The 72,089-nt window shown below is 30.7% G+C and overlaps 5 protein-coding genes across 7 annotated transcripts; 3 read left to right on the top strand and 2 right to left on the bottom strand.

Annotated features, from left to right (window-relative positions):
• Positions 1–24,930: 24,930 nt before the first annotated feature.
• LOC112795545 (tryptophan synthase beta chain 1) lies at positions 24,931–28,901 on the top strand. The gene is made up of 5 exons (XM_025837520.3): positions 24,931–25,382; positions 26,034–26,390; positions 27,387–27,829; positions 27,916–28,010; positions 28,501–28,901. The coding sequence occupies exons 1-5, from the start codon at positions 25,029–25,031 to the stop codon at positions 28,674–28,676; spliced, it is 1,425 nt and encodes a 474-aa protein (XP_025693305.1). The 5' UTR covers positions 24,931–25,028; the 3' UTR covers positions 28,677–28,901.
• A 1,858-nt stretch (positions 28,902–30,759) lies between these two features.
• Positions 30,760–34,020, bottom strand: LOC112795541 (glucose-6-phosphate/phosphate translocator 1, chloroplastic). The gene is made up of 5 exons (XM_025837506.3): positions 33,224–34,020; positions 32,560–32,785; positions 32,062–32,284; positions 31,563–31,776; positions 30,760–31,098 (listed from the first exon to the last, which is right to left on the bottom strand). Exons 1-5 carry the CDS (start codon positions 33,743–33,745, stop codon positions 31,087–31,089), a joined length of 1,197 nt encoding a protein of 398 aa, XP_025693291.1. The 5' UTR covers positions 33,746–34,020; the 3' UTR covers positions 30,760–31,086.
• A 2,889-nt stretch (positions 34,021–36,909) lies between these two features.
• LOC112795531 (probable sugar phosphate/phosphate translocator At1g06470) lies at positions 36,910–44,085 on the bottom strand. Its single transcript, XM_025837493.3, has 13 exons — positions 43,887–44,085; positions 42,275–43,150; positions 42,005–42,174; positions 41,332–41,417; positions 41,160–41,209; positions 40,859–40,926; positions 40,653–40,753; positions 40,425–40,437; positions 38,749–38,933; positions 38,223–38,309; positions 37,894–37,988; positions 37,602–37,753; positions 36,910–37,318 (listed from the first exon to the last, which is right to left on the bottom strand). The coding sequence occupies exons 2-12, from the start codon at positions 42,805–42,807 to the stop codon at positions 37,633–37,635; spliced, it is 1,509 nt and encodes a 502-aa protein (XP_025693278.1). The 5' UTR covers positions 42,808–43,150; positions 43,887–44,085; the 3' UTR covers positions 36,910–37,318; positions 37,602–37,632.
• A 1,087-nt stretch (positions 44,086–45,172) lies between these two features.
• LOC112795517 (replication protein A 70 kDa DNA-binding subunit A-like) lies at positions 45,173–48,209 on the top strand. Of its 3 annotated transcripts, XM_072237168.1 has the most exons (12): positions 45,562–45,641; positions 45,765–45,800; positions 45,868–46,035; positions 46,107–46,206; positions 46,298–46,422; positions 46,520–46,604; positions 46,699–46,834; positions 46,905–47,068; positions 47,147–47,261; positions 47,357–47,542; positions 47,643–47,723; positions 47,808–48,209. In XM_072237168.1, the coding sequence occupies exons 3-12, from the start codon at positions 45,894–45,896 to the stop codon at positions 47,991–47,993; spliced, it is 1,320 nt and encodes a 439-aa protein (XP_072093269.1). In that variant the 5' UTR covers positions 45,562–45,641; positions 45,765–45,800; positions 45,868–45,893; the 3' UTR covers positions 47,994–48,209. The 3 variants fall into 3 exon arrangements, with proteins under 3 accessions (XP_025693258.1, XP_025693267.1, XP_072093269.1); XM_025837473.2 differs by having other exon boundaries at positions 45,173–45,641; positions 45,765–46,035; XM_025837482.2 differs by having other exon boundaries at positions 45,350–45,641; positions 45,765–46,035; positions 47,620–47,723.
• A 4,916-nt stretch (positions 48,210–53,125) lies between these two features.
• LOC140179058 (uncharacterized) lies at positions 53,126–54,268 on the top strand. Its single transcript, XM_072217538.1, has one exon. The coding sequence runs from the start codon at positions 53,126–53,128 to the stop codon at positions 54,266–54,268; it is 1,143 nt and encodes a 380-aa protein (XP_072073639.1).
• The last annotated feature ends 17,821 nt before the right edge of the window (positions 54,269–72,089 follow it).

Genomic DNA, 72,089 nt, shown 5'->3' with positions numbered 1-72,089 from the left:
AGGAGAAAAGGAGGATGGTGCGGACAATATGGAAAGATTCGAACAAAGAGGTAAAGAAGGTACTCTTGATGCAGAAAATTCAATCCAGCCCATACAGAGGAATGCAGGGTTTTAAGCAGTGAAACTACTAATACAAATGGTAGGAATCCAATTAGAAGACAGAACTTGAAACACCTGGCAAAAAAGGGTATAGTCAGTTCAGTGTTGGGGTCTAAAAGAAGATCAGAGGAGGAGGAAAATAATGCAAGTAGTAAAAAGTTATGCCAAGATGTCAGTATACCATCTGAAATGGGAGAGGGTGCCACTCAACATATGGCACCCCAGGAGGTATGAAACTGATGATGTGAAACTGTCGGGATTTGGAAAAAACCCTGACAGTTCACAACATTCAAGGGATTGTTAGGTCTCATTCCCCCGATGTACTATTTCTATGTGAAACAAAAAATAGTATGTCAAAAGTTGAAGGAGTTATGAGGAAGATTGGGTTTCCCTCCTTCTATATAGTGGAACCAATAGGATTGTCAGGTGGATTGGTAGTGGCATGGAAGGAAGAAGTGGAGGTGCAAATCCTAAACCGAGACAACTTCTATATCCATTTTAGGTGCCGAGGCCAGCAACAAGAATCAATAAGGGAGGTTTTTGGTGTGTATTTGGACACTGATGAAGCAAAAAAAAAAAAGAGATAAGTTCAATCAAATAAACCAATTAATTGGCGTAAGCAACAACAAAATGATAATCATGGGGGACTTCAATGCAATCACGACTCACCATGAAAAGGAAGACGGCATATCCAAATCAAATACATCTATCCAGGACTTTAATGACTTCATTAATTCTGGAAATCTAATGGATTTGGGATATGAAGGAGAAAAATTTATATGGTGCAATAGGCAGTTTGGAGGGAACCTAATTAAGGAGAGGTTGGACTGGGTGTTGGTTAGTAGGAGCTAGAGAGAAGAATTTTTAAATGCATATGTCACTCATTTGGAAGATTTTGGTTCAGACCACAGGCCTTTATTACTGTGTGAGGAATGACAAATGAGGAAAAATAAGAGGAGGTTCAGATTCCAAAAAAGGTGGTGCGAGAATGAAGACGTAGCTAACCTAATCAAGCAAGCTTGGAAGCATGAGATTGAGGGTTCCCCTATGTTCAACCTTGCTGAAAAATTGAAGCACTGCAGACACAAGTTAGTAGAATGGCAGAAAAATTCCTCGTCGAATTCACTAACCAGAATCTAAAGCATAAAAACCAGACTTGCTGCAAAATCTAGTAAAGGAATTCTGGCTGATCCGATTGATGTTCGAATATTGGAAGCAGAGCTTAAGAATGAGTTGGTAAGAGAAGAATGGTTCTGGAAAGAAAAATCGAGGGTTCAGTGGCTGAAGTGGGGAGATAAAAATACAAAATTCTTCCATTCCAAATATAAAGCAAGGAATAGAAGAAATAAGATTCACCACTTGGAAGATGAAGAGGGCAACATAGCAGAAGATGCAGAAGAAATTGCAAATATGGCTCAGCACTATTTTACTAAACTTTTTACCTCAAGTAATCCGCGAGATCCAGCAGGGGAAATTGCGGGTATTCCAGGAAAGATTACTGCTGCCACTAATAAAACACTTGTCAGGCCTATCTCAGATGATGAAATCAAGAATGCTGCGTTCTCTATCAACCCGTTCTCTGCACCGGGAGATGATGGATTCATAGCAAAAAATTTTCAATTTTATGGGAGATTATACAAAAGGATGTGATTCTAGCAGTAAGAAGCTTCTTTTCGAGAGGTAAAATCCTAAAGGCATTCAATCATACTCATATTTGTCTTATTCCAAAAGTTGATAATGCTAGGTCTATGAATCAAATTCGTCTTATAAGTCTGAGTAGCGTTTTCTACAAAATCACATCTAAGATACTAGTGCATAGATTGCAAGTGGTCATGAATAGAGTGATCAGCGATTCTCAGAGTGCTTTTGTTAAAGGCAGACTAATCAATGATAATGTCTTAATAGCGCATGAATTTATGCATTTTCTGAAAAATAAAACGTACGGAGAATGTGATTTTGCCCTGAAACTATATATGAGTAAGGCCTATGACAGAGTGGAATGGTCTTTTATGTGGGCTGTGATGCAGAAATTGGGGTTTTGCGACAAATGGTTGACTTGGATCAAAGAATGTGTGATGACGGTCTCTTATTCTGTTACTGTGGATGGACAACCTCATGGTTTTTTCAAACCATGCAGAGGGCTACGTCAAGGCGACCCTCTTTACCCTATCTTTTCTTATTTTGCGCAGAGGGTTTATCCCATCTGCTCCACAGAGGAGAACAGAAACAGAAAATTACTGGGTTGAGACTCAATCACATATGTCCTAGAATGAGCCACCTATTTTTTGCAGATGATTCGATTCTTTTCAGCAAAGCTTCAGAAGAAGATTGCCAGAGGTTAATACATATTTTACACACATATGAAGAAGTTAGTGGCCAAATAGTTAATCTGAGCAAATCATTAGTGTTTTTCAGCAAGAACACACCTATTCCACTACGAGATCACTTAGCCAACATCCTTCAAGTTCCTCATGTGGGTAATCAGAATAAGTACTTAGGCCTGCCATCGGTGATATAGAGATCTAAAAGGACGACTTTCAACTACATAAAAGATAAGGTTAACAAAAAGTTTTAACATTGGAAAAGGGGTTTACTATCCACTAGTGGTAGAGAGACCCTTATTAAAGCAGTGGCCTCGGCAGTTCCTATCTACACTCTAAGCTGTTTTAAACTTCCAGAATCACTCTTGGACGAACTACAAAAGGCTATGCTACAGTTCTGGTGGGGTCAAAAAGCCTTTGAAAAACGGATGCACTGAGTTGGTTGGCAGATTTCATATAGGCCAAGGAGTCAGAGAGGGCTAAATTTCAAAGACCTCAAAGCCTTCAACCTTGCAATGCTAGCCAAGCAAGGTTGGAGACTCTTGAAGCGTCCAAACTCTCTAATTTCCAAAGTTTATAAGGCTAGATATCACAGATTCTCAACATTCCTAGAAGCGCAGGCAGGCCATAACCCATCCTGGGGTTGGAGAAGTGTGTTGGATGGCAGGAAAGTACTGGAAAAAGGTATTCTCTGGAGAGTAGGAAGGGGTCAACTGATCCGAATTAAAAAAGATTCATGGGTTAAGGACTTTCTAGCAATTTCTCCAATTATTAACACAGATTCAAGTTATAAACCAGTTCGAGTCTCAGAGTTAATCCTACCAACTGGACAGTGGGACCAAACAAAAATCAGACAGTTTTTTAGCACCGACATCACAGAATCAATTCTCAACACCACAATCCATGAAGGAGAGGATTTAGTTATCTGGATGAAGGAGAAAAATGGTAGATATTTAGTGGATTCTGGATACCGGGTGCCCTTCCAATTTTTTCATCCTCTAATTGACTTCCTTCCTGAAATTTGCAGAAACAAATCTCTTTGGTCAAGTATATGGAAGCTTAAAAATCAGCCAAAAGTTAAAAACTTCATATGGAAATTCATGCATGAAGGGTTACCTGTTCGGAGCAAGCTTCACTCCAGGATTCCGAACATAAATCCAAAATACCCAAGGTGTGAGGAAGAAGAGGAATCAGTTACCCACTGTTTATTGACTTGTCCCGATTCCCTGAAAGCCTGGTAGAAAGCCCAAGTTCAAGTTCCAGAAGAGTTGAAGGAGAGCTGGCGATGGTGGGTCAGCACCATGGAGAAGGTGAAGAGCAACGCAGAGTCCAACAAGAAGCTTGAACTGGTGGCCAATCTACTCTAGCAACTTTGGAAAGCAAGAAATGAATTGGTATTCGAAGGAGTTCGACGATTACCATCTCTTAGTGTGGAGCTAGCACAAACAATAATAACGGAGAGAAAGAGGACAACCTTATCTTTCCAAATGCCTTTTTCCTAAATTGTAATAGTCTTATTCTTAGTTAAACGCTGGTGGAACTATTCCAATTCCTTTTTCCTGTTGTCCAAATTTGGACCTTTCATCGTTTTAATAAAACTACCTATCTTAGCCAAAAAAAAAAAAAAACGCTTAACATATTCACGTAATTTTATTTTAATTCCCTCCCTTCTTCTCCTCTAGTTCTACGTTATTCATTTGCGGTTTTCAACTTGTTTTTTAATTATTATTGTTGTTGTAAAGAAGAAAAAAAAAAACAAAGTAATAATAAAACATGCTACAATATTAACAAAAGATTGAATGAAATTATATCTTCTTACATAGATAAAACATAAAAAGCTTGAACATATCAGAACCTGTTCGCGTCCGATGTATCTTGGTAACAATTTAAATAAAGAAGGCAAAGCTAGGCAACGAAATAACTAATATACCATCAAAATTTAACAATGATATTAATTTTGTGTATTATTATAAAGATACAAGAGTTTCGGACTATTATTCAACATTTTTCATTTATAGGATTTTTAAATAGCAGATTATTAAGTTAGTTTATTCAATATAATAGACAACTAAATATATTATTATTATTATTATTATTATTATTATTATTATTATTATTATTATTATTATTATTATTATTATATACAAAGATTAAATCCGTAAGCAGATAGCTTTTACATTAATAAAATTCTATAAAATTCATATATCTAAATATAACCTTTCTTTTATATACGTTAATCTTTTTTTGCGTTTGTCAATATAGCAATTATTATTTGAGAAATAAAGTAGTTTTTAATTTAATTATGAATATATTTTTATTGCATTGATAGAAATTTAGTTGGGTAAAATTTTTATCATTTAAAAACAGTTTATACAAGTTAATTTTTAAAAAATAATTTTTTAAAAATTATAGTATTTTTGTAATAAAACGGAAAGAGTATATAAAGAGTATGCAAAAATATTGATTAAAAATTTTAAATCAACTTGTATGGACTAAAATCTTCATGAAACATGGTTAAAGAATTGAAAAAGAAAAGTTTGAGTTGAAAACAATAATCATCTATTTACTAGAAGATATTGGAAGTTTGAAGATTTTTGAAGAACATTCAAGAGAGTAGTACATCTACAATATTCTACAACATTGAAGAAATTCAAAATCAAATTGAATTGAAATTGGAAGCCAAGCAAATTAAAAGATTATGGAAACTACATGAATACAAGTTGAAAGAAGATTCATAAAGCCAACTCATAAAATAGTAGTCATTACAAAATTGAGTTGTAATTCATAAATTATTATTTTAGTAGGAAATTTTGCCTATATAAAGGCACATATGCCTTATGTATTTTGTATGTTCCATGAAATGAAAAAAGATATGATTATGTGAAATCCTTCTTTGTTCTATTATTTCATATGAGTATTGGTGAAGTTGAGAGATGAAAAATATGATAGTGTCATTTATATGAGTGAGTGATCCTAAGGCCAATTGAAGTGTGGGTATTATACTTACAAAAAATAATAAAATTGTGAAAGAATAAGGAAAGAAAAAAAAGAATGAAGAAACTTTATTGATTGTTGATGGATTGAAATTATAAATTATGAAGGTAAAATTAAATATATATAGAACATTGGCCTATGAAAGATAAAAGCAAATAAAGATAAGATAAAGATAAATAAAGATAAGATAAATATAAGATAATAATAAAGACAAAAATTATAACTGAATTTGTATATTTTGTGGGCTGAATTTGTAAGCCATGAGACTTCTTTATTCTTGTCATGCGTTAAGGTGGAAGAGTGGTTTAATACGCTCCCGGATGAAAGATGTCAAGAACACCAAGCTTATTCAGATTAAAATGGAAGGGTTGAGAAGACAAAGATTTGGTGAAGATGTCAGCTAGCTGCCCAAAAGAGGGAATGTGGAGAAGTTTCATCACTCCAACTTGAACTTTTTGTCGAATCAAGTGACAATCAACCTCTAAAAATCGGGTTAGCAGCAATATGAAGAGCACTCCGATTATCACAATATAAAACTGGTGGGCGGATAGGAGAGATGCATAAAAATTGTAATACATTTAGTATCTATTGAAGTTCACAAGTTGTGTTAGCAAGTGCACGATATTCTGGTTTAGTGGATGAGCGGGCAACGATAGTTTGTTTCTTGGTCTTCCAAGAGACTAAAGGACTGCCTAAGAAGAAACAATAACCTGTTAAAGACTATCGAGTGTCAGGACATCCGGCCAATCAGAGTCACTGAAGTCGAGAAGATGAATTTCTGATTCTCTTAGGAAAAAAAAGTCATTTGTTGGGGCTAGTTTTCAAATATCGTAACACATGCTTAGCAGCTTGAAGATGAGATTCAGTAGGCGATGCCATAAATTGACTTAAAGTGTCATACATGATGTTCGGTCGAGTAGTGGTTAGATAGATAACACGTCCAACCAAACGGCGATATACAAAAGGGTCAGATAGCAGGGACTTTTGTCTTGATATAGTCTTGTGGTACCATCCATTGGAATAGAGGCATGTTTAGCACCTAATAGACCAGAATCTTCCAAAAGATCAAGACAATATTTTCTCTGAGATAAGCAAATTTTCTTCGCTGATTGAGCAACCTCAATACCCAAAAAATATTTTAATGTGCCCAAATTTTTTAATTCGGAAGTGTTAGTACAAAATAGACTTAATGGCAGCAAGTTTAGAAATAGAATTACCAGTGAGAACAATGTCGTCAACATAGACTAAAAGGATAGAAATTTGAGCACCAGTGAATTCAACAAATAGAGTATAATCAGATAAAGTCTGCTGATATCCATGAGATAGCAAAAAATGAGAAAGTTTGTCATACCACATACGACTAGATTGTCGTAAACCATACAGTGACTTTAGTAGCTTGCAGCATTGATTCGGTTGAGGAGATGTAAATCCGGGTGGCAGAGTCATATAAACATTTTTAAAAAGAACCCCATGTAAGAAAGCATTATTGACATCCAACTGATGTATGGGCCAATGTTTCATAGAGGCCAATGCCAAAACTAATCTGATGGTGGCAGGCTTGACAAAAGGAGAGAAAGTTTTCAAGAAATCAACACCTTCAGTCTGAGTGAATCCTTTAGCCACAAGGCGTGCTTTATATCGATCAACTGAACCATCAGGCTTGCATTTGATACGATAGACCCATTTACGGCCAACCGGCTTAACGCCTGCAGGGCAATCAACTAGGCGCAAAGTTTTGTTCAGCTCAAGAGCATCCGACTCATCTTTCATAGCACTACGCCAATTAGAGTGTTGATTGACGTCCTTAAAAGACTTTGACTCAATGTCAGAATGTAGAGATAAAAAAAAATTTATGTGAAGATGAAAGAGAAGAAAAAGATATGACTGAAGATAAAGGATACTTGCACTTTGAGGGAGATTGATTTGTAGAGGTAAGAGAGGAATTGCACAAGTAATTAGAGATATATATTGGAGGTCGGTGAGACCGGTCGGAATGACGAGGATGGGGTTGCTCAGGTGGTGAAGAAGGTGACGGGGGGTGAGGAGGTGATGGTGGACTGGTGTCTAGTGCGGAAGGATAGAAGAGTGTGTGTGTGTGTGTTGAAAGATGGTCATGGGTTCAACTTGGTTAGGAAACGACAGTGAGAAAGAAGGAGAGGTTATTGGAGAAAATAAAGAATTAGATGGAGTTGGGTCAATGGATATAGGTGAGGGTTCAACTGGAAGACTAACTGAATTTTGTTTTTGAGAAGGCGTGTTTGGCAATGTTGGGCTAAGTGTATGGAATTGGACATTTTTTGTGACTAAAGGCAAGATCATTTCATAAAAAATCACATTTCTAGAAATCTCAATTCTTTTATCTTCTAAAACATAAACATAGCCTTTTTGGCTCTTGGATCAAATTTTGATTTGTTTGCCATTAGGGTAGAAACAAAACATAAGCATCCAAAAACTTTAAGGTCATGATAATTTGGTGGATGATTGAATAAAATCTCAAATGGTGTTTTAAAATTAATTGCGGATGATGGAACTCTGTTAAGTAAATAAACAGCATGTTTAACAGCATAAGACCAAAAAGATGATGGTAAATTAGATTGAAACATAAGAGCACGAGCTATATTCAAAATATGTTGATGTTTGCGTTCTACCCTTTTATTTTATTGAGGAGTTTCAACACAACTACGTTGATGAATAATGCCCCTTGAAGCATAAAGATCATGTAAAATAAATTCTAGTCCATTATCGAAACGAATAGTTTTGACTTTATAGTTGAATTGTGTTTCAACTAAAGTAATAAAATTTTTTATATGATTTTGCACTTCTCCTTTTGATTTTAATAAAATAATCCATGTAAAGCGGCTAAAATTTTCAACAATAGTAAAAAAATATTTATGATTATGAATAGAATTTTGTCGATACGGACCCCAAATATCAAAATGTAATAAATCAAAACTTGCATTGGCTTTGTTAATACTTTGAGAAAATGAAAGTTTCTTTCGTTTAGAAAGATGACAAATGTCACAATCCTCGTCATGATGCATAGAGATAAAAGAATAATATTTATGTAAATGATTAAGTCTTTGTCCAGAAATGTGTTCTAAACAAAAATGTCATATATTTGAAGGTGTAATGGGTGGAGATTGGATAAAATTTATGGAATGTGTAGTGGATGAATTTTTACTGAAATTGGGTTCAAAGACATGTAATCCCTCTCTCATTCTGTCCAAATCAATCGTCCCCAAATTTTTGCTCTATAGAATGCAAGAAGAAGATGAAAAAGTGAGTTCACATATAAGTATTAAAGTAATTTTTGAGACGGAGATAATATTAAAGTTGAAATGAGGTAAATAAAGAATACCATGAAGAACCAAGGATGGTGAGAATTGAACAATGCCTTTATAAGAAACAGTAATTTGAGAACCATAAATAGTACATAAAGAGTACGCAAAGATAATAAATTTGTTTTACATAAAGAGTACATAAAGAACCAAATATATTCGTTTTACACTCAAATATCTTCGTATTACACCCAAATATTTTTATTTTACACCAAAATTTACTACAAATATAGAAATGAGTTATGCTACATGTACACTAAAATCAGCCACCAAAGTCAGTTACCAGTATAAAATACATATTGGAATACAAATATACATTGAAAATAAATTAAAGGACACATGTATTTATACACAAATACATTTGTGGCTGGTTTTCGTGGCTGATTTTAGTGTACAAATAGCATTTTTGTAAAAAAATATTTTTTTTAATGCTGCATTTTTTTCTTCATCTTTTTTTATTTCTTTCTTTTTTTAGTTAAATGAATGTAAGTTCATCCTCTTCCAAGTAATTTGACAGCATTATGTGTTTCTTCTTCTTCTTTGTTTGATTTTTTAGTTTTATTTTTGTTAAGAGAGTAAAACAAGAAGAAACTTGAAAATGTAAAACAAAAAAAAAAGATGAATAAAAGAAAAAAGAAGAAGAAGATAGTGATGATGATGAAAAAAAAGAAGCAGAAGATGAGGAGGAGGAAGAGGAAGAGTTTTAAGTTATGCAGAACTTATCAAAATAAAAATACACCCAAATATCTTCGTCTTACACCCAAATATCTTCGTGTTATACCCAGATTTGCTACAAATACAGAAAAATGTTTCCTCTAATGCTACATTTTTTTCCTTTTGAATTGAACTACACCTCAACCACTTAATTAGATTCATAACAATAAAAAATTTTTTGATTTCCCTACTTCAAATCCAGTTGAGGTATTTGTCTTCTCAGTCGAAAATATTTTCAATTTCCATTTTTCCTCTATGCTACATGTAATCAATTGATTCTTAATTTCGTTTCCCTTTTTATTTTTGCTCCAAACTCTTGTAGAAAAATCTGCAGCCTTCGCATAATTTTTGTTGAATTTTACAACATCTTCAAGGGTGTTAAAGATCATCCCAACCTTGGATATAAACTGCCCATCAGCACCACATATTTGCTGCAAAATACAACCAAAATACACCATATTAAAACAAGCATAAATTATAGAATGCAAATACAACTATAAAAACATCATAAAAAATAACAAAAATCAGATTCATGAATCATCAATAAACAAAAACTTAAATAATTCAACTAAAACAATAAGACAATTCACCCTCAGTGAGATAAAAAGTTATAAACTGTAAATACACTAAACTTTTCTGAAATACACCCAAATATTCTTGATTTACACCCCTGATATAAAATGCAGAAAATTCATCAGAACTAGTACATTAGATTTAATTCAAATAAGAAACAATAAACAGCAAATTTCACAAACAATGTTCACGCATTATTTAGTTACACAATCATAAACTATTAAATAGATTTAAATTCAGATTCAATTATTAACTGGAATTAAACCACACCTCAGGAATTTCATTGAATTCAATTTCAAAATCCACTTTGCTCTAGTTCAGCTGATAATCTGAAGTTGAATCATTCATCATCTTCAAAACGATTTCAAAGCTTGATTTCAGAAACAATGAAAAATGAGAAAAACGAAGAAAGAGAACAGAGAGAGAAACTTACGTAAACAGCGAGGAGAAGGGAGAGAGAAATGTACGAAAGAGATCAAAGAGAGAAGGCAAGAAAACGCAGAAGAAATTTAAAAAAGGAAACGAAATCCTTTCAAAAGAGAAAATTATATATTCGCGCATTGATTGATTAGAAAATTTGTTAAGGAGGCTCGTAAAATATACGTGTTATAAGAGATGTATTTTAGAGATTAAAAATTTTTAAAATTTATATAATTTGTATAATAAAAAAACTTGTACAGAGATTAATTCAAAATATTAACAAAAAAATGTAAATTTGAAAAAACCGCTATCCCAAATAAAGCGGTGCAAGTATTTTGAGTGTTTAGGAAAATGAAAAAAGTCACAAAAAATGTAAATCATTCTTTTTTTATGGGACGAAAAATGTAAATCATGATTCAAGCGGATTTGGCAAATTGGCAAAATTGGTATGATTTACAAATGACCAAAAATACCTTTAAAATAATAAATTTTATCACACTGCTATTAAGAAAGTTATGCTATATGCAAAGGATAAGTATTGGCATAAGTTTATACTGATCAAGATGAAAATGCTATAATGATGTTTTGGATAATGATATAAAAAAATAGTTAAAATAATACCTGCTATTAAAAAGACGACAGAATATTTAATTAAAAACATAAATTTAAAAAAAGACAGAAAAGTAACGACAGTTAGGGTGTTTATAGATTAAGTGAAATTGAATTTGTCTTTATTTAGATTCGGTTTTAAATATACATTAAATTTATTTTTTAGATCTTAACCAGATTTTAGATATGATGAACCTAAATATTTTAGAACCACAAATATGTCGGATCTAAATCGGGTAAAAATCGAGTTTTTAAAATTTTAACAATAATTTATAAAGAAACTTATTTATGATACACTTATTTATAAAAAAAACTTGTTATAAAAAAGTTGATATTTATATTTGAATTTAAATTTGTCTATAAATTTTAATTTAATATTTTTTTTATCTATTTTTTAATTCAATAAATGTGACTAAAAATAAAATAATAAAATTATAATTAATATAATAAATATTTAAATTAATTTAAGACATATATATCTTTTTTAGTTTTTTTAAAATATATATAGATCGGGTGAAGATAAATTCACCTTAATCTGGACCCAATTTAAAATAATAATTGGATCTATTTTTAAGATTTTTATCAAATTCTAAATCCAATAAAATCATATCAAATTAAAACGTTCAAAATTAAGCCAGATCTTCGAATTGGGACAAAGCAAGTGCATCTAACTAGAGTTACAGAAAAACATGATAAAAAAATTTATGTATAAACAATTTTAGACATGATACATCATGTTAGAATGTAACGATAGGATATAAATTTTGTTGCTATTGTTAGTAGTAGATATATTTAATCTCACTTTTACATTATTTTTATTTATAGATTCAGATAAAAGATATCCTAAAAAATTTTAGTCTAGAGAATATAATAAATTTGAATTTTTAAAAAATTTTAACTAATATATACTCTAAAAATACGTGTTTATATTATTGGAGAAGATTATATAAAAGGGTATAAAATTCTATTTTTAATATTTATGATTTATTTATTAAAAAATTTAAAATATTTTACTATTAATATTCTTAATATGCACATATATTATTTAAATTATTTTTTAATGTATTATTAAAAATATAAAAGTAAGTCATTAATATTATTATAAATAATTTTTTCGGTCTTTGATCATTTGTGAAAAAGATACATACTATAAGAAAAATACCTATTCAACCACACTTTTTTTAAGTTACATTTAAAAGTTTAGCCTATTCTATAAATAAGTTACGCTTTTCTTTATGTTATCTTTTTATAAAAAAAAATGATACATAATTACAGTATCATTTAAAAAGTATAGCCTTAGATATTATAGAAATTACTTATAAAAATCACAGTATAAAATTTTATTATTAGTCTTTTCATCATTTAAGTAATTGATTTAATCGTCCTTTAATTATTTAAATAATTAGTTTAGGTGATCTCTCTAAAGGATGACTTGTTGAAAATTGGATATGAATTTTTGAATTATAAAAAATTATTTTATCATTCGAATAAATAGTTAAAAACTAAAAAAACATTTACTCTTTAATATTATTATTTTTGTATTTAACTTTGTGTGTTCTAAAATCAAAAGTAAAACGTATTTATGACATGTCAAATTCAACACTACGATTCTCGTCTTCTCTATTAAGTTATGAATTTATGATAAATTTTTTTATAAAAGTTATATAAATAATATATTTTAATATTATAATTTTTGTTATTTTTTAAAATTATAAAAGATATAAAAATAGTAGAATTCGATTTGTGTAACTTATTTTTTTTTTAATAGAAATCAAAGAGTTCAATTTCAGAATTTGAAGAATTCGATTTTGATATTTTAAAAATTAGACTGCTAATTTTTGTACTTCTCAAAAATTGAAGGATTCAATTTCTACACTTAAATTAAATTTAAACGTTTTGTATTCAAAATTAATACCTCAATAATTTATAATTTTAAAAAATATGATTATTAATCCAATATATATAAAAAAAAGGAAGAAGAGTAAGAAATTTGAAAGACTTGAAACCTACGTCGTGCTAGGGTGTTCGCGGTGCAATTTGGTTCGGTTTTAAAGGAAAAAGTCATTCATTGAAATTTTTTTGAAAATCTGATCCGATTACAAGCAGTTTGAATTTGCGGTTTTTTAAATAAAAAAAATTAAATACATATAACAAGTCTCAGCATCACATTTTAAATAGAGAAAATGCCACTCCCCTCTCCTGCGAGATGCTAAAATGTCACTCCCCTCCCCTCTATTTTATAAATGTACATTTTCGTCCCTTCTAACTTTTAAAAAACCTCCTCTTTAATCTATTTTAAATTTTTTGTGTTAATAATGTTAATTTTATCCATTTTTTATGAAATAAAAATTATTTTTTGAAAAAATATCCATTAACAAAAATTTTACTTTTTATCATTAAATTTTGCTTACCAAAATATCCTTTAATAAATTATTCTTTTATTAATTAAATTGTATTTTTAATGAAATATTTTCAAAAAAAATTAATAATTAAATTATTTTTTTCTAAGATACCTATTTTTCAATATTTTTTAATTATTAAATTGTGATTTTACTAAAATTTTTGTTAACAATTATTTTTATATTTACTATTAATTTTTTATATTAATATATTATTTTAATATTAAATAAAAAATCTTACCACTGGTAATATGTATAACAATTAATATTTATTGATATTGAAAAATAATCTTACTAAAATTTTTTATTTAATGTTAAAATAATATATAGATATCGAAAAATTAATAGTAAAATATAAACAAATTGTTAACAAAAATTTTGGTAAAATTATAATTTAATAATTAAAAAATTATTAAAGGGTATTTAAAAAAATAACATAATTATTAAATTTTTTAAAAATATAATTTAATCAATAAAAAAATAATTTATTAAAGAATATTTTATTAAGCAAAATTTAATAATAAAAAATAAAATTTTTGCTAATGAATATTTTTTTAAAAAATAATTTTTTTCTTAAAAAATGGATAAAGTTAACATTAGTTAACACAAAAGTTTAAAATAGATTAAAAATAAGGTTTTTTAAAAGTTAGAAGGGAGGGAAATGTACATTTATAAAATAGAGGGGAGGAGAGTGTCATTTTAGCATCTCACAGGGGAGGGGAGTGGAATTTTCTCTTTTAAATAACCAATAATGACATAATAAGTCTTAACAATATCTTAAAAAGTCAACGATAACATAACAATAGAAATAAAATTATAGGTTAGTTAAAATAAATAAATAAATAATATTTTAAATATAAAATATTTATTAAATAATAATAATACATGAATAATAGAAAAATATATAACAAATTGAACATGTTATAAGTATAATTGTAAATATAATAATAAAATAATAATATTATAGCAGTTTGGATTGGATTGGATCAGTTATGAAAAATAGATCCGAAATTTGATCCAATCTAGTGATTTATAAAAAATAAAATCCAATCAAATCAAAATTAATGCGATTTTAATTGGTTTCCAATTTGAATTGAATTAGATGAACGATTTAATTTAAATCGATTTGAATTTGAACACCCTACGTAGTGCAACTCGTGTTGAAGTAAGCCGCCACAAAGACAATTAAAGTTGGACAGAGTGAAGAACAGAAGCACCCTATCTATAGACTCTAGCGATTTTAAATTTTAAATATGACAGATTAAATAAGTGAAATTCTTGTTCTATGAATCTGGTCTATTCATTTTGCGTTTATATAATTGATTTTTTATTAAAAAAAACCTTTATTAAATTTTAAAAATCAATTATTAAATTAATAATTATATAATTATATATTCATACATATTTTATGTATTTTTTAACAAAATAATCGCATATTTGACAATAAAAATAATGAAACCTGTTACCTTGAATAATTACATTTTTTTATAACAACATAATAATATTCCCGTTTAGTAGTTAGTACTGATTAAGTTAAAATGAATTAATTTACGACTAACGTGATGTTGATTGATATGATTCTTATTTTGATCCTTTGACCAGTAATTTCATATTTGAATATTGGAAAGTGGAAACGAACTCATTTTTTCTGGGGAAAATTTTTTGTTGTTGTTGTAAAGAAGAAAAAAAAACACAAAGTAATAATAAAAAATGCTACATATATTAACAAAAGATTGAATGAAATTATATTTTCTTACATATATAAAACATAAAAAGGCTTGAACATATCAGAACCTGTTCGTGTCCGATGTATCTTCGTAAGGATTTAAACAGAGAAGGCAAAGCAATTGTAGGCAACAATCGTTATTTTTTTAAATCGAATAAATATAATTAATTATATGATTATAATAATACGAATATATATAATTTTATAAGTTATTAATTTAAATTATATCTATTTAAATTTAAAATTATAAATTAATATAAATTTTATAATTTAAAATTTTAATTATTTAAATAAAATTAAATTGATTAAAACATAAAAATATACTAATACAATTCAAATCGTCTTAAAACGTAAACAAGTTTGTTGAGTCTATAAACAAATTTTACGTAAATAAATAAATTTAGTCAATATAATAAGTGAATTTTGTGCAAACTTTATGAAAATACAATAAAAAAATTAAATCATAATAAATAACATAATTCTTTTAAAATTAATTTTTTTATATTTTAAAATAGAAATAAAAAATCAAATTAATATTGAGTTGGTCTAATATATTAAATAATTTTATTTTTTTAATAATTTTAATTATAATTTTGATTAAAAATATTTATATAATAAATAATTAACTACAATTTAAATTTAACTTTTTTTTGTAAATTTATTGATGTATTTTATTATAAAGCATATAAATATTATTTTATAGTAACAAACACTAAAATAGAAGACATCAAATTTGTCTTTGCTAGTTATGATCAACACCATCAGTCGCATTAAATTTGTCTTTACTAGTTATTACTGCTTTAATTTTAACTGATGAATGGCTAAAATACTAACAAATGTTGTAGAATAAATAAATAAATAAAGAAGACTATAGTATTAATATCCATTATAATTACTATTTTAATATAATAAGAATAATTAATATATTTATTAACATTATTATTGTAACTTAAGACTTCAGAAAGAGAAAGAACTTATATTATAATGTAAGGAAAGAGAGAGAAATATTATTACTTTATTGCTCGTGTTTTTTTAGAGATAAAAGCCTCTATTTATAAGCATATATGATAGTAGATTTTTAAACTTTATTAAATAATATTTTCTTTGAAAACCTGAGCCTTGTGGGAAAATGGGCATCCACCTAAGCTATCTTATTACAACACTCCCCCTTTGATGACCATTTAGGATTATGCCTCGTTAAAACCTTACTAAAGAAAAATCCAGTAGAAAAAACTTTAGTGAAGGAAAAAGAGTACAATATCCTTTGTGATGGAGACTGCCTCATTAAAAAACCTTGTCAAGAAAAACCCAATGGGAAAAAATCTGACAAAAAAAAAGAGTACAGTCTCCCCCTTTTGTCGACATCAGTTGATGTCTCGAAATCGGCGCATCCCAATCTCATGTACCAATCTTTCAAAGGAGAATTTTGGGAGTGACTTTGTAAATAAATCTGCCAGATTGTCACTTGAGCGGATCTGTTGGATATTAATTGTTCCTTGATTTTGAAGATCATGAGTGAAGAAGAATTTGGGAGATATATGCTTTGTTCTATCACCTTTGATGTATTCGCCTTTAAGTTGAGCAATGCATGCTGTATTATCTTCAAACAGGATAGTTGGAGCTATTTTATGATTAATCAGTCCACATGATGATAGAATATATTGGATCAGACTTCTGAGCCAAAAACACTTGCGACTAGCTTCATGTATTGCTAGTATTTCAGCATGATTATAAGAGGTTGCTGCTATCGTCTGTTTCGTGGACCTCCATGATATAGCTGTTCCATCATATGTGAACAGGTATCCTGTTTGAGATCTCCCTTTATGTGGATCAGACAACTAGCTAGCATCTGCATAGCCAACTAGTTGTGACTTGGATCCATAGGGATAAAGCAATCCCATATCAACTGTTCCATGAAGATATCGAAAGATTTGCTGGATTCCGCTCCAATATTTTCTTGTTGGAGAGGAACTATACCTTGCTAGTAAGTTCACAGCAAATGAAATATCGGGTCGTGTATTATTAGCAAGATACATTAGCGCTCCAATGGCACTAAGATATGGTACTTCTGGACCAATGATATCTTTATTTTCTTCTTTAGGATGGAATTGATCATTTTTCACATCCAAAGATCTTACGATCATTGGGGTACTTAATGGATGCGACTTATCCATATAAAATCTTTTCAAGATCTTTTCTGTGTATGTCGCTTGATGAATAAAGATCCCATTTTTTGTATGCTCGATCTGCAAGCCGAGACAAAATTTAGTATTTCCAAGATCTTTCATCTCAAACTCTTCTTTTAAAGTTTTTATAATTGTTGGAATCTCTTCAAGAGTTTCAATGATATTTAAATCATCAACGTACACAACAATTATAATGAATCCAAATGCAGTTTTCTTTATGAAAACACATGGACAGATATCATCATTCTTGAATCCATTTTTAGCCAGATACTCAGTAAGACGATTATACCATATTCGTCCAGATTGCTTTAGACCGTATAAAGATCTTTGCAATTTGACTGAGTATAACCCTTGTGAATATTCATTGGATGGTTTAGATATCTTTAGTCCTTCAGGGACTTTCATATAGATATCCCGATCTAATGAGCCATATAAATAGGCTATTACCACATCCATTAAATGCATATGCAGTTTATGATATGCAGATAAACTGACCAAATAACGCAATGTTATCGCATCCACGACAGGAGAATACGTTTCTTCATAATCTATACCGTGCCTTTGTGAAAAACCTTGTGCCACAAGTTGGGCTTTGTAGCGCACAACTTCATTTTTCTCATTTCGTTTTCTCACAAATACCCATCGGTATCCAACAGGTTTTACATCTTCTGGTGTGTGGACTACAGGTCCAAAGACTTCATGTTTTGCAAGTGAGTCTAACTCAACCTTCATGGCTTCTTCCCATTTTGGCTAATCATTCCTTTGTCGACATTCTTTGACTGATCTTGGCTCAAGATCCATACTTTCATGCATGATATTTAATGCCACATTATATGCAAATATTTCATTGACAATTGTCTTATTTCAGTCCCATTTCTCTCTTGTAAAGACATAATTTATCGAGATCTCGTCATTTTCACGATTTTCAGGTACCTGAATGTCTTCTGGAGTTAACATTATATCAAAATTTTGGACAACTGCAGGTGTCTCTACTATGTCTTTTTCAACAGTAATAGTTTTTACCTCCTTTCTCTTTCGAGGATTTTTATCTTTGGAACCGACAGGCCTGCCACGCTTCTGGCGTGTATTTGCTTTGGTGGCAATTTGTCCAACTGGGACATTAATTCGAATTGGGACATTTTTCGCTGGTATATACGACATGGTTATCCTCTTTGTATCAGAAAATGCATCAGACAATTCATTTGCTATTCTTTGCAAATGTATAATCTTTGGAACTTCTAGTTCACATTGCCCTGATCGAGGATCTAAATGCATCAAGGATGATGCATTCCAATTAAGTTCCTTTTCAGGAAACTTATTCTCTCCCCCTAATGTTGGAAATTTTGATTCATCAAAATGACAATCCGCAAACCGGGCTTTAAATATATCTCCAGTTTGTATTTCAAGATACCTCACTATAGAGGGAGAATCATATCCAACATATATCCCCAATTTTCTTTGGGGTCCCATTTTAGTGCGATTAGGTGGTGCAATGGGAACATATATCGTACACCCAAATATTCTTAAATGGAAAACATTTGGCTACTGGCCAAAAGCTAATTGCATAGGAGAGAACTGATGGTAACTCGTTGGCCTCAAACGAATAAGTGCTGCGGCATGCAAAATAGCATGCCCCCAGGCTGAGGTTGGGAGATTTGTTCTCATAAGCAAGGGTCTAGCAATTAATTGGAGGCGTTTAATAAGTGATTCTACTAACTCATTTTGTGTGTGAATATAAGCTACTGGATGTTCAACACTTATTCCATTAGCCATACAATAAGCATAAAAAACTTGGAAAGTAAATTCACCAGCATTATCAAGATGAATTGCTTTGATTGGATTTTCTGGAAATTGTGCTTTTAATCGAATAATTTGAGCCAGTAATCTCACAAACGCCAGGTTGCGAGAAGATAATAAGCACATATGTGACCATCTCGAAGATGCGCCCATTAGGATCATAAAATATCTAAAAGATCCACATGGTGGATGAATAGGTCCACATATATCACCTTGAATCCTTTCTAGGAATTCAGGGGACTCAAATCCAATCTTTACTGGCGACGGCCTTAAAATTAACTTTTCCTGAGAATATGCAGCACAGCAAAATTCACTAGTTTTAAGAATCTTCTGGTTCTTTAGTGAATGTCCATGAGAGTTTTCAATAATTCTCCTCATCATGGTTGTTCCCGGATGACCCAATTGGTCGTGCCAAGTTATGAATTCATTTGGGCTAGTAAACTTCTGGTTTACAATGACATGTGATTCAATTGCACTAATCTTGGTATAATATAACCCAGATGAAAGTGAGGGCAACTTTTCTAATATAACCTTTTTATTTGAATCTTAAGTTGTGATGCATAAGTACTCATGACTTCCCTCATTCATAGTCTCAATATGATATCCATTTCGGCGAATATCTTTAAAGCTCAATAAGTTTTTTCGAGACTTGGTAGACAACAGTGCATTATTTATTATGAATTTTGTTCCTCCAGGAAACAAAATTATAGCTCTTCCGGAGCCTTCAATCACATTGCCTGAGCCAATAATAGTATTAACACATTCTTCTTTTGGCACAAGATGGGTAAAATATATATCACTTTTGAGAATAGTGTGCGAACTTGCACTATCCGCAAGGATACATCTTCATTACATATCCCTATTCTCTTCAAAGACAAATAATAATAAAATGAGTAGTATGCACAGTTAAATTGAATACTTGATCGAAATTTTTTTATTCTAAGAAATACTGCACATAATGTCATATACTAAAATTTTATTTTAAAACATGACATATTTAATGATTTCAAAATTCATAAACATTAATATTTCATTATTTATATACATCATATTTGAAACTTACATACATAGAAAATAAATCTTAACAATAAGTTCTTTACATTATTTATGAATACTTAGCAATCTCACACATTAAACTATTCCATCATTGATCAAATGATCAATATTTCCTTCAGGATTCTCAAAGAAATCAGATACATCATAATGAGTGGTGGAATTTTCAGCATCATTTAAAATGAAATTTGATTCTTTTCCCTTGTCATCCCTTTTCAAAGATGCTTGGTAAAGATCGACTAGGTGCCTTGGGGTACGGTAGGTACGTGACCAATGGCCCTTTCCACCACAACGGAAACACTTATCCTCTATTGATTTATTCTACCCAATATTTCTTTCTTTATCCTACTTCTGATGAGATCCTCTTTTTTGAATATAATTCCTTTTCCTTCCATAATTTTTCTTGTTATTAAAACCTTTCTATTTACCTCTTTTGGGGTAATGATTTACCGCATTTACTTCAGAAAATGGGACGACGCCAGCTGGACGCGCTTCATGATTTTTTAAAATTAATTTATTGTTGCGTTCAGTAACAAGATGGCAATAAATTAACTTAGAATATTTTTTAAATCCTTTTTCTCGATACTGCTGCTGCAGGAGCACATTCGAGGCATGGAAGGTTGAGAAAGTTTTCTCCAACATATCATGATCAGTTATCTTTTTCCCCACATAATTTTATTCGTGAGGTGATTCAAAACATTGTAGAATTATATTCATTTATAGATTTAAAATCTTGTAGACATAAATGCGTCCACTCATATCGGGCTTGAGGAAGTATCACCGTTTTTTGATGATTATACCTTTCTTTAAGGTCTTTCCAAAGATCTGCAGGATCTTTTAATGTGAGATATTCATTTTTCAATCCTTCGTCAAGATGACGACGAAGAAAAATCATGGCTTTGGCTTTATCCTTCTGAGATGCATTATTTTTAGCCTTAATGTTATCTCCAAAATCCATTGAATCAAGATGAATTTCAGCATCTAGTATCCATGATAAATAATTGTTTAAGATTTCATCAGAGTCTCGTGCTGATAACGTGTTATAGAATAAATAAATAAATAAATAAGACTATAATATTAATATCCACTATAATTACTATCGCAATATAATAAGAATGATTAATATCTTTACTAATATTATTATTGTAACTTAAGACTACAGGAAGAGAAAGAACTTATATTATAATTTAAGGAGAAAGAGAGAGAAATATTATTACTTTATTGCTCGTGTTTTCTCAGAGACAAAAGCTTCTATTTATAAGCATATTTGGTAGTAGATTTTCAAACTTTATTAAATAATATTCTCCTTGAAAACCTGAGCCTTGTGAGAAACTAGGCATCCACATAGGCTATCTTACCACAACAACAAATAATTTTTTTTCTCTTTTATACATTGAAGTGCCTTCTAAAAATAATTAAACTCGTTTATTATAGGAGGACGATTATCTAATGAGATAGATCATGTTCACATTTTTGATTCAAATCTCTGAATACAGAATATTTGGTCGGTTGGTAGGTGGCATTTGGATACTCTTTATTCTACTTTATCTCAAAATCTGAAAGGTAAAATCCTCTCTTACAATCCAGATGAACAAGCAGGTCCGAAAGTGGGTTAGTATTGGTGTGAGTCTACTGCCAAAGTCTATGACCCACGCAATAGTTATTTGTGGTTGTGTAAGCAACTGTTTGGTTGGGAGGAATGGGAAAATTAGCTTTGACTTTGGCGTCAACTTGTTCCGGGAAAGCACAAATTTTTGGCTTGGTTGTGTCTTAAGGAGGCTCTTCCTACGGCAAGTTTTCGCTTTAGAAGAGGGATGTCGTCATTGGATAGGTGTCCAAGATGTCTTTCTAGCCAAGAATCGGTTTTACATTGTATTCGAGATTGTCCAAAAGCTCAACTTGTCTGGCATAGGTTGGATATTTCTTGTCATCCTTTGGATTTGAAGAACTGGTTCTTGTATCATAGCAGAGAGTATCCGTTCAAGTTCTTTTCGGGACTTTGGTGGATATGACGAGTAAAGAATAATAACATTTTTAATCCTCATGAAACTTGGCCTCCGAAAAAAGTGATTTGTCTAGCATTAACTTCAGAAAAGGTGCTTAGGAATATTTTTGAATTACAACGTATGTCCCTTCCATCTACTCTAAATGGTTTTTGGAATCCCCATCCATTGGTACTTTTAAGATTAATTGTGATGCTAGTTATTTTGGTTCGAGTGATAGTGTTGATTGTTTGTGTGATTAGAGATTGTAATGAGAGTTGGCAAAGGGGGTGTTTGGGAATGATTGAGAGTAATAGTATCCTTCAAGGATAATTGTTTGCTATTTGGGGAGGATATCTCTTAGCTTGAGATGTGGGTCAACGAGATGTTATTTGTGAGACGGATTATATGGAAGCATTTAATCTTGTTACTCAGGATGGTTTTGGGTTTATTGATCCATTGATGCTCAAAATAAGAGATATCATGCATTGAAATTAGCGTATTGACTTTCGTTTGATTATGAGAGATGCAAATATGGTGACAGATATTATGGCAAAGATGGCGATGAAGTTATAACTTTTTCATGTGGAGCTTCCTTTACCTTGGGAGAAGTTTAAGAATAGTCTTAAACGGGACTATCCCTCTATTTAAGCAGTTCCTTTATTTTGTTTTTCTTTATTTAGTTTATTTCGGTAACAAAAAAAAACTCGCTTATTATAGAACCATAGTATATAAGAGCATTTGGTTGCTGGCTCAATTGATGTCCACCAATTAATTGGTGCCAGAGACGGCTTGGTCATTTTGTGAATGTCCCTTGTGATATGCTTCATTTTGTGGTAGACGGCTTGAGTTGCTCTCTGACACACAGCAAACTCATTTCGTAGGCGCTTTATGTGAAATGGTGTTAGAATCTATTTCGTGGTCGACAAAAATAAAATAGGTTTGCGTATTTTAAACACGGTTTTAAACTATGCGCATTTAGAAAATAAATCATTTTTTTATACGTATTTAAATAAAAAAAATCCTTTTACACCTATTATTATTAAAATGAACAGATCAGTAGAATCTATCATATTCAATATTTTTATTTTTTTCCATTTTTTCTTCTTCTTCTTTTGTTTTTTTCTAATTTTCTTTTTTTTGTTTTTTTTGTTTATTTCAATAATCATTGGTTGTGATCTGACCCTAATATAATTCTACTTCCATATGTGTTGAAAGATATATAGAACTTAAATTAATGTTTAAATAAAACGTTGAATTTTCATATATTGAACATTGTAAAACGAATTTATACCGCTGATGAATTATCTTTGTTTTTTAAATAATTATTTATATTATTTATATAATTAATAGAAAAATAATTATTTTTATTTACCTAACGAAATATAATTGAATTTACATGTATAATTAATAATTATTTTATATAAACAATATATTAAAATTAAATTTTTAAATAATTATAGTTTTTTTAGATGTACAAATGAATTAATTATCAAAATTATTTAAGAAAAAAAGGTTGAGAATATTATTTTTGAATAATACATACTATCAAATTATTTGAAGATTAAAATTATATTAATATTCTAAAATAAATTAATTTACATGTATGTCGTAAAACAAATCTATATAAATTATTTTTCTAATATAAATTAAATTAATTAAATTTAATTTACTATATATGTCATATTAATTAGATCGAATCTAATTGGTGAGTTTAAGTTTTTTATGCTTTGATAATTTTATATTCTAAAAAATTTTTAAGTTTAAGTTAAAAATAACGTCATCAAAGCAATAAGTTCTATATTTAATTTTATAATTAAGCGATAATTTAATTGATATAGTATTTTAATTATTTTTAAATTACATATTATATAAATATAATTGATCATTATATATTATATAATTATCTGTTATTTTTGAAAATATTCAAATTTTAATTTTTATACCATTTTAAAAGCTATAATTTATATTAATTTTTTTAACATAAAAAATTTTGGTAATAATTTTTTACGTGCTAAAGAGTTAAATAATAACTTTTAATAAATTTTTAGAAATTGTTTAATGTTTCATTTTACATTCATAAATTTATAAAAATGTAAATTTTTTGAAATTTGAACTAAAAATCTAAAACACAAAAGTTAGATTTCTATTTTTATTTATTTTTATTTTTTTTATATTTTATTTGAATTTAAATGAAAGATATTTTTTTTATTAGATATTTATATTTTTAAAGTTAATATAGAATAAATAAATAATATATCAATAATTTATATCAATACTATTGATTTGATTTATATGTATATACTGCAGAAATAAATCGAATCTAATTAATTCGATTTATTATTGATATAACATATATAGTAAAAACATAAATCGAATTTAGTTGATTTATAGAAGTAAAATCAAACATATATATAAACCATTTTATTTTAAGGCATTTGTGTAATATTGATTCTATTAATTTATTTGTGTGATTTACTCTAATTTTTATACTAATAATAAGAATACAAAAGATTATGTTAGACTAATAAAAATCCTCTTCATTTTTAAAGTAAATTTGTTAAATAAATAAAATATTTTAAATATAATAAAAAATCTTTTTATTTATAAATAATTTTTGTGATCTATCCAAGAAAAAAAAGGTAAATAAATTGTGATGTAGAAATTAGAAAGTTAATTAATTTTGTTATTATATATGCCTCTGACCATGGTCCATGGCTCTCCATTACATACAAAATCATCAAATCTCACACAAACCATATATAAATTCCAAATACCCAAAAAACCATTCTCAGTTCTCAGAAAACCTTCAAAACCATGGCTTCCTCCATCACAAGCTCTTCTTCAAGGTTGTTTCCCATTACCAGAGAATCACAACCCACTTCCCATTCCACCTTAAACTTTTCAAAGTTTGCATCTTTCTCTTCTTCTTCTTCAGCTTCAGGTTCCAAAACCTCCTCTTATATCTCTTGCTCTCTCACCAGGGACCCTTCTGTTCTGCCATTGGAGGAGCAGTCAAAGCTCTCTAATGGGTCAGTTCTCTTTCAGAGACCGGATTCCCTTGGGAGGTTTGGAAAGTTTGGTGGGAAATATGTCCCTGAGACTCTAATCAATGCCCTCACCGAGCTTGAGGCTGCATTTCATTCCCTTTCTGCTGATGAAGATTTTCAGGTTGTTTTTTCTGTTGATGATTTTTTTGTTATTTGGTTTGCATATGAAATACCATTTATTGGTTTGTTTGATTTTTTATGTACTGTGATGTTGTTTCATTGGATTTAGTTACAGATGCTTCTTATTTTTCAAGGTGGGATTATGCTGATAACTTGTTTTTGGTACATTGATAACTTAATGTATCTGAAATTCTGGATATGAATTATATTAAGATACATGGAGTTTTGAATGTACCAAAATTCCAAAGTGGCAGATATTTTGAAACTGATGGAGTGTTATAGTGTTTTTATCTTTTTTATTATTATTTTTAAATTTTGCACACAAGGTGCTTGTTGGAATGTGGCACTGATGGTAGAGCTATGTTTTAATGTTTTAAAGTGCTATCTTAATTGTTTCTTTTCCTTTTCCTTTCTGATGTTTCTTCAAATTTTGGCATTTGACTATTTTTCTGCCAATTTGAAAGGGTATGAATATCAATTATTCCTTAATAAATCTAGGTTTTGGTTTCTTCGATTCCAAATAGAACTATGCACTTGGAACTCCACTGAGAGAGAGAGAAAAAAATCTTTCTTTGTCTCTTCAACAAGCACAGTTTAATTTCCTATAAGAGATATAATGGAAATCTTATGAGGTTGATATTTTAAATTGCAGAAAGAGCTGGCTGGTATTCTTAGAGATTATGTTGGTCGAGAGAGTCCTCTTTATTTTGCAGAAAGGTTGACAGAGCATTATAAGAGGGCGAATGGTGAAGGGCCTCAGATTTACCTAAAGAGGGAAGATCTTAATCACACTGGTGCTCATAAGATCAATAATGCTGTTGCTCAAGCTTTGCTTGCCAAGTGTTTGGGGAAAAAACGAATTATTGCTGAAACTGGAGCTGGCCAGCATGGTGTCGCAACTGCTACTGTATGCGCTCGATTTGGTTTGGAGTGCATTGTTTATATGGGGGCACAGGACATGGAAAGGCAGGCTCTGAATGTCTTCAGAATGCGTCTTCTCGGTGCTGAGGTATATTAGTTGTTACTGTTGTTTCATTAATTCAGTTTGATATATCCTATGTTCTATTCTCTGGGAAAGATACCCTGTTCTTAGAGATTTCCTCGTTTGATGAAAATGCATAGGATACAAAAAGATTTCTTCTTGTTAGAGTATGATGTTCTTGTGTTTATTGTTCTCCATGACTTTGTATGAATAGAATGATTGTCTGCTGAAGACAAAAATGTGCTTGTGTTAATTGTTCTCTATATCATATATGAATTGTGCGTTTGTATTTTTGCATTTCTGATGAATGGCTTCCAATCTGTTTATATATATCTTGATTCTTGTGATAATATCATTTCAGGGTTGACTTATTTCATCTTTAGAACTTGACTCTGGATAAAATACTCTTCTATTTAGCTACATAATTGCAATCATAAGCTGAACTAATTTTATCATGTGAAAATCAGGTATCTTTTTTGCATATCAAATTTTAGACCTTGATGTAAAGATTTTCTGATATAGCATTTATAATTATTTATGCATGAAAAGACAGTTGTTCCTAATGTGCCGATGAACTTTTTGCAAATTGGCTGAAGTTGCTGCTGAATTTGAACGAAAATTAAACTAGCTTGTCGATGTTCATGACTTTGTTCTTGATAAAATTTTACTCCTGATATATGCCTGTTCTGGAGATGATTTTTTGTATTGACATTAATGGATGCATGATGTGGCATGGCAAGAAAGTGAAATGAGAATTCTGTAAGCAAAGAAAAAGCTTCAACCCCATATTATTATAATTAACTAGATTTGAATAATAATAGATTTAGATGCTGTGTCAAATCATTTACGAAGAAAGAAAAAGTTATGATTGATACATTGCACTGTTTTCATTCGGTAAGGTGTTGTGATGTGAGCATAATGTGTCCATACTTTTGTTGCTATGTATTGAATGTAAGATCGATGTACATTTGAAAACGCAATTGATTCGTTGGCTTTATTTTAATAGTATATCATGTAATACAGGTGAGACCGGTTCATTCTGGAACTGCCACACTTAAGGATGCTACATCAGAGGCTATAAGGGATTGGGTGACAAATGTGGAGACAACTCATTATATTTTGGGTTCGGTTGCTGGGCCGCATCCATATCCAATGATGGTAAGAGAGTTCCATGCCGTGATTGGCAAGGAAACCAGAAAACAAGCGTTGGAAAAATGGGGAGGGAAACCGGATGTTCTGATTGCATGTGTCGGAGGAGGTTCAAATGCCATGGGACTTTTCCATGAATTTGTCGATGACAAAGACGTTAGACTAATTGGCGTGGAAGCTGCTGGATTTGGCTTGGACAGTGGCAAGCATGCTGCGACATTAACAAAGGGAGAAGTTGGGGTTCTGCATGGAGCTATGAGTTATCTGCTGCAGGATGATGATGGACAAATTGTCGAGCCGCACTCAATTAGTGCAGGGTAATTCATTTGACCCATATCGTGTTATAAGTTTCCTTATGTTGACTCAGATTTGTGTAATCATGTCTTGAAAATATTCTGTGCAGCTTGGACTACCCTGGTGTAGGACCGGAACATAGCTTTTTGAAAGATATCGGGCGCGCTGAATATTATAGCATCACTGATGAAGAAGCACTAGAAGGTATGATAGCATGAGCTTCTTGCTTCACCCAACAAATTGTTACACAACTATGTATGAAAAATATTTCTCTCTTTCCCCGTTTGCTTTGGCTTACACTATGATAGTTAGTTCATTAGTTGAAATTATTTCATGAGAATGCTGATTCATTTTTCAGACACTTGTTCCGAACATATTATTATGATTATTTCAGTAATCTTGACTTGCCTATAATGATGTGTCCTAAGCAGTTTATATCAATATCAACATGATTTTGGTAAATAGTTTATATTCTTATTGTTTTTATCTATATTTACTTGAAATTATTCTCGAGCTTGACGACTTCACAGTGATCTTACAACCTCTATTTCTTATACAAACAATATTCTTGATTTCTACTCCCTCTCCAGTTCTCTCTCATTCTTTCTAACATAGAAAATTGATTGTATGGTTAGATGTTATTGTTGTTAAATATTGTTTTAGTATCTTACCTTTGGATGCTTTTTGTTTGTAGCTTTCAAGAGAGTTTCGCGTCTCGAAGGCATAATTCCGGCTCTAGAGACATCTCATGCTTTGGCCTATTTGGAGAAAGTGTGTCCAACTCTTCCTAATGGCGCCAAAGTTGTGGTCAACTTCAGTGGCAGAGGTGACAAGGATGTTCATACCGCCATCAAGTACTTGAAGGTTTGAAAGCGTCGCGATGTTCTGTAGACCAATGGTTTAGCTTCTGAAATGGGCTTCATTTTTCATACTTATAGTTATTGAATTGGTTCAATTTTCTCGTTAAATCCAAGTTATAGTTAAAAACGTTCATATATATCTATATATTTTCATCATAGGACTATGGCTATAATGTGTGTAATGAACTACTTTTAATGTTAGATGCAATCAAAGTCTTTCATGGACTCTTCTGAATGTTCTTATACCATTGAATCATTTGATGAATTTGATATCAGCATATAAGGTTGGAAAATGGTGTAAAATAGATCTTCATAGCACATAATTAAACTCAATTTTTTGGGAGCTAAAGGGTTAAACAACCTTGTCTATGGGGTGCAAACTCAGTGAACTCATTTATCATGTTTGGTGAAATTATATTGAGATATGTTTGAACATCATGTGAGAAAAACAATGGTTTGTTTCTATATCTTTTTAATTTTCAAAATTAATTATAAATATCCCTTTTTCCCCATGTGATAGAAATGCTTAATACTAACTATTTTCCCAATTTTCTCAACAAGAAAATAGTCACCAAAACTGCAGGACCATTCCATGAATTGAGAAAATTTGTGTTCCAAATTAATTAGGAATTTTTTTGCAGATAAATATGTTATTTTCTGGCTAGTACTGATTGAAACCTTATCTACAACAAAAAAATTTCCTTGGGAGGTTCAACTCAACCTCTAAATAATCATCCACAACAAATTCCCATATAAACCATAGGCACTCACAATAATTTTAGCTGAAATGAATTCACACACTTCTATTTCCTCTTACAAATGATTCATTCCTATCCATGCTTGGCATGGTTGAGTTTTGTGGAAAACAGTTTGGAATCTCTTAAAAGAATAGCTTGTGAAAACTCTTTCATGCTCATGTGAAGTGAGCAACCATGCATATATACATGCATACCCTTACATCTTCTCTTATTTTCTCCACTTCTTTTTACACTCAACCAATAGCCAAGATTTTGCAAAAAGAAACTCTTTTTAATTGTCCAATTTATCGTAATTTGTATTTAATCCCATCTGTTTTCACTATTTTCAATTTTTCCTTCACAGAATACTGAAAATAAAAATAGAAAAGGATTCAAATAGCATCACTCTTTCATGAATATGAAAGAATCATGTTTTATAGATGACTATTTGACACAAGTTTTGGTTACTAGCTCCATGCATATCTGTTGCTGTTTGTCCAACTGCCTACAAAATCTCATGGAAATTCCTTTGTGGATGCAACATCTTAATCTCTGCTGAACTGGTTCACCCCTCTCCTTTCACACTCTTGAACAAATTTTTTTCTCTCCTTATTCTTTTGAGGAAAATTCTAATCAAAGTATATGAATGTGCACAATTTTATGCTTTCATTCTAGTTAAGCAAAGTGGTCAATTTTGTTGTGATAAAGGATGCTTAAATCCCAATCCGCCTAACGTATTTTTATTTTGTTAGGTTTAGCTTAGATGGTTGGTTGAATATATTGAAGAATAAAAATGTTATTTGTATACCAAAATCGTATTTGTGTATAAATACATACGTGAAAAAAAAGTGTTGATAATATTTCTTCCTACATAACTTATTAGTTGTCTTTATTTATATGTTCATATCACACTCTAATCCTAAAAAAAAGTTTTTTTTTTCTTTTTTAACTTTTGATAAAGCCACAAATTTGTTTTTGTTATTTGTATAGTCAAATTTGTTAAGAGATCAACTTTTCATAGTTAATAATCTGCTAATAAAATTATCAAAAATGCTATTTGTGCATTAAAATCAACCACCATTGTACAAATACATGTCTTATTTAACTCAATTTAAATGTATATTTTATATTTTAACATGTATTTTATACTAGTAGTTAATTTTAGTATTCACTAGCATAAGGTGGAATATGTCCTTTTGAAAGGTAGAGAATCACTTTCTCATTGCACAAAGCTGAAAGCTCAAGTCACAAGTAAAGGTCAAGAAACATACAAAATGGAAAGCTCAAAATGCATTTTTAAATTCTAAGCATTACCTAACTTTAATGAAAACTCAAATTATAAAAAACACCATCAAATTGATCATACTCATCATAATTATTGATGCTTCTTCTCATAAAACATTGTTTTGAGAAACCATCCTCAAGAATATGAACATTTTATTTCTTCCACTCCTTGGCATTTTCAAAATTAGGAAACAAAATTACAAAGAGAAGAACTACTAATTCGTGGTGTTTCCTTAACAAATATTCTTATTTTTATTATCTACAAAGATGGGCTCACAACTAGATCATCCTAGTCTTGCAAAAATTCATATTCCGAAATCAAACTTCTGTCTCCAGCTGAGAAATTGAGCATGATCAACAATAACAAACAAATCCTCAGAAATTTTTCGTCCCACAAGTCTATTGTTTTGCCTGGAAAAAAATAGAATGAGAAGAATAAGAATACCCACTAAACAAAATTATTATTTTCCAAGAGAATGTTAGGTATAATCTAACCCAAACATGTAATCTTAGTCAATATTCTATTTATTTATGGTCACCACCATTCTTTTTCTCTCTTCTTCTTTTTTCATTATTTTCCAAGGCCCCACATGTCAACTACTTTTAATATATCATAGATGCTCCAAAGGCCAAAGCATATTCTCTTATATTTGGTGGAAAAGCTCTAAAGGTAAACTAACTTAGGTTAAAATTGACTTGATGTAAATGAAAGTAGGTTGGATTGAAAGACTGAAAATTACACAAATAGGAGTTAGGTAGAAATTCAAAGTCCAACTACTAATAAAACAATCACAAAGCTTCAAAATAGTACAAGGCAAGAAATTCAAGGTGCATCACCCATAATTTTACAACAAAAGAATAACAGATAAAAATACCTGTGAATATAAGAAGGTTCCGAGGACAGCTATCGCAGCTCCAAGAGCATTGACAGGTTGAACTGGTGTATGGAAGATAATGATGGAAGAAACTATGACTGAAATACGTTTCATGGTGTTTCCAATGCTAAATGTCAAGGGCGAGATCTCATCCAAAGACATGTATGACACTTGGTTGTACAGATGGTAGAACACACTTTGAGCTACTACCCACCTATTGTATACAATTATCAGCCACACATTTTAACCACAAGAAGAGAAGTGAAGAAGATTTTAGAATAAAAAGACAATTCAATGAAAAACGAATACTCAAGAAATCACTGGAAGATCGAAAACCTTATATGCATTAATGAGATACACTACCATCATACTTATTTGCATTACAAATTTATTCGTTTATCTTTAGTTACAAATAAGACGCAAGATCAAAGATAAGCTAAATGCATTATTGTGCAAACTAACATATCTAAAGAAAACTAAGCTAGAGTGATGTAATTACCATATGAATTGGGGTCCAATTTGAGAGAGTGCTATTTGCCATCCAGCTGCCCACATCTGTGGCCCTTCGACGGCTATTGCGAATGGTGTGAGAAGTGCAAGGGATAAAATAGATAAGCATGCGTAGTAATTCATTCCACTGACAGAATTTCCTTTCATGCCCTTCTTCGAAAAGATATTACGGAACACAAATGCCAAATTTGATATCATAGCCCCCATGAAACCTGAAAGAAAAGATTCATCAAAACCAAAGTGAGCAGAATATTGCACAAACAACCTCTTCTAAATGCATAATTAACCAAAGCAAGAACTGAAAACAAGTGAATATCATCATAACCAAATTTAGTTAAATACATTTGCTTCTTATCGGGTCAAATTTCGAAGTTAAAGTCCATTTCTTTGTCCTATACTATATTAGTCTTATTGTTGTTCTCAACAACTAGACAAAGAAATAGAATGTAGCTAGCAAAATGTTCTTCCAAAGAAAATCTCTCGTTACCAGTCATATTGAAATTGAGCTCGGTAACAGCGGCAAGTGCACATCCACCAATAATTGGAATCAAAGATAGATAGACCGGCACGGGAAAGGTCTCACCAAGGAGAAATCTGGAAACCAAGACACTAAATGCAGGTTCACCACTCTTGATGATATGTGTAAAAGACACTGCAACTTTCGACATACTAACAGTCGCCGCGACATGTCCTATTGTGTGTGCAACAGCAACCTGAAGGAAAACCATCAAAGATCAGTTAACCATCTACTTCCATGCATTCAAAATGATACACAAAATATGTAAAAAGGACAAAAGCCAAGGCCTTTTAAATTTGCTAATCAATAAAACAAAATCTCATATTAAACTCAACTTAATTCAGCTGCATGTTGTGAATGAACATAAATTTTCTTTACTTTACTATCTACTTTCCCTCACATCAATCAAAAAGGACATGAAAGCAAACAAAAACAAAGCTATCATATTAAACTCAACTTAATTTCAGCTGCATGTTGTGAATGAACATAATTTCCTCTACTTTATTACTTATTTTCCCTCACATCAATCAAAAAGCACATAGAGCAAACAAAAACAAAGCTATCAATTCATTTTTCTAAACAAACAAAACAAACAAACAAACAAACAAAGAAAATGAAATCAAAAACATCTTACAGGTAACAAAGTCTTCCAAAACTCAAGATCAGTCTTAGGGGCTTCAGCAATCCCTGTGGCCCAAGAGATCAACATCATGAGAGAGCCACAAGCAAGTGAAAGTGTTGATGTGAGCCAAGGGTAAGGGTATGCATTCAACACCTTCTTGTTATATATATTGAACACAACATTCAAAGCCCACCATGTTGCAAAGTATATCCCAATCTTCACCTTCTTTGCAGCCTCTGATGGACCAGCTGCTTCAATCTCTGATCTATCTGCCTCATATGCACCACACTTCACCAAATCATCGCTCTCTCTCTTTCCAAAACCCTCAAATTCCTTCACTGACCCAAAATTCCCAACACTAACAGAAGCAACGTGCAGTGGTTTGTTCACCGAAACAACATGTTTCTGGGGTTTTTTCTTCAATGACAAAGGAGGTAAAAATGAACATGCTTGAAATGGGGTTGCGTGTTTTTGCCTCAACACAACATCAGAACCAGTGATCCCTATACTAGGTTGTCTCAAAGAGCAAATCATTCTCGTTAATTAAAAATTAAGATTAAAAATCAAAACTTTCTGACGGGAATCTTAATGGGGTGCTGAGAATTTAAGGAAAAAAAGAAGGAAACAAAAAAAGAATTGGAGACACCCTATTATGAGTGTCAGGGTTTATATATAAATGAGAATTGAGAATGTCTCTTTTAGTTTTAGGAGCTTCGATTGTTATGGCCCTTTGACCTCTGAGATCTTGAAGGGCTTAATGTGAAACCAAATCACTGGAAAGACGAGAAAACAAGAGCAGCTACACAATTAGCATTGTTGAAAAATTAATAGGTTTTTAATTTGGAAAGAAAAACAGTAATTTAGGGAAATAATGAATAATACCTTTTTTAATAATAAAAATAATAATTAAGTAATATTTATTAATTAAATTAATATTTTATTTTTTTGTTTACATGACTTTTAAGTATAGGAATACACTAGTAAAAAACTCAAATTAAAATAAAATATACTAGGGGTGTCCATCGATCGGATCGTATCCGCAGATCCGCCACAAATGTCCACATCCGATCCGAAAATTGCGGATACGATCCGATCCGTAAATTAATCGGATCGGATCACGGATATCTGCTCTACATCTGCGTATCCGATCCGCGGATCCGCAGATCCTCACAATAATAATTATAAAATAAATATATATATGTTTGTTATTATATTTATTTGTTTATATGTTTTAGTTAGTAATTATTATTCATATATTGTATTATTTTATTTTTTGTTATTTAGAAAGAATTTAATTAAAAATAATTTAGGAATAAATAAGTTTAAAAGTATGAAAGAAATATTTTTATTGAAATTTTTTTACATTGAAATATGATTAAAAAGAGAAAGTTTAATTATGCGGATATATTCGATATGCGGATCGGATCGGATCCGGCACTAAAAAATGCGGATATTATATCCGATCCGATCCGATGGAAATTGTGCGGATCGAATCGAATTTTCGGCTATATCCGATCCGCAGACACCCCTAAAATATACTATATAAGATTATACTTACAAATTATATTTTTGTTTTTTTTTTTCTAAAAAATCCTTAATCCTTAATAGTAACTAATTCCTATCATTTCTCGTAAAATTAATGATTTAAATCCAAAAATAGTTAATAATAATAATATACTTATAAATTATTAATTGCAATTTATTTTCTCTCTTAGTTCAGAAAAATCACTCCATTATATAATTTTTTTGTTTTGAAGGAATTTTTATTTTGATAAAAGAAAAAAGTATTATTTGAAGGTTAACATGGTCAATGAACAACAAATTGGTGTTAGGGAGGTTGGTAGCTGAGGCGTGATGTTGTGTTTGGTTTGAAATTAACAAAGCCAATGTCTTTGAAATCTCAGTCCAAAATGAAATCAAAGTCCCTAACACACAAACACCAATAACAAATCTCACGTGCTCTTTCTTAAAAATTTGTTTGGTTTTTATTTTTTAATTCATTTTTTTTTTGACAAAATATTGAAAACATAAAAGACACAAAATAAATACATGTATCAAAATGATCCTTAATATTTGACTCATTAATTTTTGGTAAATAAAAAGTAGAGGTTAATGGCTGAAATATTTTATTAATTAATATAAATGTAATATAACTCAATTTTAATTTTAAGATACGATATACGATTTCTATTTCTATGTACCAATGAAATTTGGGCAATTCATAAGGTGGTGCACTTAATTCGGTTGGTAAGATTATGGTATTTTAATCCAATTTTTTTAGTAGAAGTTTAGTTTAACATTTTCTTAATTAAATTATAAAAAATATTTAATAAAAAAAATTAGTCAAAATTAACTAAAACTTTCTTATTTAATATTTATTAATTTATTATAACAATTAACAAATATTAAATAATATAAATTTTGACGATATTTTTTGTCATTATCATTAAATGTTAAATTATACGTGAGTAAAAAAACACATTTGTCCGAAGGAATATCCTTGTTCTCCCTCAACAAGAAAAGGAATATCCATTCTCGATACGAGAAACGGGAGTTTAATTAAAAAAAAAATGATGTTCTTCTCCCCCATTTCTGTAAACAACACAATAATAGCATATAGTTTAAGGAGTTGTTACATATTTTAAGGTGTATATAGTTTAGGAAAACTTTTAAATATACTGGTACATCAATATTTCAGTAAATTTTAACTGTTAATCTTAATTATATATATATATTATATATTTTTTATAATTAAAATTAACGATTAAAATTCACTAAAATATCAGTGTATTAATATACTTAAATTTTTTTTCATAGTTTAATAAAGTACGGATAAAAGGGCTACAATACCCGATTGAAGTTAAGTCATTGTAACAAAGATCTGTTAAATAATTTTGACTTTTGAGTGAAATTTATTTGCAATTGAAAGCTTAAATCCTAAAAACAAAAAAAATTCTCGGTTTCAGAAATCATATCAAAAGTGTAACCAATGCCACTTACTTCAATTGCCTACAATAATATGGTATTAACTATTAACCTAAGTTTTATGCATATTTATTGACACTAAGCTGATTGGAGATCGTATTATTAATTTGACCTTGAAATGAGATATTTATCTACTAGCAAGTTTCATGTTACCGAAAAAGTAAATAAAAATTGCTGAGAGAAGCTACACACTACACAGCGTCCCTTCCAAAAAGAAGGAATAAACTAACCATTAGCATGAAGTAAGCCTTGTTAACGCCTTTTCCCTTAACCCTATTTGCTCACACAAAAAATAAATGAATAAAATAAAATAAAGTGACTATGTACATCAACCATAACTCAGTGATAATTTCGTATAAAGTTAATAGTTAAATATCGTTAAATAATTTAATAAATTTGACTAAATTATCATTCAACTACTCTCAATTATTAACTTCTCAATTAACTTCCGTGGTGGATATATACCACGTTTTTTTTTTAACAATCTTGTTGACATTACTCAAACTTCTATAATATATATAATATACAAATATTAACTTTTTCTTTTTGTTGTACCCTTTCTTTTATTTATTCTAACTCCCTTTGTATAGTTTAGGTATCAATTAATTATGAAAAGGAGATAATTAGTATTATCTATTTGGGTCCAAATATATTTACAAGTAACACTTATTTGAGAAGTTGTAGTCATGGCCTCATGGGCACTACCTTCCACGTTGATAAGAAATTATTAACTGCATATAGTATATATCGTTATTATACATGCAAAATAACCATCATCATCATGAGAAATGATTTCTATACAATCCTGAAAAAAAAAATCATCTATTCCAATCTGTTGTGATCTCATTTATATCTTATACACTCCAAAGAATGCCGAAATCTGATTATTCACATATTCAACCAGAATACAACAAAGATTGGATTTGGTATTGGTACCATCTTGGCAACTATAGCTTGAAATATTTTTCTCAATTTCATAAACGCTCAAAAGAAAATTAACATCAAAATTCCAACAAGGGACATCATCATGGCTATCTGAGATCTGAAAATATAAGACCTTGCTAGCCAACATGCAAGTCGCAGAAGGATAATTTTGCTCCCTTTGTTCTTCAGAATTTGAGGCTTCGATATGCACAAAATTTAGAAACACCAACTTCAGTAAATAGTAATGTGACTAAGTACACACGTGACATTTAGAAAAGAATTTAATTTTCATGCATGGTTAGTATAAAAGAGTTTAGACCTACTACCTTAAAAAGTAATCTAAATGCATGAATTTGATTAGATGACTATTTAAACCTCTTTATAATGTGCATCAAAATTAAACTCGTTAGTGCACTTGTAAATATATAAATGAAGGGATTAAACATTGCATATTTTATCTTGCACCCAATGAAAGACTTACTTGGTTCTGGGTCATTTGTTGCATCAAGGTCTTAAATGGCATCACCATGTTCATCCATCTCCTCAAGAATAACATATTTGGCAGCAGAATCTGTTGCAAGATGCTCTGACACACCATTCTCACTTGTATGCCCCTTCTGAAGCTTCTGGTATCTGAAACGAAAAATAAAAGGGGGAAAAAAATAAGAAAAACATTTTTATCCCTTTGTTAAATCAGCTGGCTTAGTTAAACAACATAAAACAACTGCATGTTAGGAACTGTCACTTGAAATATACATCGGTTCATGACTTACTTGTACCAATTGAATAAACTGACGCCAACGATGATAATGAATAGACCAAATCCTTTCAACCAAGTAAATTCATCATGAAAGTACAATACTGCAACCTACATATGAACAGCAAGAACACATAAGATTTAAGTTCAAGTAGATGTATAATGTATAATCAGCAACCTTGATGTGAAAAGTTTATAGATACAAATATGCATTTAAGCTATATAGTTCAGCTATACAAGTAGAATATCACATAGTAAACGTAGTCTAGAAATCTGAGCCAAAAAGAACAGGGGATGCAACTGGATAATTATATCAGTGAACAAAGTCATCGAAAGGATTGATACCAATATGGTGACAGCCTCCTTTACAACCCCCGCTATTGTGACTGTGACAGCACTAGTTACCGAGACCAAAACATATTCTGTTAGCACCTACGCAACAAGAAATAAAATATCCAAATGTAGGAAAGATCAGTCGCTAACATTAACTAATGTCTGTAAATAAATAAAATCTGTTCTAAGACATGTCAAACCAGAAACAAGTCAAGCATTAACTAACATCAATAAAACTCAGAAAGTTACACTTACCTCCCTTGAGTTCGGTACAATTCAACCTGATCTCCTCTTTTTGTCCAGGTGACGTTGACCTCCCATTAGAGGCATTTGGTACATATTATTACCAAAATTTCAAGGGAAGTCAATGTATGATCTAGAAACAGAGGGGAGCCGGGTTGAATTTCACCAAATGGCAGGGCAGGTCAGGACAGTGTAATTTACGTAATAAATATGTGAAACTCGCTTTTTTGGTGTCAGGGAAAAGGGAAAGAGGAACAAAACATGTATGCATCTTAAAGGGAATATATAAGCCTACCATAAAAAAGGCAAGTGCACCACCAAAAAGCAACAGCAAGCAAGTTCGTGTTATGTGCCATGAATTATCAAAGTACTGGTTTTCTCGGAATTTATCCCATGGATCTAATGCAAGCGAAAGAATTGCAGTAAGCATTGCCATGACTGGAGCTACGTAGCTCATCAGGGTAAGCGGATTTTTTAGACCTGAAATCAGTATCATCTGGAAAGGTAAATAAATTTTTTGCTAAAATATGACAGCATTGATAAATATTTAGGTGGAGGAAATTCAAGGGAGGATCAAGTGAAACATTAACAAGCGTGCACTAGAACATGGAATTCAGAGTTAGCTCACTGAGTCTTCAAATAAACAATATCCATCTATATTTAAGACCTCCAAAGTCCACATGAAGTGCTTGGATTTAAAGTGCCCTGTGCTCTCTAGTCTCTACAGGAACATTTATTTATTTATTTTGAAGTTAAAGAGGATTCCTGATGCTCCAATTTTATATTGTTTTCCCTTTCCAACTTTGTTAAAAATAGTCTTTATACGTGATCCTCATTTTTAATTTAATCCCTACACACATTAAAAAAGTTTTAAGGTTCCCATTTTATCCCTGTTGTTTGTTGCTGTTATAATACAGCAGGCATGGCATAAATTCACAAGAGGTATAGGAATCAAAACGATAATATGTGTCATGTATCAATAGCAAACTAATACTGAATTTCACAAGGAACAAATAATTATCTTTGGTGACACATCAGATTAATTTTCAATTTGGTCCTTAAACTTCACCTTTTTATAACTTTAACAAACCATGTTGAGGTTCGGGTGTTATAACAATTAAATTAGCTAAGGCCACCTAGTTGAACAAGGCTTGGTAGTTGGTATTTGGTAATAAGAACTAAATTAAAATTTTTTAAGCATGCGCATCATGTATTTGGGATGTAGCTCAAATGGTAGAGCGCTCGCTTTGCATTCAAGAGGTACAGGGTTTGATCCCCTGCATCTCCATTATTATTGTTTTTTTTGTTGTTGTTGATGATGTGTACAAAAGTAAATATACTGTTGTATACAGGAATAAAAAATATTTTTAACCCAAACTCTTCAAAAGAAATATATTGTTTCCTTGACAAGTATTCACATCCACAACTAACGTTTAATTTATGTTTATTATACTCCTAGGATCTGATAGGGTGACCCCAAACAAGCTTGGTTTAGTTTACAAGAAGAGAGGCAAGTAGTTCTACTTGCTGGCATTATTTGGCTGTTTGTTCCTTTTGAGCTAACCTAACAGGCATGAGGGTAGTAGTCTTAGTCCTAGCGGCTGCCTAAAAATACTAGTTAACTAGTTAGTTTTCAGTTTTGTGAATTTTTCTGTTAAATCTATTAGAATTGGAGAGGCTGAGCTCCCTCCATAGTTGGTAGTTCCAACCGTGTATTCCTATAGGGACTGTGATTTGCAATCCCTATTATTCCCTAGTTCTTCAACAAAGCTTATCAATTCTGCTAGCTGCTGAATCTATCAGGATCATTCACATACTGGGATTTATGGATTGATTGACCAAAAGCAAAAATGAATATGTAAATATCAATCATTTTAATCCAGACTAGTGAGCCACTATCATGTAAACAGTAAACCTTAGAAGAGTAAATATTTCCCACAAATTATTGCATGCAAAATTCACAGAACTTACCATAGGATTCTTTCTGTCAATTGGTTTTGCAGTTCAACACGCAGGATGAGAATGAAAAATCAGGTCCAAACCCGGAAAACATGAAGCAGCATTGTTTAGGTTATAAAGAATGGTAAAAATAAAAAAAAGGAACACGCGTGTGCAAGTGCAATTGTGTGTTGGTAATACAGGTATAATGCATCTGTAGAAAAAGTATAATATAGAAAAAATGAAATCCAAACATAATACCTGCAAAAGAATCTGAGTCATGCACCAGCGGAAGCCAGACATAACAGCAGCAAGCATGACAAGTATGAATCCAAATAATTCAAACTCTGTTTCTTTTGCGACTGCATTATACCAAAGAAAAAAAATCCAAATGCAAGGTTTGAGATACATATTAAAATATTAAATTATCATCATGATTCATGAAAAATGAAGGGCCTCATTTGTACCTGTTAATAGTATCCCAATGGAGATGACCATGATGATGCCTGATAGTTTAAAGCTTGGTGTCTCCAACCTTCCAACATATATTTACATTTAAATGTTAGGTAAGATTATAATGTTATATACATGAAATTATATATATAGCTGAGCGCGTTTTTATCTGAAGTACGTCACTTGAGATCTCTCAAGAATAATATTTACTTTCCATAATACTCCCACAAATTTTCTTGGAGAAGCTCCTTAAGATTTATTTTCTTTTCCCTCAAATAACCACATAATTTACAGAGGTAATTACAAGAAATTCACCTGAAAGCAAACGCAAACAGAAGTAGAAAAATTGGAGCAGCAGATTTACACTGAAAAGAGCAAAGGAATGCGATTAAGGTCCGGAAGGATGATTACTTCCATTAAAACAGGAAAATAAACTCAAAATGACATTTATCTCAATTAACATGAAAAGAAAAGAAATGCTACTTACCATTGTAGCAAATGTGACAGAGATGAAAACTAGAGATGCATTGCTCAGGTTAACATCCATCGCTGTTCCAATAGCAGTTGGTACAACTGTGAAAGGCAAATTCCATCTGTGGCATTAGTTGATAGAAAGGTTAATATTATAATGGCAGAAATTTGCCAAAAAAAGTGCGCTTTCAGGTGGATGATGAGAGGAAGTAAAATTAACAGAAGTGTCACTTGACTCACTTCCAACCATCCTTTGCTAAGATCAATTCATATTGTTAGAAATTTTGTGCATTTGAGTGTAAAAGTTGCACTTAAATCAACAAATAAAAATAACTGATTATTAGGTTATCTATTCAACATGTGAACATAGCTGAGCGTCCATATGATAAAAGTCTAGCAAAGTTCCACGAAACTAAAAGCCTATTCAAATAGAATAAACTATGGTCTGTTTGGGTGGACGGTAAAGCACATTTGTGATCATTTCTACCCCTTTTTATCCTCCAGCCAAACATACGCTAAATATCTAACATTGATGTCCAGAAGAGCTACAACCACTAAGCATTGCAAAGCTAAAGCAATATGAAGAAAAGTTAAGTGACATAGAACATTTGGCAGCTGTAAGAATAATAAATCAACAAATTGTCAGCAAAATGTATTAAAGAATATGGGGGAAGAAATTGGAATCATACCTCTCCAGAAGTAGTCATTCCAAGACATAACAACACTGCCTTCAAATCTCTCAGACCAAAACCAGGTGATAGATTTAGCTAAAATAGCTTGCATTGCAAAGTGGATGGTATTCATCAAAAAGGGAGCTGGGAACTTTCCCATATGATCTCCTAAAAGAGTTTTATTGTACCTATTCAAAATATTAGAATGAGAGATAAAGTTAAAAGAATATAAATACGCTAAGCAGGTAGCAATGCTTCTGAAGACCAAAGCATAAACAAGGAACTTACAAGGTCAAAAATAGACTGAAAGTGTACCACACAAGTATAAAAAACAATGTCTTTAAGATATTTGCTGCAGAAATAGGATCTTTGGAGCCTTTTACAAAAGATCCAGTATCAACCGTACGAACAGAGGAGTCAACACCAGTCATCCCCCTTTCCGAGTTGTCTTCAACATCAAAAGGCACATACTTTCCAGATCCATTACCGCTCTGATAACTTGAATCCACATCCATGGTGGTACCTGTAAAATTCTTTTGCATACTCCTCCTTTGCTGATACTTCAGGTGGAAGCGTCTGTCTCTGTCAAAAGATATGCTTTGCTGCTCGTTCTTTTGAGGAAAAGGCAACTCAAAATCTGAGTCTTCCTCTAAACTAACATCTTCATCCCTGAGTTGCTGCTCCAAATGGACTGTTCCATTATCATCACACCATCCTGAAAATGAAGGTTCTCGACGAAAGCCAGACCCTATGCTTCCACTGTTAACGTCATTGACCTCGGTGAAGTCAACCCCCTCTGAAGAAAATTCACTCTGTACCATCTCCTGTATATTTAGTTATATCCATGACAATGTAGATATGCCACACAAATCTGTTTAATATCTTCACTTACAACCAAATCCAACATAAGATCATTTGGGAGCAAAGACAACTAGTGCATTAACTTCTGTTCAGGCATAAACCCTGCCTCAATAATCTAACTCGTGAAATCAAGACTGCCTTTGCGCAGATGCGCCCTTGGTATATACCGAGATATATTCCGAATCCAATCCAGCAGAAGCAACAGCTGCAGAGCTCTTAGATAGCTGCTCTATGGTTATAAACCGATGACGGCAACTTTTCAGATTCAGGTGCAAGTCAAAATTTTCAGAGGTGGCGCCTAATCTGCCAAATTATATTCAAATTAAATCTGAATACAAGTTTCCAATAAAGAAAACATGAAAAGAAAAAACAATTCTTTAAAAGTTTGGAATTTGATTAAGATAGAAGCAAATCACTTCCCCATGGTTATAAATCACAGATCACACATGTGCCAGCGGATAAGTCATTTGAATGCAAGTTCTTCTTAATGATTTCAACTATATTCTTGTTCTTGTTCTTGTTATATTTAACCACTCAACTACTCATTTAGCTTTTTTAACATCTAGATGCATTGCCAAACCACAACTACCAACAGTTCCAAGATTAAGAACCAACGTGCCATGCTATAATCCTAAAAGTAGCTAAAGCATCGAATAAATATTCAACAAAATCGACCCAAAAAAAAAGGCAAGTAACGATTTTTCTTTTCTTTGCAGGTATTCAACAATTATTCAGAAATCCGCTAGAACTAAAATCAGCTCGCGCTAACCAAACAAGAAGCTCGAAAAAAAAAGGCCAGTAATTTTATCAAAAAAAGAAAAACAAAATAATTTTTATAAAAAAAATAACAACAAAAAAGAGAGAGAAGTAAAACAGAAGACCGTTTTAGACAAAAGTTTAGCTCGTGTTATCTACGAACGAAGAAGCTTCGTAAAAAAAATCGAAAGTTTGAGATCAAAGAGATATTTTCGTTGACGCCGACCGTATAATTTTGTAACTAGAGTGCTACATTGAAGTATTCATGGAGAACGGAACTAACCTGGGGAAAGATCTGATCTGAACTATGAGTGCTTCGGATCTGAAACTTGGTACGGAAATGGATCAAAATGTTAAGAGGACTTAAAAAGCGTTTCAAAGACACCGGTAAATGAAATGATAAATTGACCAACGTGTTGCTCAAGAACCAAGCAAAGCTTCTTGCAATTAAGTTGTACTACCAAACTATTTGACTTGATTATACCGCTATATATATATATATATATATATATATATATATATATATATATATATATATATATATATATATATATATATATATATATATATTAGAAAAAAACAAATATATCCTGACTTTTTAATTTGTTTATTAATTAAAAATATAAAAATATTTTTTATTTTTTAATTGAGTCTTTTTGTTTTCTATCTAAAATATATAAAAATAAATAAATTATTTAAATAAACTTAAATATTTTGTGTTATAAAAAGTGAAAATATTTTTATATTTTTAATTAATGAACAAATTAAAAAGCTAAAATATATTTGTCTTTTTTTAAATATATATAGTTAAGAGTATTGAGATGCCATATGATAAGACATGTATAATATATCAGAGTTTGTTAGAGAAATCAATTAAAAAAAAATTAAATCAGTTACATCTAATAAAAAATAGTTAAAACTTATTTACTATAAATATCAATATAAATATCAATACACTAGAATAAATTAGTCAATTCAGCTAATATAACTCATTTTTTAAAACATTTCCCTTCTTGTCTCTCTCTTACTTTCTTTCTCTTTCTTCTTTCATTCTTATTCTTCATCTTTAAGAATATGATACTTTCACAATCAATAACTTATTTATTGTTTTTGTTTTTAAATAACTCCTTCCTCTATATATACATATAATTAAGGTGATATTATTATCATTCAAAATTTTAGATAATAAACTATAATTTGTGTGAGTATTAGCAATGCCATTAATTTTTTTTAGTGAAATTGAAAATGTCATCAATACTCAATATGACTAAATAACATAATTACAATTCCAACTTAAAGTCCTAACTAACACACTTCAATAGGACCATTCAACAACCAATTGCTTTCATTTTTTCTTGATGTTTGTCTCTCTTTTTTTTTTTTCATGTATCTTGTTTTGTAAATTATTTTTTCTATTGTAGGAGTATTTTTTGTTAAGTAAAATGATTAATTATTTATTAGCTTATAAACACATCAATAAGTAGAACAATTAGCCGAAATTTGAAAACTTTTTGTTTAAAATGAGGTTTAAATCTTCATCTATCTATATATTATAGGAGAGTAGTGGCTGATTGTTCAATCGACAAGTGGTGCGCTGAGTGATTGACACGTGGACAACACCCAAAATTGTAATGTCATATCTATTGAACCTGAAATGAAGAATAAAAAATAATAGTTATTAAATTATCGAATCTCGAAATGAATAAAAAATAATTGTTATTACGATGACAGAAACAGACATTTTATGTCTTTGAGATACAGACTTCACTATAAAAAGGAGCATGCATCTAATGTTCATACCTCTATCTTTCTACACATCACTTCTTCCAGTTTGAAAAAAGTGTCAAAGGCTAGCTGATTGTAGTGTTTCTCCTTTATCAAGCTAACCATGGCTGAATCGTTTGATTTGTTGATGGATGTCAGTCCGAAAAAGCTTGCATGGAACTTTTTGGTCCATGTTGTTCGTTTATGGAAAGCTCCTTGCCGGTACAATCCTAAGGAGATCAATAGTATTGAAATGGTTCTTCAAGATAGTCAGGCAAGTAATATTAATTGAATATAAACTACATGATCTTATACATTCACACATGCATTCCAAACTGAGCTGTATTTACTATCTTACACATGCATTCCAAACTGAGCTGTATTTACTATCTTACAGGGAGGGAGGATCCAAGCTTCGGTCCCTAAGGCGTTGGTACGTAGATGGAATGATAACATTGATGAGTTCAAGATGTATAAAATGTCAAATTTCATTGTTGTAGACAAGAGAGAAAAAACCAAGACATCTATGAATCGGTGGACCTTAAATTTCTCTCACCGAACTGTGGTGCTCTTGGTGGAGAATCCAACTTTCCCACTTCAAGCGTTTCGATTAACGCAAATTTCAGAGTTGTTGAATGCTGACAGGATCAATGACTCTCAATTAATAGGTGAGGCGAATACATTTACACTTCCTTAATGTATAACTCATAACTACCTAACAATAAGATGGAAATCGCAGATATTATGGGTGAAGTGGTTGGAAAGGAAGATCCAAAGGAACTCATCACAAGCAAAGGGAAGGAAACGAAGCGTCTAGCTATTTTGGTTGAAGATCTTGAGTAAGTTGTGTTCGTGAATTATAGTGACATAATATAGGTTGTGTTATAATGATAATAAGGGTTAAACCTGTTTAATCACACTGATTTGCAGTAATTATCGTATTGGGTGTGTGTTGTTTGGGGACATGGTTGATCAAATACTACCATACCTAGATGATGGAAGAGTTGAACCATTGATAGTGGTCTTGCAGTTCTTCCGACCGAGTAGATGGAATGGTATGAATCTAAACCCTTTATCCTATACTATATAAATACAATGTACACATTAAGTGATGTCAGAAGTTTTCTCACTATCAGCTTTATAAATAAACAGAGAAAACCTCAGTACAGAGTCATTTCGACATTTCTAAGCTACGCATCAATCCCGATCTCGAGGAGGTTCGCGACTTTCGTGACAGGTTTGATCCACATTTCAATTTCTATAGATTCAAATTTTTTTTAACGGTCAGATGTAGCCAAGCATTAAAAAAATACTTTCGTTGTACCGCGTAGGAGGCTTGCCGCTATACCCTCAAATTTGGTCAGAATTAGTCAAGTCAACACAAACAACTCACATTCTGGGGCAGATGAACTTAAGCGGGGTGATGTGACGGTGAACACAATAGAGGAAGCACTAAACTCAACACAGGTCATACCATCACCTATTTAAATCCACGTTACATGATATGGCATTTACATAAACCCTCATGTATTTGCAGGAAGGCCCTTTGTGGATTGCTGGAACAATTGTGGCAATCAATTCTGGCAAGGATGATTGGTTTTACAAATCATGTAGAAAGTGTCCGAAGAAGGTTGAAACACCAATTGGAAATAGATACGAGTGTGGAAAGTGTGGCCACACTCACGGAAGTGCATCGTTAAGGTTTGTGTTCAGATTTACAATATGTTTTGGATGGACTATGTTATTGCAATTTACTAAGTTGTGCAATTTATATAATAGGTTTAAGGTTGAGGTGATGGCCTATGATGGCACTGGTAGCATAACACTGCTTCTATGGGATCGAGAAACGGTTCAACTATGTGGTAGACAAGCAGAACAGATCAAGGATGAGGAGGTTCATAGTAAATTATAACAAGTATTATGTCATGTACTTTATATAAATGTCAATGAAATAAACTATAACTTTAGACTTTTGTGATTTAATTTCAGGAACTTTATGCTGAAGGATACCCTGCAGCTCTTGAGAGCCTGTTAGAAAGAAAACTTCTTTTTAAGGTGAATGTCAAATCCTCCAACATCAAGCTCTATGACCAGGTGTATACAGTGATGAAGGTCTGCGAGGATGATACAATTTTTGAAATGCATCTCCCAAATAAAACGTTCTCCACTGTAACTGTATGTGCTAAAAGTTTGTAGGTTCCTTGATTATATTGAGACTTTGAGCAGTTTATTTGGCTATAATATCTAAGTAGGAATATCTCCAATATGGTTGTAGGATACCGGGTGCAGTAACTCGGTGGATTTGTCAGCAGCTATGGTTGATATCAACAATCTTAGTGATTCTCAATATTCTGTGGTAACTCTTGTGCTATATACTTTATAGAACTGGTTATTTTGTGTTAAATCTGCAGGAAATTGACAGTTTTTTTTCATGGGACAGGATGTTGTGGAGGATAGTGTTACAAGCCTCAAGTGCAAAACTCCAGCCAAAACAGCTACCATGGTTTTAAAGCAACAAATTCCCATCAACATTGAGAATGAAGAAGAACTGGGGTTTTCAACCAACAAACTTACCCGCAATCGTGGAAAAAGACAGAAGATGCAACTTCATGATAGCAATGAATGAGCTTTATGAAATACTTATTTCAGAGATATCTATAAACTGTTTTTTGCTTAGCTATTATTGTCTTCATGTTTTGATAATGTTCTTATTAGGGTTATTTATATGTAACTAAAATTAGTAATGAGGATTTAGAGTCTTAACAATAGAGATATTGATTAAGATGGATTCTATATGTTTTAATAGTATTGAATGACAACTCAGGCACTGGATTTTTCTTCACGTGGCTGTAATAGTGATTTCATATATTTGTTTTGTGTTAAGTTACATAATAAAATGACTAGCTAAGTAATAGAAAAAAAAAGTCTTATTATATGAATAATAATGGATACTTTATACAATAGCAATGGCTATCGCTAAGTCATGCTAGAATCAGACACTATTTTCCATAGGGAAAGGGTCAATACTTGATTAAAGCTAAAGTTTTAATTGAATCATAAACCTCTTTAAGTACATTATCAAACAAGTTTCATTAATAGTCAATGCCAATCATTCTAAATTTGACAAACCAACAAGCTAGATAACAATAACTATCCACATATGAGTATTAAACATTACACATAATTGATGTGATCATAGTTTTGTAGTTGCCAAAAAACCATTAAGCAAAGAATTAGGGAGAATTTGATAGGTATCTAATTATAAGAGAGTGTGTACATATATGCAGAGGTATTAGTGCTAAACTAATCAATTTAGCATTAGCCTATCTTGCAAATTTTGTAAAATATAACCATGATATATGTAACTAATAAAGTGGCATTACAAACACTGTTGCATTTTTTATAAGTGTATACTTATAAGAGAGTGTGACACTTTTATGCAAGGGTGAGAATTTGAGAATCAACTTATCATTTTAATATCTTATGATTGATGTCATTAGTGAAAATATATGACAAAAAGAATTAGTCCATGTTATTGAAGTATTGTAATCAAATAGACGCGAGACATTTTTATATTCACATGAATGCAAAATCAGCAAGTATGCTGGATTTAAACAGATGTAGTGCTAACAATTTTAGCTAAGTTTACAAACCAGAATCTCGATCCTTAATGTAGTGCCAGTTCTAGGTTCAGACTACTAATGCCCACAAAGACCAAAGGAAAAATGTGTCATATACGTCATTTACACATCTAACTATATTAAATTATGTGGAAAGGTCAACTTACATAGGGAGTGAGAAATTATAATTGATGAGATGGATAAAAAAGAAACTTTTTCCATAAAAGTGTTCTATACCAAGCTGTTAAAACCTTATCAGAACTATATAAAGCAGATAAATTGCATCACAAGATCTTTAACATATCTACATTGAGTTGTGTGGCACAAGTTTCCAAGAGGTTTTTAAATGTGACTTTATTTTGGAAACGATGAAGAAATATGTGAACTATTCGGTGAAGTTTATTCATAGTGAAGGAAGAAACAAAATCTTTATCCACACCATAAAATTAAAACAAGTAAACCTTTATTGTCTTTCTTGAGGAAGGGGATAATGTAAGCCAAATTCATGCAAAGTCATAGTGTGAAACACGATGTACAATTTGATCAAAGAAAAACATAACATGGTGTGAAATACGATGTGTATTACGATGTGCAACTGTAAAGGACTTCATTAGGGTTACAATGTGCAACCTTTGTTCTACATATTTTGGAAAAGCGAAAAATTTTAGATTTAGGGTTAACCAGCAAAAACGCTATCAAATTCTTCAAAGGTTGAAAAAATTGTACCCAAATTTTATTATGGACAAAAATGTCTTTTAATAATTTAAAAATACAAAAACAATACCAACAGTAAATATATATTTTCAAAATATGTCTTTGAGATTGAATTTTGATGTAGATTTTCACCAGCATAATTAAAAAAATGAGATATTAGTATTCTTAAGATTTGATAATTTCTTTCTAATTATATAATTTTATGTGATTTATTAAAAGAATTATTAGTTGTTAACCAAAAAATTACAAAAAAATATATACTCAACGAAAAATCACCAATTTTTATGTATAATAATATCTTATTTTTATAATTACGCTTAAAAAAAATTATATCAAATTCAATCTCCAAGGTATTTTTTTAAAATATACATTTACTGTTGGGTATTGTTATTGTGTTTTTAAATTATTTGAACGCATTTTTATTAATAGTATAATTTGAGTATATTTTTGTCAACATTTAATAATAATAATAAATATAATATTAATCAAGACCACCAATATGTTAACTTTTAACGAGAAAATTTTTAGACGAGTCTTCCGAATGGTATTTACTATTTATACGCTTTTTATGAATTTTATATGATGAAAACTGCAATGTAATTATTTAAAATAAGACCATCAACCCCTTCATAAGGTATTATATATTTTATAGTCTATCTAATCATTATTCAACTATTTAAATAAAAAAATAAGCTTGATATTTAATAACATTGTTACTGGCAACAACCACTATCAAATTTGTTAGTTAAACAGATACATATGTACATGGATAGAAATACACAATTCTTTGTATTTTTAAAGAGTGTTAACTAAATTAAAAACGTTATATATTATGAGCCCAAAGAGTTTTTTTTTTTACAAGTTAATATTATAGTTTAGTAGAAAAAATAATCACCAATATAATCTTAAACCGAAAAAATTTTCTAACTGAATGGTATCCTAATATTATATAATTTTTGGCAGAACTTATTTATTTATCTATATATATATATATATATATATATATATATATATATATATATATATCTAAAATTTTGTTATTTGGTGATACTAAATTTTATAATTTTCTTTCACACATGAGTTAATTAAATCGTTTCATTATTTTAACTTGGGGTCAAATCTAATTTTTTTATGGGGGTATATATATGCACACATTTACCGTCTAACATTTTTTAAGAATGATAGTATGGGCACTTGATCCCACAAAAATTCACATAGATGCATAATTAATTTTAATATATCTTTAAATTGTATCCCAAGTAAAGGTTGTTTCTTAAAAAAAGTGATAATACCATGAATGGTTAACCGATTTAGACCACTTATCTGTAAATTCGAAAGTGGACAACAGTTGGATTCAATTAGATTTATATGTGGTAGCAGGTAAAGCAAAATCTCTATCACACATATAGGAGAAAATATGCATACAATGATAAAAATGTCACCCGTCTACAACTATCAAAGGACGTGATTAAAGCTGCCTTAATGTTTTAGTGAAATGCAGGACTTTGTTCAAAGTCGGTTTCTTTGGGAAACGATTAAAGAAAGCCTGGACTATCCTGAGAGTTTAAATGATGGTTAAGGTAATAGTAGATAGGGTGGCTCATTTTGACACACATCAAGAGCCTCACCATTTTAAATCAACGCTGATCAGATACGCTGCACTTAAATCTGAGGTATCAACTTGACACATCATAAGATATTTCAAAGTGACTAAAGCTCAAAATGGTGAAGTAGGATTGAAATGAAGCATTTTTTTTCTGAAAGATTTCAATTAAATAAACGAGTTGAATGCAGTGAGTTGGCATAGTCTGAATTAGACAAAATGGCACACATTCTTATAATATAACATGATAAATAAAGATGAATACTTCATCGTAAATCTGTCAAATTTAAGCAATTATCTGTATATTTATCCCCATCTTTGTTTACATGGGGTTCTGTTCAAACAAGACTGCTATTACCTTTTTTGAAAAGAGACTTTGTCCAAGCCAAAATTATGCAAACTAATGATGTGAAACACAATTAGTGCATTGACCCAGTAAAACCATAAGGACCATCGAAAAAAATGCAATGTTGATATGTTCCCAGGATTTGCATTAATTCACTAACAAGGAGAAGGCAAAAATGCATTTTATCGGGAATATAGCAGCAGGCAATATTTAAATAAATATAAAAAAAACTCAACATAAAGTAGGACATTGCAACATAAGATAATGTAGCACCTTATGAATCATACCTGTTGAGGTATGTAGTCAAATAAGTTATCATTTCTATTTGTGCAACTGTAAAAGAATAAAGAGGTGTGTGATCTCTATTTTTGTATTTAGATACTTTTAAGAGATAAATATAAATTGTGGATCATGATTAACAAGGCATACAATACAGTCGGGCTTTCAGTTACATGAGAAGACTTAACATTATAAAACATATTCCACTAAAAAATTATTTCTCATACCAAGTTATAAAACCAGTAATGGTGAACCTTATCTAGCAAATGCCAATAATATCCAATGGTCATTCAATTATGATGCAATAACATATAATACACAATGGGTATGACACATACATAGGCTAATGACACATAGAATGAAAAACAGGTCACCAATCTATTGAAAGAACTTGATTAAAGATTTCGTGATTGATTAACCAAATATAAGACTCATTGGAGAACTTATTCACAATCATAGGTTCTAAGGTGCTGCTTCCAATACACTCTTAGCAGTTTCTAATAGAAGGAGTTTAGGTGCCGAAAGAGTGCCCAAGAGAGAAGACTTATAGTTAAATACTTTAATTAGCTAATGTCCCTAATATCCAATGGTCATTAAATTATGATGCAGTAACATGTAATGCAAAATGATTATCACACATGCATAGGGTAACGACACATATAGAGAATGATAAAAATCTCATCAATATAAAGAACTTTTTTAAAGTTTTCTTGATGGATTAATTAAATGCAAGACTCATGGCACAAGTCATACACAAAATTAGGTACTACTCTGTTGCTTCCAATACATCCTTAGCAGTTTCTAAAAGAAGTATATGAGGTGCCCCAAATAGTGCACAAATGACAAAAAGTGTAGATAAATACTTTTACCCATTAATGTTACTAATATCCAATGGTCATTAGATTTGCATGGATGATAAAGCAATTGGCCTGTGTTTATTAAGGTAATCACAAAGCAATGTCTATTCATGCATAGAGTCAATATAATCTTATTTAAATATTTAATATAAATATCTTATTTTGCAGTTTGTTGTCTTACCCATTGCATGACACCTTCTAGATGTCAATATAAGCTATTGATATTCTCATTCAAAACATATATATGTCATGAGTTGTGAGAAAGGTTACAAGAACCATAATTTCTACTCAAAAACACTAAGAGCCATTAGCGGCTCCGTAATAAACTGTATATCTAGAATGAGTGACACTCCACCCAATATGAAAAAACTTCCACACCTTAGTGAGGATCTTATCTGGAAGATCATGGTGAAGGCAGATCCTAAGACAGTTGGACAGTGCAGAACGCTAAGCAAGGGTTGGAATTTCAGGCTGTGTACTAATTTGTTCGTGAAGGCAAACTATAAGGAAAACAAAGATCGAAGCAAGAGTGTGATCGTAGGCATTGGCTATCCCCCAGGTGATTACAACTCGATTTGGTTCGTTCGAGCGTATCTTCATTCGGGTCGCCAGGTTCAGTTCAATGTCCCAATGGATGCTAACCAATATGGCTTATATTCAGTCATTGGGTCTGAGAACGGAATCATATGCATAAAGATCTCATTGGGTGGCCTTAATTCTCGGCTTCTTGTATGGAATCCAGTATCGGATAAGAGGCGGTACGTAACCGATGAAGCAAGCAAGCATTCCGCTCATGCCGTTTCTCTATATGCGTTTGGTTTTTTGGAGGACGAAATCGAGTACCGTATTGTGCATGTCTACAAGCGTGCATTTAGACAAAGAAATATGTCATGGTCTCTTTACACTTCATTTGAACGAGAATGGACTCATTCCGGTATGTTTAAGAGTGATGTCCAGAAACTTGGGCCCAAATATATAGTGCACAATGGGATAGTCTATTGGATTGGGTGGCAGGGAGCTAATTTCTTTGAGCCAGCATCCATAGTCACGTTCAACCTCCGCATCCAGATGTTCCATGAGGCAAAGATCCCCCCAGACGTGCCATCTGATTACAACTCACTAACTTACTTCAACGATGGTGTCGGGTATATTTCATACAGTAATCTTGCATTCAGCAGGCAAGTCCTGGTCTGGCAAATGAAAAGAAATGGTGATCACAGCATCCATTGGGAGAGGATGATTAGAGTTTCTGGTCTTGGAATCCCATACACTCCTTCATTGTTCTTAGGCAATGACATAATAACAGTCATGGAGTGCAGAGACGGGTCAGGAAGTGCAAATGATGCCGTGCGAACAGACTTCCTGATTTCGAGGCTAAAATATATGGAATCAAGAAGGGAGCATTTGGTTCAACGCACATGGCAGGAACATGTTAACGTGAAGACAATTACAATGCATTCAGATGGGCTATACATGGTTTAGAGTTCTATGATCAATTTAGATGATCTTCCTGAGTTTTAAATGCAATTTATTTTGTTTAGTTTGCTTATTTAGACAATAGGGTAGAATATATGTAGTTAGATCCCTTGTGTTTCAATATAACCATCTATTGGGTTCGTTTTGATTTTGAAAGAGTTATCAATGTTAGTTTGTTAATCAATGTTATGCACTCTTCTAAATTTTGTAACAACTTAAAGGTTTAGGGTTTACAGGTTTCTTTATCATTTTAGTTTTGATATTAAAGTAGTAGTATTAGTTGTAGCAGGTAATATATATGGTTAACTTCCTATATATACCCATTTGTATATACTTAATTTTTACATATTTATCTGTAAATTTATTAAGACATGCCACCTTAATTTAATATCCCTAATACTAAGTTGATAATGGTTATCTATTATCAATAATAAATACATTACCTAGATCTAACTAAACAGAATTGATTGATTACACTAATATCATTTTAACATAAAAAGTATATTCGGCTCATAAACAAGTTATCATATACTGGACTTTATAAATTTTGTATATGACATATTCACACCCAAGGCTAAGAACGACTTTAAACTACGGTTTGTAGACATGTACAATAACTAGGCCTTATAAGTACGATACCTGGGTTTTATAGAAAGAAATCATTGGCTGTGGATGATTTGAAAAACAGATAATATATTATGGATCATCTTTAAAAAGAAAGTTAGGATGCCTTGTGGAGGTGTGTTTAGTAATAGGTTGCTAAAATTAGTCTGACTTAATGACTATAAAAAAGATACTACATAATTCATAATATATACCAATGATAGCTATTACTAGGGTAGTAAAAAAATGATTTATAATTATATATCATATGAATTTAGTCTTACAGCATGGTATTTAACCGGTTTATATCAATAAAGGTTTAATATCATGATAGATGTGGAATAAAGTAGTAACAATGAGGCCAATCAATGAACAATATAGTATTTTAAATTTTCACATAGGTTTGTAAGACCAACTTAACCGTATTAAAATTACCTGGCACACCCACACAACCATTATTACCAGTTAATTGTTACAGATACCAAAGCATAGCATGTGAAGAGAAAGAGAGATAAAAAAAAAACTAGACACAAGTGGAGCCTTCCACGGCAAAAGTCCTCAACAGTTAAAGCTGGGGAAGAAAACCTAACGCAATACAATCATCACAAGGACTAAATGCAGATATAGTTATGAGCGGAAGGCTACTAAAAGATATCCCACTGAACTCAAGGTCAAAAGGTATAAGTAAATGTAGATTTATTTTTCATAATGAGTTTTAGAATAGAAAGTCAAAATATCTTGGTTCCATTTAGGTTAGTACGAATGGAACAAAGTTTAGTGTATACAGATCGAAGTATAATGATTTCTAACATAAATAAGACATGGTTTCTGGCATACATGTTTCTTTTGCTTATATTCTCTATGTTTGGAATATTAACAATCCTGTTTAATCTGAAATGTGCAGAGATGGAGGAAAGAAACACGCTTAAAAATAAGAGAAAGGTTGATCAATTTTGTATGAATGAATGGTCAAGCAACAGTGAAATTCAAGGTACGAAATATGGATAACATGCTTTCATTTAACATAATATAAACGAACTTATTTTCATCACAGTTGGAAAATAGCTTATCCACAATAAGGTAAATTTCAGTTATAGTGTGTATACCACTACAAGAGTACCTTGAATATCTCTAAATAGTTGTATAAAATGGTGTTATAAGTGAGAAAGGTAACAAAGGTATCATGGCAGGGACTTTGTCATCAACATTATTATCGGTTGACTGGAGTCAGCCAGTTGATGATATGCAATGCAACAAAGGGGTTCAGATTAGCTCTAGCAGTACCATTGGCAACTTTAGGTATTTTACCGAGAATAACAATCTACAAAACGATGAGATCCGGGAAAGCTTGGCAACAAAACCATATGTTCTAGCAGATATAACTAACACAGGTAATCTTATATTTTAGCAAAATAGAAATCAAAATCTTACTTAGATTATGGATAGGTAAACTAGAAAAGATCTTTATATGACAGATACTGCAAGACATGCTAGGATGGAACGAGCTAACAAGCTAGCCAAGAAAAAACAACGTGCAATAGAACATATACCTCAAGGTAAAGCCTGAATAAATAATGCTTTATTTCAGCTCTTGCTGCTATCCAATTATTAATGTGCAAATTGTGATCTAATTGTAAATCTGTGTGAATGGTGTGGGAAGGGATCTAACTGAAAACAGTTTCTGAAAAAATTATATGTATAGACCCAACTTGAGTTACATAACTATATACAAAGTGCAATAATAATTAATTTAATTTGTTCTTAAATCACTATAAGGTAATTATTGTTCACTTATGCCAAGTGTATTTTACTATTGCTTAGCGGCAAATTCAGCTATAGATTGTGTCATCACAGGGAATGTAACAGCTACTCTAGCAGATTGCACACTCTATCCAAGTATTGTTATGCAAACCATGAAGAGGGATGAATACAGTAACTTACAAAACAACCAAAAATGGATATTGTTGCCATCAAATCTAACAACACAAGACAATTTAAGAAGTATAGGTAATGGACTAATAGTAACAAACTACACATCCGACTAATTTATGCATTCTAAATATAGTAATTTAGCAAACATCTTTCATTGACAGACAATGCTAGGCATGCTAGGATGGAACGAGCGAACAAGCTAGCAAAGAAAAGACAATATATGGGAACGTCTTCCCCACAAGGTAGGAATTATAGAAAGTATGTTGTAGAATAACTTGCTTATTCCACTTGAGTTATAATAGGTACAGTTCAGAGTTACTATATATGAATCTGTGTCGCAACTTAGTCTGAGTTATCTTTTTTGTATTAATTTATATGTTTTCTAACATGATAAAATTTGTAGTTGAGTTGGTTAACATTCAGAAGCAAAGGTTGATTGTGAATAAGGAAAACAACATATGTTCAAATGAAAATCAAGTGAATTGTGCTCCCAGAAATGGCCCATTTAAAGGTCAGTTTTATTTAATTATGGTCTATATATATAGGCTTGATACACAAATGGTAATCGAATTAGCTAATGAATCATACCAACTAACAAGTACTGTAAGATAAATGCAAATCAAAGTTATATAACTTATCAAATTTGTATGTAAACGAAGGTACTAACCTTGGTCTCCATCCTTGGCCGATCATTCTTTCTCTCAATTTCCCCTTTCACCTATGCCTCCCACAGAGACACTGACTTTGTGCCTTCCAACTCTTCCCAATTTGCCATTTTTTACCACTCTGCTCAATCTTACCGCATTAGCATATGTCTATATGTTAGAAAATAATTAGACTTGATGTCCAAATACATACCACGGAAATCCTTGAATATTTAGGAAATAGCTTCCAATTAAATAGCTTGATCCACCTTCCCATAGTTATCATTTGTAGTGTATTATAAGATTTGTGGCAGTGTACCCAACTGGATCAAAATATCATAATTAGGGAGCACCCAAAATACATGTTATATTCAGTAAAATAGAAGACATGATTATTCAACAAATACTAAGCTAAAGTTATAAATCAGTCGTGCTTAAATTAAAAAAAAAAACTTATGGAACCCACACAAACATTCAATTCAAATGCCAACATAGTTGAAAGATTTTGTTCAAAGTGATAGTTTTCATACTAGATAATATCAAATAAGACTAGATAAGATCAAAATATTATTCTACTACATTAATCAGCAGCCATGGGTTGCAACACTACTAAACGCAAAGAAATTCCACAATAGATAAGCTGCACATACTGTGAAAATTCATGAACAATTAGGAAATAGCTTCCAACCAAGCACAGAATCCATGCTAATGCTAAAATATACAAATCATACAAAGAGTATATGAATCTGTATAACAGTAAAAACTTACAGTAACCTATTTTACTTCATCAACCGAAAAAATTGTTCTATAGCACAAGTTTTCTGTCATAAAAGTAGGTGGGATCTGTGAATGGGTGAGTATCTTGAATAAAATTAGTACCCACTTTTATGTACTCATTTAAGAATCCGTCTATCATCTACTCTAGAGAGGTCAATCCCTTCAATTCATGAATCAATATATGATTCAGATTCACAGAGTCAGTGAGTGTTATCCTGTATTCATTTTGTACCAACTTTAAAGATGATATTTATTGAAGTCAAACATTTATACTAAGATGATATATATAAGTCAAACATTTATACTAAGGTTCACAACAACCCAAGATTAGATAATTGTAAGAAATATTTTAAATATAACAGTGTAGCAAATAAGTTATTTTTTTAAGTGTTTTTACTCCTCCCTTATATAAATTAATTCTATCCTCCCTTAACAGAAACCCGGGAATATTTAACCGACACCTTCGAAAAAGAGAAAAAAAATTGGCAGGACTGAAGTAATTAATCTCCAACACTTTGAAGCATCCATTGAAAGTTGAAACTTTTACTAAGTTTTCTAGATTCATAAAGTCATAGCATTAACCTGAAGGATGGTATCAGTTCCATATTCTTTTCTCCACCTTAACATGTCTTCCCACATTTGAATAGTCTTCTCAATGTCAAAGTCCTTTGCTTTCAGAAACCTACCACAGCCATAGTTAGCAATTTTTACATTCAGCTTGATCCACTGTTCCATAGTTACCAGTTGTAGTTTATTACAAGATTTGATTGAGTATACCCAATTGGATCAAAACATGATAATCAAGGAGCACCTAAATACATGTGAATATATGTATAATAATAAATAAATGATGAACTAAGTTAAAGTTATAAACCAATTAAGCTTAAATTCAAGTATATATATTCTTATGGAACCCGCAGAAACAACCAATTCAAATGCCATCATGGTTGGGAGATTGTATTCGAAGTTATAGTTATCATACTAGCTAATATCAAAGAAGACTAGATAAGAAAAAAATGTAATCCTTAACACAGACATAGTTACCGTCGATGTGTTTGTATGCTTAAATGGTCTTATTCATTAATTAGGAATTATATCTAATAGCAAACTACCATGAAGTTTCCAGCTAGAAATATATGCTTAAATGGTCAATCTTACCGCATTAGCATATGTCTATATGTAAATCTCGAAGCCCTTGGAGATATTAACTCTGTGCCCTTTAACTCTACCCAAGTTGCCAGCTTCAACGACTCCGCTCAATATGTCCGATCTGCATTTGCCTACATTAATATGCGAAACTATAAGGCCTACGCCTTAATCTTTGTTTGTGGAATAAAACTTCAAAATCATGAAAACTACTAAATTCATATATGAGGTTTAAAAGTTACAACCAGAGAATTTAAACCCCCTAAATACTAAATAGATATAGAATATATGACACTTAAGCATTGATGTATGGTCCTAAACTCAATATCAACCAAGATTAGTTTATTATATGTGTTAGATATTTTTGTCATATCCGTTTATAAATAATGAAGAACCGCTTTTTGCCCCATTGTAAAATGGATGCAGAGCAGTCAAGGACTCGCAAAATAGGAATCACTGTCATACATCGACAAGAAAATAACAAAGGTACGATATTAAATGGCTATGAATTTCACTATCCAAAAACTGAATAGTTTACAAGTTCACTTAACTACAAAATTTAAGCCATTCTTAGCAATATACATCAGAATTAGGGAAAGATATTTAATAATATATATTAAATTTTGTCAAAGCCGTTCTAATAATGAAATGATCTTCCAATGCATGACATAGGTGGAAGGGCTTCAACAAGGGATGCTAGAGTTGCCAGTTGTAAGGAGCAGGCAAGCAAGGGTATATTGAGAGATATTCAAAGGATCAATTTATTATTAAAACTGCAAATTATATTTATGCATGTAATTAATGGATTTTTCCGTTCATGTTAATATTGAAATTTTAGAGTATTTGCACATGGGAGATGCAATGTATATATGCGAACACTGCTTTGCCCTTTTTTGGTACGATGAAAGGATAAACAAAAGTTATAACACAGACCAACCAAAATTTACGATGTGTTGTAAAGGAGGTCAAGTCCAACTGCCACACCTACCAGAAGCACCAAAAGTTTTGTATGAGTTGTTGTTCAATAATAACCCCAAGAGCAAGCATTTTCGTGATAACATCAGGTCATATAATAGCATGTTTCAATTCACTTCAATGGGTGCCAAAATAGACCGCGGTATAAATACTTCTAGAGGTCCACCTACATTCATTCTTTGTGGCGAAAACTACCATCTAATAGGTAGCCTAATTCCACCAGAAGGGAATAATGCGAAATTTGCCCAATTATACATAGTTGATTCACAAAATGAGGTGCACAACCGGATGTCAGCTATCAGGCAAGTATCTATAACCTTTTTATTTTACTTAAAATATTTTCAAGGGTTTAGATCAAACTAATTAACCTCATATAATTAGGCAAGTATCCATAATTGATTAGTTTAGCACTAATACCTCTGTATTTTATTTTTCTCGGTGAATGATAGCTACAAGTTTCACTGTTCCATGGTAGGTAGTTAATTAAAGCTCTTTCTCATCTTTTTTGGGACTGTATTTTGATGGAAGTAGGTAGTCAATTAAAGTTTTTCTTCATCCTTCTTTTATAAATTTTTATTAAAATTATTGTTTTATTTTTCTAATTTTTTATGAATTCATTTATGTGTTTGGATTAGAAATTGTAGATTCAAGAATTAAAATTTGGAGTTTTCACGTGAAAGTCACTGTTATGCCAAATCTAAGAAACAGATTTACGAAAGTCACCATTATGGACTGGAATTTGAGATTTGTTCAAGTAAGTAGAGGAATGCTTCCTTTTTAATTATTTCCACAAATTATGGATTATGCACTAATATAAAGTTTGAAGTGCCTTTGAAGTTTATTTCATAAAATGATGCTATAAATGCTATTCTACTTTTATATGTCATCTATCTGGCCATGATTTTGCATTGATCAATTTTCACTTACAAGTGTTGATGGTGAATTCATGTTAGTATGCTTTTAGCCTTTAAATCATTTACATTTAGCGCTATTAGTCCTTAAGGGATGAAATATGTACAATTTAATCACAAAATACTTTTTGGTTTAGTGTTATAATCTTTAAGAGATTAAATGTGTATAATTTCAATGGCTATAGAGTTTGTTTTTAATTTGTGCAATTTGAGAAATATATGTGCTGAATAGGACATGCATCTGCTAATTCTCTAAACATATTAATTCATGCAAGAAGAATTTTATATTTTGGAAAATTTCAAACAAGAAATTTTAATGAGGCCGTGTGTGTGAAATCTCACAAGAAATTCAAGAAAAATTAAAGGAATTCTATATAATCTAATTGGTTTATTGTATAATTTCTAGAAGAGATTGTTTTTTTAATGAATAATAAAGAACAAAAAACTATATTTATTTCATTTAGGAAAATCTCGAATGTGCTTTAAATATGATGTTTATTGTATAATTTCTAGAAGAGATTGTTTTTTTAATGAATAATAAAGAACAAAAAACTATATTTATTTCATTTAGGAAAATCTCAAATGTGCTTTAAATATGATGTTACAAAAAAATATGTTTAGGTGGTTACTAACTAAATACCAAAAGAGGGATTAATGTATGAATGGTGATTGCATGATGATGACTTTGAGAATGATTTTGTTGTTTTTTTGGTATAAAATTTTAGGAGAACTTTTTTTTTTCAACAGGTTTGCCAGGATGATAAAACAAAACAAACTATATGAGGATCAATTCTAGGATTTTGTTGACATTGCTTAATTCCAGTGACATTTTATAGTAGATTATTGACATTATTTAATTTCGTTGATTCTTCCAATTCTATTTGTTTAAAGTTATTATTTGCTTTAATATTTTCTTCTTTTGGTTTTTAATTGTTTGCCATGCGTTTGTAATTGATGTGAGGCATGTTGAATTTATTCTTTATTGGCTTTGACAATATACCCATTGATGTCGTCCCAAAAAAGTTTGGTTATCATAACTTGATGTGCTTTTCTTCATCAGATTTGCTACCTTACTACATCAGATTTGGATATGAATTTGAATTTGGAAAAATTATTGCTTTTACTGATATTAGACCAAAATACTCTTAAGCTGACTTGAACATATCCCAAATGCAATACCATATTGTGTATATTTGTTGATCTGAACATGAATTTAAAGATGAGATTGAAGTACTTATATGGTGTGTTCTCTGCAATTTTCTTTTTCTAATTTTCGTGATTAGATTTGATGCATTATTAGGTTTTCTTGAAATGCAAAGTGTGCTGTTAGCATTTATGAGTATCTGGATTTTGTTGCATTGTGTTGTTCGTCTATATAAATGAAGAGTAATTGAGAAATTGTGTCAATTATTTCTTTTTTTCCCACTATTTGTTTTACTTTGCTTTGTAACTGCCTTATATAAATTTTGATTACTGTGAAAAATGAGAACAGTTGTATTTGTTTTGATTCTTAGGTCGATGAAGAGTTTGCATTGTGTTGTTTGTTTATCGAGAATGAATAATGAGTAAATAATGACTGAGAATTTTAGTACTTATTGAAAAGTATGTTCCTTTGTTTACTAGAGATGATGATTCGGAGAGAGTTGACAGGAGGAATGGGCTGCACTCCAGATTGTATACGGCCGCAACAAAAGGACAAGGACTACAGTTCAATGCTTAATGTATTTTTTAGTAATATTCAGGGCATAATGCTCACGTTCAATTTGGATAGGGGCATGTGGCATTAAAAAAATATTTGCATATTTTTTTTAACATTAGTTCTGTTTATTGTTTAGAAAGATGCGAAATTTGGAGTAAATAATAGAATTAAGAGAATGAAGTGAGGTTGAATCAGAAATTGAGGCAGAGGTTCATGTTCAATTGCCAATGCACTTGGATTAAACTTAAATTTAAGTTTAAAATAAAAATATTTTTATCTTTCTTAGTTTACTTTTATTAATTTCCGACTTACTTTTGTTGTTTTTGTTGGATTGGCAAAAAAGTAGGACTTCCAATCAAATTTAGAAAAAAAAGGTTTATTTTGTTTATGTTGCGGTTAATTATATGTATTTATGATACTGTAATAGTGATAATGAGAAATTAGGTATTTTTATGTGTATACATATATATATATATATATATATATATATATATATATATATATATATGCGTGTTTGTGTGTGGTTTTGATGCTTAATGATTTTGTATCTGTTTTAGAATTAGAGTTAGTTTGAGGACTTTTAAAAAGAAAAAAATTATATTTTTTAAAAGATTTTTTTAATAGAGAAAAGTTATTTTATATTTTGACAAACTTTTTACAAAAAGTTTTCAAGTATTAAGAATGTTTTTTACTTATACTCTTTTTAAAAATAAGGTATTGTTATTTGTTAGCTATTAAAAAAAGCGAATACTTTATTTTTTTAAATAAAAATATATTTTTTTAAAAAAGATGTATTTAAATAAATTTAAAATTAAATAAAAATATTTTATTTTTTAAAAAGATATTTTTTTAGTTTAAAAAAATCAATCCAAACCGATACTTAAGTGGGTTTAATGTGCTTTTAGGTTCGATACAAGTTTAAGGGATGTTAGTAAATATACATTTAATTTAAGCTATTAATTTATTGTGATTACATTGTTATATTTAGTTTGAATTTAACTTTAAAATTGTTTGTTGCCTTCACTTTGTGAATAACCTTAATAATGCATCATTTAAAACGTAAAAGAATCTGAGGTTCTTACATAAGTAGCTGAGTGTTATATTTTTTTATTTTGATACAACTCAAGTTAATTATTATGTTTATAAAGTTAAAATATATTCGATTAGTAATTAATTATCTTTTTATGTTCAACTAATGAAAAGCAATTGTAATGATTTGTGTTTAAACTCAAATCTTTTCAAGTCTTTTTTTTTTTTGAGACCTCATTCATTTTGTATAAATATCAAATATTGGTATTTTATATATATAATGGATTGGTTATCACAGTTTGTAAAATAGTAAAAATTTAATGTGTGATATTAATTTTCATAATTTTTTTATTATAAAAGTTGGGCATTTAATATTTTCAACCTCTTATGAATATATACGAAAAATCACTTAATGCATTCTATATTTTGATATAACTGTATGAAGTGAATTAACTTAAATAGCATGTAGCAAGAAATTAACAGTAAAATTGGCTCAATTTGTTTAAAAAGATTTTATTTTTATTTTGCGATTTTAATTAATATACCTTTATGTATAAACATTGATATCTATCAATTTGTAATTTTTTTTATATGAAAGTTGTGAAGTATTTTAGGTAATTGTTTTATAAAAAAGGACAATTTAAATTCAAATAATAATATTTGTTAAAATATATTGCTCTTTTATTAAAAAATTATCAATTAAGCATGTATTATCTATTTTAAATTAGAAGTCACTAAAAAAATTACTTCAAATTAGAAGTGACAGAAAATAACTTTTTTTTACTGGATTAATAATCTCATATTTCTTATCATCTAAATATAAAATAGTGTGTATTTATGAAATATTAATAAATATTATTCACGTCCAATAAAAAAGTACGTCTGACTGATGTTATCATAGAAAATATAACTACATTATTTTATCAGTAGATTATAGCACTTTTTTTTAATTAGATACCATTTTAAATTTGTAATAATTAGAACTTTTTTTTTTAATTTTGAAGTTATCAATAGTTGATACTTTTACATAATATTCTATTAATATATAAAGAAAAATCACTTCAATAGTTAATTTCAATTATACATAATAGTAATTTTATTTACTTATTTTTTATATATTTAGTTAAAATGTATTTTTAAAGTTACTAAAATAAAAAAAAAAGTTATAAAAGAATATGCAAATCAATGTTAACTAAAGTATTAAAATATATAATTTTACCAAAATTTATATATTGGCTTTTTAAATTAGATTGAACATTAATATAAAAAAAATTAACTAATTATATATTAAGTAAATTAATTCTTCTTATAAATATGTATTAATTTTTTGTAAGAAAATAATTTATAAATACAATAATGTAGATAATGTACATGACTCGCACGAAGCGCGGGCTCTACACTAGTGGAAGGCCCGCGCTACGCGCGGGGCATTTGTGAATTCATTGTAAAATATTTTTATTATATTTTGAATGTTATTATACATGTAATCTATGAGTACCAAAAACATTTGTTATATAAAATTATAAAAATTTATTGTAACATTTTATAGCCTATTCTATTAGTGGCCCATTATTAGTTTTTTTTGGACTCACATTAATAAATTTTTTAGGCCCAATATTTTTTCATTACATATAACCATAACAGCACCTATTATTTATAAAAAAGGTTTAAAGTTACCCATTACCTACAAATTATACTAAAAGGGACAGTTAACGGTAAATTTTGTCCCCACCGCTAATACATATAAAAATATATATATAAATAGTATGTAAAATTAGAAGTTGAATTTAAATGTTTCATTTTTGGAAATATGAATACGTTAAATGAAACACAGTATCCAACGTTCTTGATAATAAATGTTAATGAACATAATAACTCCCTTTTCACCTACCAATGTGCTGCTTTCATTACAGCAAAGTTCAAAAAAAAAAAAGCATAAACAACAGTTCATCAAAACTTCTTCCTTTCTAATCCACAGCAGCGAAAGTTCAGGAAGAACTTCACTAATTATCAGCATAAACATTGTACTGGGATATGAATTTCAGATCTGCAAGTCCCAGTGAGTGTTCCTTTGATTGAGATTGTTTTGCAATTGTTCACTTTCATGTTATCAGTTAAGACTGTTTGTCTTCTTCAGCTATAGCCATCAAATGATTTTGGTCCAAGGTAAATCTTGTAACAAATTTTGCAATTATCACTTGAGAAAAAAAATCCGTCACCTATTCATAACATGTATTGAAATCATGCCTTTGATTAGGATCTTCATGTATTTCTTAAACAGTATCTATATTGACTCTTCTCTGACCTACATACACTGGGTAACAGATAATGGAAAAAAATATGAAATGCTACACAATCTATCTTCAATATAGCTGATGCCTAAATGTTCACAAAATAAGTTTACTCATTAAGCAAATTCACTGCTTCATTGAAAATACATTCTTAAAAAATCCATTCGGTATCTCCATCCTCCAATTGAAAATTTCCTAAAAAAAGGGGAAAAAAACTGATATAAATTTTTGTTTTCACTATGAATGTATCTCTTAACTACATATAATTTTGGTGCTGAAGCAATATTATAATGCTTGATGTCAGTTTAAATCTTATAATTGTTAGGTTTCCATTATCTAATATAATTGGGGAAACTTATTTTTCTCTATGTATCATATATGGTGTGTGTATCTCACTCTTCCTTTATTATTTTTTTTGAACTGGTATTGACCCTACTGATAGTTTTCAAGCGTTGTTAGTTTGTTTAATAATGTTATGAAAGTGTAAAAATTCTGAAGTTTGTTAATGAATACTTGAATGAAACATTGAAACATGAATGAAATGTTTTGTATGGGAAGAAAGAGGGATTAAAAGACAGAGTAGAGGCAAATGCAACATGCATGTCTTGGAAAAAGGATATAGGTTATAAGTTTAGTGTGCACTGCAATCTAGAATTTACTTTTGATCTCTAATTTGGTTGAAACTGGGGAGCATTTTTGTGCTGTTGACAGAGAACATTTCCTCTTTTTCCTTCTTTTCCTATTTTTGTATAGAGGATAGCTGTTACTTTTCCTAGGATTATAATATCTTTCATTATTTTATACACGTGAAGCTAACAATACTTTTAGATTCCATCCAGTGTGAACATTTTGGACAATGGCTAATGGACAATGCTTTCCAAAGTTAATCCTCAAACATGGATCTTTTCATGTAATTAATGCATGATCATAATCTAACTAATACCCTTACAAATTCATTTTATTGTGGCTGAGTTAGCAAACCTATATCTTATATCTCGATCTACACCTAATCATCATATCAATTATCTTCAATTTTCAATTCTCAGACTTAATTAATGTATGATTTATTGACAGAGTTAACAATCGATTTTTCCGCTTAGTGGAGACTGAAACCAATCAAGTTGTCTGCTCTTGTTAAAATCCAAGTAAGTCACTTATATTCTATGATACTCATAAGTAGCTTATATTATATGTGATTTGTTTAAGTGGCATATGACCTTTGATATACAGATGTACTTGATAATAATGGGTAAAGGATTTTACCTCTATTTTCAGCTCAAAACAAAAACAGTTTTGTTTTCACTTTCAAGATGTGAAATTCCTGCTTAAAGTGACACTTCCTCTAAGAATTTTAACGGTTCATTGATATATTTAAGGTTTAAGTACTCTATTGATCTTTATAATTTTGCGAAGTTTTTAATTAGGTATTTATACCTTCTTTTCCTTTTAATTGAGTTTTTGGACTGATATTTTTTTTTAACTGAGCCCCTACACCTTTTTTTTCTTTTATTTGGGTCCGTGCATCTTATTTTTTTAGTTGGGTCCCAGTAAAATTAAGTCAGTTACTGTCAAGAGGGACCTAATTAAAAAAAAAATTAGTGCAGTAATCCAATTAAAAGAAAAAAAAGGGATAGGGGCCTAATTAAAAATCGTACAAAACTATAAGAACCAACAGAATAATTAAACCCATATATAATAATAAGAAATAAGATCGAAACTTATATTATTATATGCTTCTTAAAAATTAATATTTTTCCAACAACGACTGTTTTATATAATTGCTTAGGCTTTGTTTGGTAAAATTTTTACTTTTCCAATGCGACTTATGAAAGCTGTATTTTAAAAGACAGTTTTTTAAAAGTTGCAGCACTTGCGTTTGGTAAAATCAAATTAAAAATGACTTTTAATAAGTATAAGTACCACAATTGTGTTTTGTAAAACAACTTTTAAAAATTTAGAAGATACATATTTATAACGAAAAATAATTTGTTGCTTTAAATTCTTTAAAATTTGATATAATATTTTAAAATAAAAAATTTATAATAAACATAAACATAATAAATAAACTCTTTATTTTTGAACATTAAAGTTTTATATAAGTATTTGTGATAAAGATGTATTTATGAAGATTAGGTTGAAAAATAAAAAATAAATAAAGATTGTGTTAGAGTTGGTGAAGGTTAGGATGAGAAGTTAGAAATACATGAGGATTCCAATGGCAATATCATGGCCAGAAATATGTCCAGGAAATATGTGCAAGAAAATAAATAAGATTTGGTAAGCAGAAGTCAGTTTTAAAAAGCTCCCTCTCAGATTCTTTCGGAAATACCCTAACTTTTAGAAGCTGCAACTGCAAGTACGTACAAGTACTTTGACTCTTTAATTTACCAAAAACAAATAAAATGAGGTGTTTGTACCTTTAAGCACCTCCTCAAAAAGTTTTACCAAATAAAGGCTCAGTCCTAAGGAAATTTTTTTAATAAATTTTTATTGAAAGTTAATATATGTTATATTGACAATGTCTTTAATATGACTTACCAATAGAAAAAATCCTTTAATGTTGGTTTAAGAAGATTTTGTCGTAACATATTCAGTTACAAAATAATAAACTTATTTGAGTTTTCTTCTCTGTAAATTTGGTATATTGTTTTTAATATTTAACTAATGCAATCTAATTCTACATTAGTTATGGGGTTACTGTTGGCAGAGAAGACATGTTAATTATTTATGAAATTCTATAAAAAAATGTGTCTTTTTATGAGTAAGTGTTGACACATTTTAGTATTTTATGTTAAAAATTTAAACATTTAGAATAAAAAGTTGTGCACGATTTTATGCTTTTTCTGAGAAAACAGTGCACATTGACTGATTTTATGCTTTCTCTTAAAAAGTTGTGCACATTGATTGATATCTACTTATTCAACCAATAAGAGATGGGTTTTATTGACCCAAATTAAATTCTATGATATTTAGAACTAACTCCACATTCATCAAATATATCCTTTTGTTAGTTGAGAATATTTATAGGACGAAAATCAAGTTTAGCTTCAGGTAGACAGTTCTGATAATATCATGTAAAGTGAATTTATTTTCTATCTACTACACATGTAACAACCAAAATAACCGGTTAAACCGGTAGATCACAATAAAATGAAAAGAAATTTGTGTCATATCAGAGCCAATTAACCTTTCTTCACCATTCACGAAGACCCTGGAGCACCCTAACCGTCCCCTGCAAAAGTTAGCATAGTGGTCTCTACATTTTTTGAACTTCTATTGGATTTCATTCTTTTTGTTCGTTGTTGGAGCTCATCAAAGGGTGAGAATCAGGATTTTTTATTGACTGGTATGGCAGGAACTTTTAAAAATCTGTGTCGACCGTAGGTACAGATGATATATGCATGAAAGATGAGTTTTTTGCTGGTTATTTTATGTAATAAGCAAGATGAAAACTCCGACTCTACCAAAAAAATTTAGTTTAGTTTTCGAAAATATAGATAGAAAAATCATTTTTTGTATGATTAATCAAGGAATTTATGTAGTCAAGTTAAAACTGACTGCATCCAATTTGAATGATAGCTTTTGATCAATTGTAATGATGGAGTATTTTTTATAGAAAATTTACTTCACCAATTTCAATAAAATGACTAAAGGTTTGTCTTTATCCATGAATACTAAACAGAACCGGGAGGGTTGGAGTTTGGAGATGTGACCAAATCAACCTAGTTCACTGCTTGAAGATACAACTTTTCTGGGTGACGATAAGAATTGTGCTGATTTTGTAAAGGTAGATCCACTTCCTTCTCGTCTACTTGTATATGGAATCTCATACTCTTTCTCTCTCGATCGGTGATGACATACATCCTTGCATCGTGTAATAGTCGGACTGTTCATTTCATTTACTCTCTTTAATTGGCATCACCCTACACTTGGTTGTGAGTTACATGATTCATTGTTGATTTGTTCTTTAGCCGTGTTTATAACTTGGAAAATATGGACCAATCCAAAAAATTTGGATTTTATAATAGTGGTTGTAGGTGTTGTATTTGCCCTCATTCAATCTCTCTCGGTTATTTGAAGTTATTTTTTCGGGAAAAAAATAATCATGTCACATTTTTTTTTTCTAATTAAAAATTCAACTCAGAAGGTAACCTAAAATTGAAGACTCAATTCGCTGGAATGTTATCTATCAAAGAATAAAAAGAAATCTGAAGACTATTTACTTTATTTGATATTTCAGCTATTTTAGTTATCTATTCTAGCTTCTGTTGGTGTTATATAATGTGTTTAAAATATAAATAACAAAGTCAAGCTTTTTGCAACTTGAATATTTATCTTGTGAATGAATTATTAATCCCTTAAGTGCAAGTAGTTGTTGTTGTTGTAAGAATTTGTTGATGTACATTTTTTTAAATGGAGAGTTGAAATCTTAGGCTTCAAAATGGAGGCCCCCTGCTTTGTGAGAACCAACAACCATTGAATATTAACACTACATATTTACAATGTTGTTCTTTCCATTTGATTATTGCATAGCATAACAATGTCAATGTGTTTCGCAGTAGCCCACCATGTTATGCCGTTATGCCATTATGCCACTTATCAATGTCTTTGGAGGTGATGTGGTGTCGCTAAGCGGATTGAGGCAGTTTTTATTACAAAAGGTTATTTTGCCAAACTAATTTGTGTCTAACGGATGTTCTTAAATAGATTTGACCACTAAATCAGATGAGGTTGTATTAGAATTCTTTTGTATTGTGAAATGATGACCTATGAACTCTGAAGGGGATTAGTTTTATCATTCCTTCTAACCCAAATTTTGGAAGACGGCAAATAGTAATCTATGGCTTGATGTTTTGGTAAAATGAATGGATTAGTTGAACCATTTAGCAATCCAATGGATTGTATGCTGCTTAGAGACATATTAGGAATATGCGAAGTTATAGCAAATAATTAATGTTTATAAATTTTTTTAGGAAAGATGTGAGAATGATTAAGTATGGAGAATTATACTGGTGTTAAAAACATCTTTCAATTTTTTTTTGTGAAATGAGGCAATAACATTTACGCAATAGAATGGTAACTCAAGATCAAGTTATTCCCTTTTAATAATAGTTCTTTTGAGTGGTCATGTTGAAAATAAATTAAGAGAATAGTTGATATTGTGCTAGAGAAAGGAATCAGTATTGCTACTTAAACGATTTATTTGGTCTCGATGTTATTGTTAGCAATTATTGGGTAATTTAACCATTCTGAGTCTAATTTACAATTGTTTCATTTTGTCAATAAATATTTACAGCTTGGAGAATCTTCTAAAATGATGATTTATTCGTGTAAAAGCTGCTGGGATGTAGTCTCGAATGGCACATGTTGCAACGGAAGTGTATACCCAGAAACGGTAAAGTATTTATGATTTTGAAGTCTTGCAAAATTAAGTTAATATGATTGACAGAGACTGATAGATATGACATACTTTGTTGTTGGAAAACTTGTATTTGTTGTGATGACAGTTTTGACGAATAAATCTTGACATTAATATTAGATAAGTAGGTGGGTGTGCGGGCGGCTCTAATAGGAGGTTAAACAAAGACTATTTAAGTTTTTGAATGGTTTAGGGGTTGGGTGCATGTTGGTTATGCAGCAAATAAAACAACAAAAAGAGAACTGACATAATAGCATGAAAATGTGATAAAACTCCATACGAACTAAGGTACAACACATCTATTATTGGAAAAAACGATAAGATTGGTGCCTACATTAAAGACTAAATTCCATCCATAGAATCCTTAAGCTGCAATGGTTAATTGTAGGCCGCAGCTGTCA

This window comes from Arachis hypogaea, chromosome 1 (genome assembly GCF_003086295.3).
Source record: "Arachis hypogaea cultivar Tifrunner chromosome 1, arahy.Tifrunner.gnm2.J5K5, whole genome shotgun sequence".
Lineage (NCBI taxonomy): Eukaryota > Viridiplantae > Streptophyta > Magnoliopsida > Fabales > Fabaceae > Arachis > Arachis hypogaea.
The sequence above is the reverse complement of the archived record's forward strand: the minus strand, read 5'-3'. Positions and strand labels throughout refer to the sequence as shown.

Coding starts and splice junctions, on each gene's coding strand:
- LOC112795545 (XM_025837520.3), top strand. CDS start 25,029: ATGGCTTCCTCCATCACAAGCTCTTCTTCAAGGTTGTTTCCCATTACC. Junction 26,391..27,386: donor TGCGTCTTCTCGGTGCTGAG/GTATATTAGTTG, acceptor CATGTAATACAG/GTGAGACCGGTTCATTCTGG. Junction 27,830..27,915: donor CCGCACTCAATTAGTGCAGG/GTAATTCATTTG, acceptor TATTCTGTGCAG/CTTGGACTACCCTGGTGTAG.
- LOC112795541 (XM_025837506.3), bottom strand. CDS start 33,745: ATGATTTGCTCTTTGAGACAACCTAGTATAGGGATCACTGGTTCTGAT. Junction 32,786..33,223: donor TTTGGAAGACTTTGTTACCT/GTAAGATGTTTT, acceptor GTTTTCCTTCAG/GTTGCTGTTGCACACACAAT. Junction 31,777..32,061: donor ATTGGACCCCAATTCATATG/GTAATTACATCA, acceptor TGTATACAATAG/GTGGGTAGTAGCTCAAAGTG.
- LOC112795531 (XM_025837493.3), bottom strand. CDS start 42,807: ATGGTACAGAGTGAATTTTCTTCAGAGGGGGTTGACTTCACCGAGGTC. Junction 41,210..41,331: donor CTGTCACATTTGCTACAATG/GTAAGTAGCATT, acceptor TGCTCTTTTCAG/TGTAAATCTGCTGCTCCAAT. Junction 40,927..41,159: donor CTGTTTGCGTTTGCTTTCAG/GTGAATTTCTTG, acceptor ATATGTTGGAAG/GTTGGAGACACCAAGCTTTA.
- LOC112795517 (XM_025837473.2), top strand. CDS start 45,492: ATGGCTGAATCGTTTGATTTGTTGATGGATGTCAGTCCGAAAAAGCTT. Junction 46,835..46,904: donor AAGCACTAAACTCAACACAG/GTCATACCATCA, acceptor ATGTATTTGCAG/GAAGGCCCTTTGTGGATTGC. Junction 47,724..47,807: donor GTGATTCTCAATATTCTGTG/GTAACTCTTGTG, acceptor TTCATGGGACAG/GATGTTGTGGAGGATAGTGT.
- LOC140179058 (XM_072217538.1), top strand. CDS start 53,126: ATGAGTGACACTCCACCCAATATGAAAAAACTTCCACACCTTAGTGAG.